The sequence below is a fragment of the Solanum dulcamara genome, chromosome 7 (assembly GCF_947179165.1).
Source record: "Solanum dulcamara chromosome 7, daSolDulc1.2, whole genome shotgun sequence".
Lineage (NCBI taxonomy): Eukaryota > Viridiplantae > Streptophyta > Magnoliopsida > Solanales > Solanaceae > Solanum > Solanum dulcamara.
The window spans coordinates 64,401,509-64,473,597 of NC_077243.1; the positions used below are offsets into that span (position 1 = coordinate 64,401,509).

The 72,089-nt window shown below is 36.7% G+C and overlaps 2 protein-coding genes, 1 long non-coding RNA gene and 1 pseudogene across 3 annotated transcripts; 2 read left to right on the forward strand and 2 right to left on the reverse strand.

The window, feature by feature from the left end:
* The first annotated feature begins 30,748 nt into the window (after nucleotides 1-30,748).
* LOC129896725 (COBRA-like protein 4) lies at nucleotides 30,749-34,490 on the forward strand. The gene is made up of 7 exons (XM_055972681.1): nucleotides 30,749-30,918; nucleotides 31,011-31,090; nucleotides 31,784-32,024; nucleotides 32,136-32,351; nucleotides 33,139-33,286; nucleotides 33,364-33,641; nucleotides 33,892-34,490. Exons 1-7 carry the CDS (start codon nucleotides 30,861-30,863, stop codon nucleotides 34,173-34,175), a joined length of 1,305 nt encoding a protein of 434 aa, XP_055828656.1. The 5' UTR covers nucleotides 30,749-30,860; the 3' UTR covers nucleotides 34,176-34,490.
* A 1,448-nt stretch (nucleotides 34,491-35,938) lies between these two features.
* LOC129895923 (protein COBRA-like) lies at nucleotides 35,939-38,120 on the reverse strand. The gene is made up of 4 exons (XM_055971711.1): nucleotides 37,650-38,120; nucleotides 37,218-37,377; nucleotides 36,834-37,111; nucleotides 35,939-36,407 (listed from the first exon to the last, which is right to left on the reverse strand). Exons 1-4 carry the CDS (start codon nucleotides 38,005-38,007, stop codon nucleotides 36,070-36,072), a joined length of 1,134 nt encoding a protein of 377 aa, XP_055827686.1. The 5' UTR covers nucleotides 38,008-38,120; the 3' UTR covers nucleotides 35,939-36,069.
* Nucleotides 38,121-45,156: 7,036 nt separating this feature from the next.
* Nucleotides 45,157-45,800, forward strand: LOC129894802 (uncharacterized; annotated as a pseudogene).
* Nucleotides 45,801-47,260: 1,460 nt separating this feature from the next.
* LOC129896817 (uncharacterized) lies at nucleotides 47,261-47,843 on the reverse strand. Its single transcript, XR_008768050.1, has 2 exons — nucleotides 47,550-47,843; nucleotides 47,261-47,433 (listed from the first exon to the last, which is right to left on the reverse strand). It is a non-coding gene; the product is annotated as an uncharacterized LOC129896817 (long non-coding RNA).
* Between the last annotated feature and the right edge of the window lie 24,246 nt (nucleotides 47,844-72,089).

The window sequence follows — 72,089 nt, forward strand, 5'->3', positions numbered from 1 at the left end:
AAGGTGTTCCAAATTCTGGGGGTTGAGGAATCAGAAGGGAAGGATCCTTTTATTGATTTATTGGGGACACTCCTTAAAGCCTCATACAAGCTTCATGTAGTAGAGAACGAGGAAGAGAGACGAAAAGAGAAGAAGTGAAGTGAGGCCAAAATTATATATATTTAAATATTATTTGCCTCACGTATAATGTTTCTCATTATCGGTTTTTAGCATGCATTTTATGAATTTTTATGTTGGGTATTTTATTTGTAGAATTAAAATAGTGTGAAAATAAAGAAATTTGGAGAATAAATAAATTAGAAACAAGTAATCATATAAGAAAATCAAGCAGATAGATTAATGAATTAATATAATATTATTACCACCAAATCAGCAAATTGACATTGGATCTGAAGTGCACTACCACATGGCATCATTTGAACGCATGAGAGACCAAAATAGTGAGGCGGTGGTTAGTTTTTGTTCTAGAGAACGTCCGCGTACAGTAAACCAATTTCATGGGATTTGGATTTTACAATTTGTTTTGGACTTAAGTATTTTATTTGGGGGTATCTACATTTATAAATAGTCCATAAAAATAATTCTTCAAAGTACTTACAACTAACACATAACCTAGAACTTAGAATTTTATAGCTTGGAAACCATTGAAAGCGTTGTTGTGGAGACCGGAGAATTTTGGTTTATTATTTTTTTCTCCTTTATTATTTATTTGTATTTTTTATTTTTGGAAGATATTTTAGCTATCATCTTAAATTGTAATGATTGACGCAAACAAATTTGTTTTTATAAATTTTGATTGTATTTTTGAGATAATGTCTAGCTAAATTTCATAACTAGTATTGTGAAAACCATGATGAATTATCGAAGTAAGTCAATGTAAAAAGTGATTCTTGAATGATTTTTATGCATGTATTATTTTTCTCTTCGCTTTAATTTCTTTTTAACAAGGGCCCGAGTTAGAACTCACCTTATTATTACTTGTTGAACCAAGGGGGTAACGAATGGAAAAAAGGAATATACAACGAAGATTTGAGGCTATCAACCCTCATCTAATACCTTGAACGAACAAAGCGATAGCTAATTTGGGATCAAGGGTAAGGGTTAGGAAAACATACGCCCATAGACGAACCAAGTTGTGCGGTGATATTCATTTATTTAGTAGACCAACCACTTAGATGAATTTAAATTATCGATCTTGCATGCTAAGAACCAAAATAGATCACTAATACAATATTGTTGCTGAGTTATAAAATTATGGAGAACATATTCCTACTTACTTCTAATAATCTAAGCACAAATAAATATTTAGTTCTAAGCTATTGTTATTCTTTTATTTTTGTTTCAATTTAAATCCCCTTTTTTTGAATAATGACTACCAAATTAAATTTTGCTATTGACGATATTCTGCCATAATTTCTGTGGGATCAACCCCGACTCATAGTTGGTAAATATATTGCAAATGATTGTTTATATTTCTTTTTGAGAAGTATATTTAGACGTTATCAATAAGAGACATCGAGAGAGGGACATTGAGAGGGCTTAGAGGGAGCAGACAACAGAGACTATGAGGAGGTTGCTACATGGAGATGAGTTGAGACTTGCAGAGCTACGTGCTCGTGCATCAGGGGCTTCCTCTAGCACATTGCGAGCAAAGATGACTAAGAGTAGTGGAGTTTACATTTCCATGGAGTCACAAATCCATACTATTTCACGACCAACTATTGAGATCCCTCCCAATGTACCATTAAGTGTGTCGGGTGCTACTAGCACCACTATTGAGGTTACTACGGTGACTGATGCCCTACCACAAGCGCCAGACTCTGAAGCTTAAATCTTCACCGCTAAACCTTACTCTCTGAGCTTGCTTGTATTTTTGTGATGCATTGGGAATAATGTATATGTTTTTGAGGGGGTGCACTTGTGAGTCTATCACATCACCTAGGGGTTTTTGTTGTCATATTTTTTTCCTTATGTACTATCAAGTAGAACCGACATGTTTAGGAGTGTCAAATAGTAAATATGAGTCTAATTCTGTATAAATAAGTTTGTACTAAAAATATTTACAGCAGTAAAGAGTGAAAGTTTGTGGTATGAAATGTTTTGTGTATTATATAGATTGTTGAGGATCTTACTGTGACATCTGATGATTATGAAAGAAACAACTGTACTTAAGCTATGTGTATAAAACGTAGCAGTCAAGGTTGATAGTGCATACTATGTCATGTGTTAATGTGAGTGTTTTTGTATTATCTTGCCTTGTATATGCATCTAGAACTTGCATGGTTTATTTTGCTTTGGCTAAAAGATAATGGGATAGGAAAGGATCATAGGCCGTTTTTGAATTTAGCCCACTAATTCTATAAGACCAACCAAATGAATGCAGTAGTCCTTTGATCCTAAATTTTGAGCCGAAATGAAAACATGTTTGTTGTTAACCTGTTTACCTTTCCTATTTATTTTGAAACTGCTTTTTTGGCATTGGTCCCTCCTTAGACATCATGTATCTTAGCTTAGGAAAAATGCCTAAGTTGAGGATGGTTACTGTGAATAAAGAATAAAGATGCAATGGGGTATGAATAACAATAGGTTGATAATGATCAGAACTTAGGGATGTGGTGTGTCATCATGAGTTGAATATAAGTATATTCAAGTAAAAAAAGAGAGAAATTGAGGAATTAGAAAATGATGAGTCACATATAAAGTATCACAAAAAATGAGGAACAAAAGGAAGAAACAAGGCTGGCTAAGAAAAAACAGAGGAAAGCAAGGTGAAAATGGTGTGAAGGAGGGCGTACTCACTACTCCCAAATTTATCCTACCTTTACCATGAACCTACATTATAAGCCGAACAAGTCATATAGTAATCCTACTCCATTTGTCTGTAAAATTGGTGCGAAAATAATAAGGGGAAGCCTATGGGTTGTGTGTGCATTGCTTGAATTTCATTCTAAGTGTTAGTTTTTTGTATTATCCCTCGTAAATAAATCTTGATATGTGAGTGATAGGGACGTTGATTGTTGATTGTTGAGAAAATAGTTAATGGTCATATAGTACTTTAAGTGTTAGTTTTTTGTATCCACTATTGATTGCTGATTGTTGAGAAAATAGTTAATGGTTTATGTCATGTTTCTTGTTGATATCCGGATGTCATTCTTATATCCTTTTGAGTTGATGTATTACTTCATAGACATATGCATGACTGATTGAAATAATGTTTTGAAATTGCACTGAATGTTGATAGAACATGAGTTTGTAAATACGGTGTTAGGTGTTGCTTGAGGACATGAAAATATTTTAAGATGAGGGTGCTGATGTACTGGCATTTGGCGAGATATTTGATGCTTTTAACTATGAATTAATATTAGTTCTTAAGCAACGATAGTGTCTTTTGATAGTTTTCTACTATATTGTACAGTAAATAAGTAAAAATGGAAAAGGAAGAAAAATGAGGCTAAGTCTTGCCAAAATAGGACCTTGACGATATGCCTGATGGGCCATCACACCTCTAATGGACGGCCAGTGCCAGCACCAAAGGCAAATAGATCAACTATAAAAATGGGGTTTCTACCTAGCGGACTGCAACAGGCTGTCAGGCTAACTATCACAAATGGTATTTTAGCAAAGACACTAGCAAGATGGCACCAGCGATGGAGTATCACACCTGTGATGGACCATCAAGAAAACCATCCGACGGATATCGGAGGTCCAACTTTCTTTTATTAAATTTTCAATTTCCTAGGACTATAAATATTATTTTTTAGGGTTTAGTTTATTATTTTGTTTTTGAGCAAAGAACAGAATCCACTTATTGAGAGAAAATGATAGTTTTACATGAGTATTTAAAATCAAAGTGTGTGATTGCCTCTACCTTTTGTAAGAAAATATTTATTCAATGAATGCAATTATTGTGTGATAGCCTCTACCTTTTGTAAGCAAATTCTTATAAAATGAATGCAATTATCATCTTTGTTTCAATCATCATGAGTGGATAAACCCACAACTAAGGGTAATAGAATCCATGGTGACTTGACCTAAAATAAGAGTTTTTACGAAATAAACTTTATATTGCAATTATATATCTTGTTAACTCTTTCGTATTAATCGATTTCCAGTTGTTGCAAACATTAGAACCTACCCTAGGTTTGACTTGTTTGAATAAAAATATTAAAACCTGGAAAAAGAGTTGATAACAAGAATTCGAGGATTAGCACTCATCTAATGGCTGATGTTGTAGTAAGATTAACCAACTTTGAGTAATTATCATTGAATTGAGATAAGCGCTTTTAGTTCAAAAGAATAAAAGTGACATGCATGTAATTTGGTTGAAAAATAATTAAATATAGCATGAGTTTGATAAGCTGGTATACTAGTAATGCTAGGTGAAATTCTGTATTGACCCGAAGTCAGTCAACCAAGATCCTGGTTAATTCTCTCTATAAGTTCTGAATTAAGCATATTGTGAACTATTTCATGTTACAAAGTGACACCGAAAAGAAATCCCAAATCTTTCCATACTTTTTATTTATTCTGGAAATAAGTTATTAATAGTAAATAACTGCATACAACTTGTTCTCGCCTTATTCCCAGTGGAATTCGACCCCAACCTAGTTGAATTTTATATTTTACAACGATCGTATTATACTTCTTTAAAGAGGTATAATTTGGGCGTATCAGTACCCGAGCCATTCGAATAATTGCATATATCACACAATCACAACCATAATTAATACAACCACACTTGTAACACCACAAGCATATAAGACAAGTTCAATACATGAGATTGATGACACAATATCCTTCCAGATTTATTTCTTAATTTCCTAAACATGTATTGTACAAGCAATACAATTGAAAAGGTTAACATACCCACATATAGGAATAAAAATAAAGCTCGATACTGAACCTAATTAGGAATGTACATTCATCCTCGGGAATTTCCTTTCCTATTACCATGAATTAGTACACTTCCCGTTCATCCCATTCCCCTTGTTTACAGCAAGTCCCAGAATTTCACTATAACCCAGGAATTTTGTTACACTTAATCATTACAAGTTCCATGAAACCACATCAAATTCGATCACCCAAAGACTAATAGCCATAGAGTATACACCCAACCTCAGTCATAGGATCAATATTACCTACACAATAATTTTCCATCCTAAGCAGTAATAACCAACATGTATTAGCCATCCAGACTCTATTTTTGAAGGCCTAGGTATGAAATCTCCCATCATTCTACAATATATTATGAATTAGAAATAGGTGTAAATACAAAGTTAAACCTAGCCAACCTGAATGCCAAGCAACAGTTGCAGAAGTTTGAACTCGAACTTCTGACTCCATGGAGGCAAATCATGAAAGAAGTAGGCTTGGAATCCATTGGTTTTACCCCTTTTGTGCAGCAAACATTCCTTTCCATTGCTCTCACAGTTGGTGCAGCCTAGGAGGATTTTTGGAGCAACTCTCATTTTTTTTACAATTGAAAAGAAGAAGTTCAAATAATAAATCTGCATCCTTGATTATTGGTCCCGTCATCCTTCTATAGAGACTTGTCGACCGCTACAAAGGTGGCACAATAGTGGGAAAATTATCTCTATAACGGGATGATGTCATCCTGAATAAAATTTAAAATTCCAATTTTTTTGTTTCATCCTTATTTCAAATACTTCTGTAACCCACAATAAGGTTCCTTTTAACAATGATTGACAGGTCATTACACTGTAAACTAATTTACCATCATTTTTCTCCGAAGAATTTCTAAGGCAGAAGGAAAAGAAGAAGCTATCCTTTGAATCCTATCGTTCTACCCTAACAGCGCAGTTATAGTCTTACGTAAATTGAAACAAATTAGAGTAACCCCCTCCTGAGTGTTCAAGTAACATGGGGCTAAAATACCAGGACAGGGAGATTAACGATTGAAATGACAAAAAAATTCCCACTCAATGGTCTGGGCCCCACAATAAAAGAAATATTCCCTCTATAGTGGTACCTCTATAACATCCACCCTCCTGATATAGTGGGTGAAAATAGAATATAGGAGTCAAAAATGGTTATTTTTGCCAATATTTCCCCATTACACCTGAAAACAACACTTTCCCCTCCCGATCACTTAGCTTCCAACGTCAGAAACTAGGTAATAATCGTAACTCTAACTTGCCTTACTTCATTACATGAGTATAGATCTATAAATGCTTGAAATAGGGTGAATAGGAAAGAACTTGGGTTGGTTTCTCAAATTTTTAATGTTTTGCCTTGATTTGGTGGAATTCCAAATCATGGGTGCTTCCCTTACTGTCACGACCCAAGCTAAGACCTAGGCATGACACGATGATTAGAATTTCGAAGGAATCCAACCATGCCTCTTAGCATACATAGCATGACATTTTCAAGCAAAAAATAGAAGATAACTTTAAATGCAGAAAAGTCTCAATATAAAGAATCTCAAAAATAGGATAAATCAAATATAAAGGCCAAATGACATAAACATACTCATATAGTCTAGATATGCCTCTACTAACTTCAGATGGGGAAAAGGACAAACGTCTGGCTCACCAAACATAATGAAAGAATATAAGTTTGAAAATAGGGAAATAGCATGACAAGTTCTCCCTCAAATAATGAAGACTCACCGAAAGCTGACTCTAAGTAGATCACCAACTAGCCATGTACAGGAGAATGAGAGTCGGATACTACATAATGAGACAATATAGGCAAAAGTATGCGTTAGTACATGGAATGTACTAAGTATGGAGAATATGCAATGCATGTCGTAAATCATAATAATGCAATGACCAAGCTAAACATAGTTAAAAACTTTAAAAACATCACGTGAAACATAATACATGGTTAATGCAAACTCGTAAGAAAATCATAAGTCGAATGTAACATAGTGAGAAAATCATAAGCGTTTGTGAGAGATTTCTATTAACCGACATAAACCATATGAGCTATAACATGGAGTCTGGTGTTTAGCTCACACACTAAAAAAAGAGGGTCCGTACTTTCCAAGATAAGAACCATGATGCCTAAGTGGATCCACTAAGATACTAAAGAATCAAGCCTAAACTATCGGGTGACCCCTTCTAAGGAATCAAGGATCTACTAACGGGTGATCCTTCTTCATATGGTGGCACATAGTTATGGGATAATGAGATTTCTACTAACAGTCTCATTCTTCTACTAACGGGTGAGCCTCTATCCTAAGGTCCACTCGGTGCTAGGTCAACTCTCAACGGAATATCATACGTAATATATCTTAAGCTTTGAAGATGGTAAGAATCTAATAATACCAAGTTAATCATAAATACTTGAAAATTATAAGAATATCTCCTTCAACAGATCATGACATCATAACATATTCATAAATATACTTGTCCAAAGCATCAAAATTATGATAAGCTTATTCGTAGAAAAATCATGTAAAACCTTCATGATATCATACTTTACTTTGAAGTAACATTTGTTTTCATTGAAAACCCATTATTCATATTTCATCAATAAACATCATTAAAAATCATAATTCATAAGCTCAGAGTGCATGAATGATCTTGAATCATAAATTGGAAATCATAAATTAGTCAAAATACACGGATCATAATAAAATACCTTAAAAACATGCAATTGAATTGAAATCATGTATGAAAAGACCATTAACATTGAATAATAAGGTAAATGAGTTGAACGATATGCAATTTGATCAAAAATTAGAATTTATGAGAAATTCATGTAATAAGAGAATTTAGAAAACCTTGAGAATCCATGGATAAATTCTCACATATGTTAATGAATTCTAGCCTTGAAATTGAAAAGGAGACTTGAGTTCTTGAAACTCTATCTTGATTTGGGAAGAAGACCTTGGGAAAACCTTTGATAGAAGACTTATCTTGATTCTTGAATATTTTGACTTGAAAGCTTTGGGGTTCTTGATGGAGAAGAGAAACTCTGGATTTGTTTTGAGAGCATTTCTTGACACAAGGATGTTTAGATTGATGATTATGAAAGGAAAACAAGCTATTGAATGATATACTCCTTTAAAAACACTCAAAATGACTTAGAATAGGCTTTAAAAGCTTTGGAAAGGATCAAAATAACCTTGAAACGCATGCAAGAAGATTCTAAAAAATTATGCAGGAAATGCTATATGGAAACCTTCATGACCCGTGAATGACATCAAGGCCCATGAAGGGGGTCGTGAACATGCGATAGCATGACAAGACTTCTTTAAAATGGGTATAACATTTTACTCTAAATTCTAAATGAGGAAAACTTGGTGGCAGCGGAAACAAAACTAAAAGACCTTTAATTTGATAGGTAATGAGACACCTAATTCTTTATATTCAAGGAGATATGATTATTTGAAGTTGACCCAAGTAAAATCTTATATCGAAACTCAATTGGTAAGGAAGCTTTCAACTCAACCTTGTGCTAGAAGATTCTTGTGACCTTAAAACATTTCCAAATCTATCCCCACACTAAAGAATTGAGCTTAACACCTATGCACAATAGAGAATCACCCCGTACGACCCTGCAGGCATATAAAGAATGGTTCGGGTTTTAGCTTAGAAATATTTGGGGTGTTTCAATATCCCCCTTTAGAAACATTCATCCTTGAATGAGTCTCAATGTAGCATGAATTGAGCATGGAAAGAGGACTATCAACCCAACATGAATGCAATGGCACATTTAATATTCATAAACCATGAGACTTTCAACTTAAGAGAAAACATAGCTTAAGATAAACTTTATGAACATACATGCATATGAAAAGACATAGAAAAGTTGAAATGTAGGGATTCGTATGAGTAGACAGGAGGAGCCAATACTTCAACTAACATGGAAACTCAACCACTCGAGTTCTAACATCAATTATGGCATAACGAACATAAATTCAATCAATACCATCATAACACCAAACCAAAAATCATAACATACCCGATAAAGTACTTTCTCGAGAAGTATGACATGAAGAAGGGTAAGGTTGAGCTCGCTGATGACTATCCTCATCATTTTTGGCAATCGAAGGGAAATCCCTAACCTTATGTCCAATCTTACCACATCCAAAAAAAACTCCGGTACCAACTAAACAACCTCCCCGATGGTTCTTTTTGCACTTGCCGCATAAGGGGTAGGACTTTTCCTTATCATCATCCTTTCTAGAACAAAAGCCAAATGCCTTCCCCTTTGACATCTTCTGATGATTAAAGTAATTCCTTCTCTTAATATTCCTTTTGCTCACCCATTTCCTTTTCTTAACAGTCGTTTTCACAGGAGTTACCATTTGTTGATTCAATAAAGCGGTCACTACCCAAGCCAATAACAAAATGGCATCACAAAACTCTACATTAGAGATATTAACACTTGAGGGTAGGTCTACAGGAGTGAAAAGGCTACCATCTTGATCATTCTTTTGGCTTCTCTCTTCTTGATGAGGAATATTCTGAAATGCGTAGGACACGAGTTAGAAGGAATTCCTATAGAGTTCAACTCTATCGCACAATAAAATTATGAAAGAAGTGATGTTTTTCCTAAGATGTCTCGTAGACTCCTATTCAGAGATATGGCATGCTTCATATCGATGAACAAGACTCCACTTAAAATGGCATGTTAGACTCTCTAGGAAACTTAAAGATTGTGCTTTGATACCAAGTTTATCACGGCCCTAGGCTGACATGAAAATTTAAATCTCGAAGGACTCCAACCAAACTACTTAGCATACATAGCATGATAATTTCAAGCATAAAATATAAGAACTTAAAATGCAGAAAAGTTTCAATATAATGAATCTTGAAAAAGGATAAATCAAATATAAAGGCCAAATGACTTAAACCTTCTCATATAGTCTAGACATGCTTCTACTAACTTCATATGGGGCATAGGACAAGCTCCTAGTTCACCAAACATAATGAAAGAACATATGTCTGAAAATAGGAAAATAGCATGACGAGTTTTCCCTCGAATAATTAAGACACACCAAAAGCTAACTCTGAGTGGATCACCAACTAGCCACGTGCAGGAGGATGAGAGTCGCATACTACATTATGAGATACGTTAGTACATGAAATATACTAAGTATGGAGAATATGTAATGCATGTCGTAAATCATAATAATGCAATGACCAATCCAAACAAATTTAAAAACCTTTAAAAACATTATCTGAAACATAATATATGGTCAATGCAACCTCGTAAAAAAATTATAAGTCGAATATAACATAGTGAGAAAATCATAAGAGTTTGTGAGAGATTTCTATTAACCAATATAAACCATATGAGCTATAATATAGAGTCCGGTGTTTACCCCACACACCGAAAAGAGAGGGACCATTATTTCCAAGGTAAGAACCATGATGCCTAAATGGATCCACTAAGTTACCAAAGAATCAAGCCTCAGCTATCGGGTGACCTTTTCTAAGGAATCAAGCCTCTAATAACGGGTGATCCTTCTTTCTACGGTGGAACGTAGTTATGGAATAATGGAATTTCTACTAACGGTCTTATGCCTCTACTAACGGGTAAGCCTCTATACCAAGGTCCACTCGTCACTAGGTCAACTCTCAATGGAATATCATACATAATATATCAAAAGCTTTGAAGATGGTAAGAATCTACTAATCCCAAGTTCATCCTAAATACTTAAAAATTATATGAATAGCTCATTCAACATATCATGTCATTATATTATATTCATAAATATACTTATCTAAAGCATCTAAATCAATATAAGTTTATTCATAGAAAAATTATGGAAAACCTTCATGATGGAATACTTTACTTTGAAGTAGCCTTTGTCTTCATTGAAAACCCATAATTCATACTTCATCAATAAACATCATTAAAAATCATATTTCATAAGCTAATGGTGCATGCATGATCGTGAATCAAAAATTGGAAATCATAAAGTAGTCATAATACACGGGTCATCATAAAATACTTTGAAAACATAGAATTGAACTGAAATCATGTATGAAGAGACCATTAACATTGAACAATAACATAATTGAGTTGAGACATATACAATTTGATCAAAAACTAAAATTTAGGAGAAATTCATGGAATAAGAGAATTTAGAAAACCTTGGGACTCCATGGATGGAAGGATTCATGGATGAATAACCAGACACCTTAATGAATTCTAGCCTTGAAATTGAAAAAAAGGCTTGATTTATTGAAACTCTAGCTTGATTTGGGAAGAAAACCTTGGGAAAACCTTTGATAGAAGACTTCTCTTGATTCTTGAATATTTTGACTTCAAAGCTTTGGGATTCTTGATGGAGAAGAGGAACCCTGGGTTTGTTTTGAGAGAATTTCTTGACACAAGGATGTTTAGATTGATAATTATGAGAGAAAAACTAGTTAGTGAATGTATACTCCTTTAAAAACACTCAAAATGACTTAGAATAGGGTTTAAAAGCATTGGAAGGATCAAAATAACCATGCGACGCGTGTAGGAAGATTCTAAAAAAATTGTGCAGGAAACGCTCCACGAAAGCCTTCTCAGTACGTGAATGTCTTCAAGGCTCGTGAAGGTGGTTGTGAACATGTGACTGCCAGATAGAACTTCTTTAAAATAGGCATAATGTTTTACTCTAAATTCCAAATGAGGAAAACTTGGTGGCATTGGAAAGAGAATTGAAAGACCTTTAATTTGATAGGTAATGAGTCACCTAATTCTTTATATTCAAGGAAATATGATCATTTGAAGTTGACTCAAATAAAATCTTATAACAAAACTCAATCGGTAAGGAAGGTTTAAACTCAACTTTGTGCTACAGAATTCATGTGACCTTAAAACATCTCCAAATCTATCCCCACACTAAAGAATTGATGATAATGCCTATGCACAGTTAAGAATTACCCCGTGCGACCCTATACATATGAAGAATGGTTTTGGTTTTATCTTAGAAATTTTTGGGGCGTTACAACATCCACCCCTGGAAACATTCGTCCTTTAATGAGACTCAAGCTAGCATGAATAGAGCATGGAAGGAGGACTATCAACGCAACATGAATGCAATGACATAATTAATATACATAAGCCATGAGACTTTCAACTTAACATAAAATATAGCTTAAAATAAACTTTATGAATATGCATGTATATGAAAAGACAGAGAAAAGTTGAAACATAGGAATTCATAAGAGTAGACAGGAGGAGACAACACTTCAACTAACAAGGAAACTCAACCACTCGGGTTCTAACGTAAATTATGGCATAAAGAACATAAATTCAAGCCATACCAACATAACACCAAACCAAAAACTCATTACATACCCGATGAAGTACCTTCTAGAGACGGATGACCTGAAGAAGGGTAAGGCTGAGCTCGCCGATAACTGTCCTCATTATTTTTGGCAATTGAAGGGCAATCCCTCATCTTGTGTCCAATATTTCCACATCCAAAACATACTCTGGTATCGACTAAACAACCTCTCTAATGGTTCTTTCTGCAGTTGCCATATAAGGGGTAGGACTTTTCCTTATTATCATCATTCCTAGAACAATAGCCAGATGCTTCTCCTTTTGACATCTTCTGATGAGTAAAGTGATTTCTTCTCCTAATATTCCTTTTTTTCACCTATTTCTTTTTCTTAACACTCGTGTTCATAAGAGTTACCATTTGTTGATTAAATTGAGTGGTCACTACCTAAGCCAATAACAAGATGGCATCACAAAACTCTATATTAGAAATATTTACATTTGAGGGAGGGTCTGCCGGAGTGGAAAGGCTACCATATTGATTAATCTTCTGGCTGTTTTCTTCTTGATGATACATATTTTGAAATGTGTAGGACACGAATTAAGAGGAATCCCTATAGAGTTCAAGTCTATCACACAATAAGATCATTAAAGAAGTGATGTTTTTCTTAAGACGTCCCATGGCCTCCTATTTAGAGATGTGGTACACTTTACACCTATGAAGAAGACTCTACTTGATGCAGCATGTAAGACTCCCTAGGACACTTGAACCTTATGCTCTGATACCAAGTTTGTCATGACCCATGCTAGACCCTAGGTGTGACACGATAATTAAAATCTCGAACGACTCCAACAAAGCCTCTTAGCTACATAGCATGAAATAGAAGATTACTTAAATTGTAGAAAAGTCTCAATATAATGAATCTCAAAAATAGGAGAAATCAAATATAAAGGCCAAATGACTTTAAAATACTCATATAGTCTAGACATGCATCTACTAACTTCAGTTGGAGCATAGGACAAGGTCCTAGATTACCAAACATAATTAAAAAACATAAGTCTGAAAATAGGGAAATAGCATGACGAGTTCTCCTTCGAAAAATAAAGACTCACCAAAATCTACCTCTGACGGAACTTTACTAAAATGGGCATAACGTTTTACTCCAAACTCCAAATAAGGCAAACTAGCTAGAGTTGGATAGAGAACTTAAAGAATTTAATTTGATAGGTCATTGGCCACTTAATCATTTATGTTCTAGGATATATGATTGTTTGAATTTGACCTAAGTAAAATCTTATATTGTAACTCAATCAGTAAGGAAACTTTCAACTTAACTTTGTGCTAGAGGATTCTTGTGACCTTAAAACATCTCCAAATATATCCCCACTCTAAATAATTGACCTTAACACTATACACAACTAAGAGTCACCCCGTACGAACCTATAGACATATAAAGAATAGTTCGAGTTTTAGCTTAGTGATTTTTGGGGTGTTATACTTATGTTTACAATGCCCCCACAGCATTCTAGGCATAAGGGTTACTGAGTTTATGGCTAACAATGAGCTCAAAATGGTAGATAAAGTGAAAGGTCCCTTTTGGTTTGAAAATGTCAATTTTGGCGAATGCTAGTAGTTATATTGCCCAAATTATAGCATGAATTAGTAGTAGGGTACTCTACGAACACTGATCTGTACTTGAATTATGAAAAAGAGATTTTGAGCTAAGAGGCTCCATTGTTGCACCTATAGAGACCCCACCATAGAGGATAAATTCCGGGTTAGAAGCCTCACCCTATCAGGATGCAGTCCGCTATAGCGGGAGGCTACAGGCAGTAGTCTCCTAGTCCGACCAAGAGTTGGATTTTTCTCCGAAGTTTGTTTTTTTTCTTGCTTCTTATGAGGTTTAATCCCACTATTTGTTAATATTGAATACTTAACACTCAATGGCTGCTAACAAAATCATATATTAGCTTACGAGAGCTTTCTCAATATTGCTAGTTAGGAAAGATTTCAAGTTTACCGGAGGATCGATTTCTATTATGAGAGTACTTTCTGTATGAGGGGTGTGGAACAAGGCAGAAACTTCCATACTCGGATAGAGGAGTTTGGATAGTGTCCATATGTAGTGGATACCCCTTCTGGGCATTTATTCTAGGTAAGAGAGTTTTATGACATACTCCCAATCATGTTTTGGGAAGACCCCAACCCCACTATTCGTATCTGCAGGATGGATGTTCCCATGGACCAGACCATCAATGAGGTACTAGGAAGGCCTCATGTTTCAAATGCTTCATACAAGGCTAAGCTCCAGAAGATGGACATAGGGTGACTAAGTGACACTCTGATTGTGAAAGAGTTGAAAGACTCCAAAAATGTGAAAGGTCCTAAACCAAGGAGCAAAGGATGAATTCTCAAAAAGTGCAGAACACTGGCACTAGGAGATGACCACGGAAGCCATCACGGGACATAGTAAGCAACATGCACTATGGTGAAAAACTGTGGTAGAGAATTAGAGACTCAGACCTACGGAGAAGGGACCACGATAAGCACCATGGACCATGGTGAGAATCACAGATCGTGAAGCCCTCCGTGGTGGCCCCTCCCCAAGACCCTTAGGAATTTTCCCAAGGCAAGGTCCATGAAATACTTCTACATATTGTGAAACACTCCATGGATTGTGGTGCATCCCCATGGTGGTCACTCTGCAGGCCTCTTGCAAGACCTACACCACGGCCACCTTTCACGACCCATCATGATCTTCATGGACCGTGAAGGTCTTCCATAATAAAACTTCAGAGACTGCCCTGAAGTCCCTTACCAAAATATTTTCCAAGTCCCTTACCACAGGCTGTGGTGAGAACCACAGACTGTGAAGCCAGTTCCAGTTAGATTTTAAAAGGGACGGTTTGTTTTTTCCTGCGTTCTTAATTCAAGTAGTATCATTTTGAGGGTAGAATCCACCCATCTAAATCCCATAAAACCTTACAAGACCTCATTCTACACACTTAGGCTCAAGACTTACATATCCGATCTTTTCAAGCTCTCCCAAGAATTCCAAGGAAAAATTAGGGTTTTATCTCAAGACCTCTCCAAGTCTCCATTCCTCCTCAAGTCTTCATTCGGGATTTGTTTTCCCCCAAGGTATGTATGTTTTATCCATGGGTTCTTCCATCCATGGAGCCTAAATATTGTCCCAACTTGATATTTTAATTTCCAAATAATGAATTCTCATAGGCTTTCACATGATGACTCAAAATGCATAGATTATGATATGTTTTAAGTTTATTTACGTATATTGATGTCTATTGATTCTCAATTGCATGAAATGAGTGATTTGTTAAAGTGCCTATATGAAGGGTTGAAAGTGGTTTTGAAGTATATATATGGTGGGTTGTTTAAGATGTGTATATTTTGATGCATTTCCAACACTCTCAAGCATGCAAGAATTCTTTAAATGTATTTGAAGGAGTATGAAATGAACCCACCTAGTTTCCTTATGTTAAATTGAAGTTGAAATGAAAGCTTTTGACTCCAAATGAAATTTATGAAGTAAATGTTTTTAATAAGGGAGTCTTGTGATGAAATGATTGAATGATGAAAGGGCTTCTTCGCCTAAGCAAGCTTTCAATGTGACAGAAAAATTCTCGTGTTGTATTAAATAAAATATTTTAATGAGCTATTCCATCGAATGATGATTTGATGATTAATTTATACAATGCTTATATTATTATGATAACTAAATGTAGGGGTCCTTAAGTAAAGTCTCATGTTGCATTAACTATGCGCCAATATAAGGTCCCTTGTAGGCTATTTAGGCTAGTGGATCCACGATTAGCCACTAAAGTTTAAGTTAAAGAAATAATTAAAATTGACAGAGTTCTACCCGGCAAGTAGACTCTTTGTGACAATGTAGGGGGTTATGTTGAATTCCATGTAATAACTCACATGTATTAAATATCGGTTATGGTCATCTTCCCACAAAATGAATGTTTTAAGGCTTCATTTGATGATTTCTCATGCATGCATTCTCTTATTCATATTGCTTATAAATGTCCCTTATATTCTTCATTGCATAGCATACTCACATACTTAGCACATTCAAAGTACTAATGCATACTTTTGCCTACATGATATCACTATGTAGGTACCGACGTTGCTCCACACTCTCCTCCCTGTGGCTAGGTTTATCGTTGAAGGCTACTACTAGTTGGTGAGTTCCCATGTTTTAGGGACAATATCCCTATCTTTCTATCTTATGCTTTGTATGTACTATTAAGTTACTTTTGGTACTTTTGAGTTATATCTTGAGTGTGTGATTGGGATATGTCTTAGCACCTTCCAAGTCTTAAATGTAGAAGGTATTGTTGGACAAAATCTTTGATGGTTAAGATGACGTTGACTCCTATTCTATGTGGAACCCTTAGTCTTATTATCCCTTATATTTCCTCTTGTTTGATTATAATTACCGATGAAAAGCTTAGTGAATGCTAAGAGGCTTAGATGAGGTACCTTCGGGTGCCCTATTCGTCGTATCGCATTTAGGCCCTAAGCTTTGGTCATGAAAAACTTGGTATCAGAGCTTGAGGTTTTGAAATAGTCCTCGAAATCTAATATACCATATCAAATAGGGTCTTGTTCATGGTTTTGAAGTACGCCACAACTATAAATAGGAGACTATAAGACGTTTAGATTTTTACTTCTTTCAAATTCAAGTCATGCCCTAGAGTATCATAAGTCTTCCTCTAACTAATAAATTATTTAATGTTCTCTAGATAATGCCTCGAGGAAGAGAACCTCCAAGTGCAAGGTTTGATGATGAGGACCAAGCTCCTCTAGTTCTTGATGCCCCATATCATGAGGAAGGGGTAACTCATATGGAGTTTCACAATATCATCATGTTTTTGGGTCAAGACGTAGTCAACCAAGGAAATTAAGGCATTCCTCCTCCTCAAATGCAAAATTTGTCTTATAGGATTCGAGATTTTCAAAGGATGAATCCGCTCGAGTTTGGTTGTTCTAAAATAGATGAAGGCCTTATAGAGTTCATCAATGAGGTATACCGGATTATGGATATCATGGATGTGCCTCTAAATGAGAAGGCCAGGTTGGTGTCCTATCAACTTAAGGGTATGGCACGAGTTTGGTATGAACAATGGGTTTTTGAGAAAGATGAAGAGATAGGGCCAATAGGATGGGATGAGTTCAAAGGTGCCTTTCTAAACTGCTTCTTTCCATTAGAGCTAAGGGAGGCCAAGATCCAAGAGTTCATCAACCTCCATTAAGGGAATATGAGTGTGAGGGAGTATGCCCTCAAATTCACTAAGTTGTCAAAGTATTATCCCTTCATGGTCTCTGATCCTCGGGCAAGGATGAACAAGTTCATTTCTGATGTCTCAAGCTTGATGTCCAAGGAGTGCAAAATGGCCATGTTGGTAATGGATATGAACATCTCCTAGTTAATGACTTACGATGAGCGAATTGAAGAAGAGAAGTTGAAGGAGAGATCAAGAGGTTTCAAGAGGGATAGAATGGATGGTAGAGGGTTTAACCCTCAAAGGTCCGATTACGGTAACAATGGCTAGGGCCAAGGTGGGGAACAGTTTATGGGACAAGGTTCCACCAATACTCCTCCTCCCAAGTTCAACAAGGAAAAGGGCACTAATCCGATGGTCCCAAGAGAAAATGTTGGTACCCAAGCTTTCTCCACTTGGAAGAATTGTGGAAGGACACACAAAGGGGAGTTCTTGGCGGGCTCCAATGCATGCTTCAAATGTGGAAAACCGAGTTATCATGCTTGGGATTGTAGAGGTGGTAGTGGATGTAGTCCTCAAGGCCAAGTTGCTCATGGCCAACAAGCTTAAGAAGGTGGTCAACGCAACAACTACTTCTATGCCTTATATGGGAGGCAAAAAATTAATGAAGCACCAAATATTATTACCGGTATATTAAAGGTCTTTACTTTTGATGTGTATGCATTGTTAGATTTGGGTGCAAACTTGTCATTTATCACTCTATTAGCTAATAGGTTCGATATATTACCTGAACTGTTAGTAGAGACTTATTTGGTGTATACCCCTATTGGTGAATCGATTATTACTAGAAAGGTTTATAAGGGCTATCTCGTGTCCATCTTGCATAAAGTTGTCCCTTGTGATCTCATAGAGCTTGACATGGTAGATTTTGATGTTATAATAGGGATGGATTGGTTGCATGCATATTATGCTTCCATAGATTGTAGGACTCATCCAGTCAAGTTTCAATTTCTAAATAAGTCCATTCTTGATTGGTAGGGTCGTGATTTGATAGTGAAGGATAAGTTTATTTCTTGTCTTAAGGCTTGGAAGTTGATTGTTAAGGGTTGCATCTGTCATATTGTGAGGGTTAGGGATGTCGACTCTAAAAGTCATCCTCTTGAGTCAGTCCCCATAGTTAATGAGTTTCCCGATGTCTTTCTTAATGACTTTCCCAGTATCTCTCCAAAAAGGAAAGTCGATTTCGATATCAATCTCCTCCATAGTACCCAACCTATCTCTATTCCTTCTTACCGAATGGTCTCGACGGATTAAAGGAGTTGAAAGGACAACTAAAGGACTTGTTAGAAAAAGGGTTCATAAGGCCAAGTATTTCTCCATGGGGTGCTCCTGTGCTATTTATAAGGAAGAAGGATGGGTCGTTTCCAATGTGCATGGACTACTGTCAATTGAACAAAGTGAATATTAATAACAAGTACCCAATCCCTAGAATAGATGACTTGTTTAATCAATTGCAATGAGAAAGTCACTTCTCTAAGATCGATCTTCAGTTCGGCTATCACCAGCTAAGGGTGAGGGAGTGTGACATTCCCAATACTGCTTTCTGGACAAGGTATGCCTACTTTGAGTTTGTAGTAATGAGTCTTGGGTTAATGAATGCACCAACGGTGTTTATGGACCTAATGAATAGGGTGTTCAAACCCTACCTTGATACTTTTGTTTTTGTCTTCATTGACGATATTTTGATTTACTCTCGGTATGAGGAAGAACATAAGAATCACCTAAGGATTATGCTCTAAACTTTGAGGGATAGGAAATTGTTTGTAAAATTTGGCAAGTGCAAATTTTGGTTGAAAGAGGTGGAATTTCTTAGTCACATAGTGTTCGGTGATGGGATCAAGGTTGATCCTAAGAAAATGGAGGCGGTCAAGAATTAGCCTAGACTATTGTCTCCTTCGGACATTAGGAGCTTTTTAGGTCTAATCGGTTATTACAGAAGTTTATATGGACGGATGAGTGTGAAACAATTTTCCAAACTTTGAACGATCGACTTACCTCTGCTTCTATTTTAACTCTACCGGAAGGATTAGAAGGGTTTGTGATTTATTGCAATGCTTCAAAGATTGGTTTGGGTTGTGTCTTGATGCAAAACGATAAATTTATACCATATTCTTCTAGGCAATTGAAAGTGCATGAGCATAACTACCCTACCCATGATATTGTATTGGCGGCCCTTGTATTTGCATTGAAAAATTGGCGGCACTACCTCTATGGGGTACATGTGGATGTGTACACCGATCATAAAAGTCTTCCAGTATGTGTTCACCCAAAAAAACCTCAATCTAAAGAAAAGTAGGTGGATAGAACTCCTCAAGGACTACGACATGAGTGTGCATTATCATTCGGTTAAAGACAATATGATTGCTGATGCACTTAGTAGAGTGTCTATGGGAAGTGTGGCTCATGTAGATAAATGCAAGAGGGAGTTGGTGAAAGATGTCCACCAGTTGGCTATGTTAGGGGTGAAGTTGAGTGGGATCGATGGTGGTGGTATGGTTGTTCATAATGGGTCTGAATCCTCTTTGGTAGTGGATGTCTAATCAAAACAAGACCTTGACCCGACAATTGTTCAATTAAAGAGGTTGGTGAAGAAAAAGAAGATAGAGGTCTTTTCACAAGGGGGAGATGGGGTGCTATACTACCAAGGTTGGTTATGTGTTACTGATGTAGATGGCCTAAGGTGTTTGATCTTGATAGAGGCTCATAATTCTTCATACTCTATACATCTCGATTCAACAAAAATATACTGAGACTTAAACGAGTTTTATTGGTGGGGTAGAATAAAAAAGGACATAGCAAGGTCCGTGTCCAAATGTCTGAATTGCCACTAAGTGAAGGCTGAACACAAAATGATAGGTGGCCTAGCACAAGATATCGAAATACCTACTTGGAAGTGGAAAGATGTGAACATGGATTTTGTAGTGGGTTTGCCTCATATATAAAAGTGTCATGATTTGATTTGGGTAATTGTTGATAGAATGACTAAGTCGGCTCACTTTCTATCGGTCAAGACCTCTTATAGTGCTGAAGAATATGCCAAGTTGTATATTCAGGAGTTTGTGAGGTTACATGGTGTATTGTTGTCCATTATCTCAGATCAAGGTACCCAATTCACTTCTCACTTTTGGAAATCATTTCAGAGAGGCCTCGGTACTAAGAGAAAGTTAAGCACCATATTCCATCCTCAAACTGATGGGCAAGATGAAAGGATGATTCAACCACTAGAGGATATGTTAAGGGCTTGTGTGTTAGAGTTCAAAGGGAGTTGGGATGATCATCTACTGCTCATCGAGTTTTCCTATAATAATAACTACCACTCAAGCATTGAGATGGTATCGTTTGAAGCTGTGTATGGAAGATGATGTAGATATCTGATTGGTTGGTTCAAAGTAGGTGAGATGACCTTCTTGGGCCTCAACTTGGTTCTTGATGCTTTAGAGAAGGTGAGAGTTATTAGGGAAAGTTTGAAGATGGCCCAAAATCGTCAAAAGACTTATTTCGATACTAGGAGAAGGGATCTTAAGTTTAATATTGATGATTGGGTGTATTTGAAGGTTTCACACATGAAAGGTGTGGTTCGATTTGGTAAGAAAGGGAAATTGAGCCCTAGGTATGTAGGGCGTTATAAGATCTTGAAGCGTGTGGGCAAAGTCACTTAAGAGTTGGAATTGCCTTTGAAAATGGCCATGGTTCATCCGGTGTTCCATGTGTCTATGTTGAGGAAAGTGTGGGAGATCCTAGTTCCATTGTGGCTTTGGAGATAGTGAATGTTGAAGAGAATTTGACCTATGAAGAGGTTGTGGTCAAAATTTTGGACCGACAAGTCAAGAAATTGAGGAACAAAGAAGTTGCATCCGTTAAAGTCCTTTGGAGGAATTAACAAGCTGAAAGTGCTACATGGGAAGCGGAAATGGATATAATAAAACGTTACCCTCATCTCTCACATTCTACTCAAGCCTAAGGTAACAAGTCATTCATGCTCAAGTGTTTAAGACTCTTATGTTTCAGTTTTCCAAGTCCTCATATGCATGCATATTAATGAAGTTGAATTTTGAAGTTATATTTTATGCTAAAGTTTAAAGATCGTATGTTTGATGCATTTCAAGTGTCATTGTATTCATGTTGGGATGCTAGTCCTCGTGCCATGTCCTTTTCTATATTAGTAATTCTTATTCGAGGATGAATCTTTCGAAGGGGAGAGATATTGTAAAACCCCAGAAATGTGAAAGGTCCTAAACCAAGGAGCAAAGGATGAATTCTCAAAAAGTATAGAAAACTGGAACCAGGAGCTGACCACGGAAGCCATCACGGGCTATGGTAAGCATCATGGACCGTGGTGAGAAACCGTGGTATTCAGAGACTCAGACCTGCATAGAAGGGACCACAATGAGGACCATGGACCATGGTGAGAATCACAGACCGTGAAGTTCTCCATGGTGACCACTCCCCAAGACCCTCAGGAATTTTCTCAAGGCAAGGTCCACGGACTGTGGTACTCACTCTGTAGGCCTCCTGCAGAACCTGCAACATGGCCACTTTTGACAGCCCATCGTGACCTTCATAGATCGTGAAGGTGTTCCGTGATAAAATTTTAGAGACTACCCTCCAGGCCTTTTCCAAAATATTTTCCAAGTCCCTTACCACAGAACCCACTGATGTGTCTCTAAAACACAACACTTACGACGCTCAAAACAAGGAGTTATTGTAAGTTCTCAAGCATATTTTGTTAGTTTGATATGTGTTTTTAGTTAGTGTTAAGGGAAATTGAAGCACGCTAGGGTTTGATGGTATTTTGCATGGTTTATATGGAAATTTGATTGATCTTGAATGATGTTGGTAGCTTGGTGTTGAGGTGAAGGCAAAAGGAAATCAAAATATGCAAGAAGTTCTAGGATGACTTGAGTTTGGAAAGGTTTCGCATTAACTTGAAAGGAGAACACAAAGATCGAACTTCACCTAGCCTTGAAGGACATTATACAGGACATGAGGAGGTGGAAGAACCATGTTTGGACCAAGTATGCACACCAAGACAGACACCACGGTCCGTGGTGTGCAATACTGGTCGTGAAAGGAAGCCCCCATCCGTGAAAAATGCAGCCAAGAGAAAGCAACCAACTTTTGGGAAAAGGCATGTGCCACGCCCATCCACCATGAGCTGTGGTGCTCACCACTGGTCATGGTGGTTCTGTAGTGAGGGGAAATCCATCAAAAATCTAAGGAAAGAAGTGGTAAGGACAAGGCAATTAGAAAGAGCCAAAGCAAGGAGCAACATGGCCAAGGCAACCACCAAAGGCCTCAACACGAGCCGTGGTCCTCACCACTGGTCGTAGTGGGTACTGTAGTGGGATGGACAATAATAAAAAGATAAGGAAACCACCAAGGAAGGCCACCATGATCCGTGGTTCTCACCACTAGCCGTGGTGTCTCCCGTCCAGAGCAATCCGAAGTCCATCAAGTTTCCTTTTCCTAGTTAGTTAAGGACTAGTTTCAGACTTCTATTAATACCATATTTTTTTCTAGGTTTAATTCACATGAGGAGGTGGAAGAACCATGTTTTGACCAAGTATGCACACCAAGAAAGCCACCATGGGCCATGGTGTGCAATACTGGCCGTGAAAGGTAGCCCCCATCCGTGAAGAATGAAGCCAAGAGAAAGCAGCAAGCTTTTGGGCTAAGGCATGTGCCACGCCCATCCACCATGAGCCATGATGCTTACCACTAGATATGATGGGTTCCTTAGTGAGGAGGAATCTATAAAAATGCCAAGGAAAGAAGTGGTAAGGACAAGGAAATCACCAAGAGCCAAATCAAGGAGCAACATGGCCAAGGCAACCACCAAAGGCCTCACCACGAGCCGTGGTGGGATGGCCAGCAATAAAAGGCTATGTCAACCACCAGGGAAGGACACCATGAGCTGTGGTTCCCACCACTGGCAGTGGTGGCTCCCGTCCAGAGAAATCCGAAGTCCATCAAGTTTCCTTTTCCTAGTTGGTTTAGGACTAGTTTTAGACTTCTATAAATACCATATTTTATTCTAGGTTTAATTCATTATTTTCTCCCACGTCCCCCCTACTGTTTAAAGGCTATTATACATACCCTAAACTATATTTTTGAGTCTTTTTTTCCTTAACAACACACGCTGGGAAGTAGCTAAAGGAACCACGCGACAACTTGTGTTTCTTGGCTAACTTTAGAGACTTGAATCAAGATTTGCTTGCTAGTTTACTTTGTTTGATTATTGTGTTGATTTTCTATCACTTTGTAAGTATTGTTTCATGAATTATACACAAATTCTTGTTTATTTACTTATAATTATGCATAGCTAGTCCTACAACTAGGGTTGTGCGAACCATGATGACTTAACTAGAATAGGCAAACGTAAGATTGATATTTGTGAATTGTTTTTGCATGTATTGTGATTTCTTTATTCAAAAGTCTTTCTTAATGAGTGCACGCATTAATAAATTGCCTGTATTCATTGCTTTCCTGGGAGGGAGGTAGTGATTAGGAAAAGACTATCACAATAGTAATTCGAAAAGTCTGACTTTGAAAGAAAGGATAAACTTCGTCTAAGTTACTTGAGATCGAGAGAAGATAGTACTCTGAGATCCAAGGCGAGGGTTAGTAAAATATACATTCTGAGACTAGAAGGAGATGAATGTGATACGTTTAAGAAGGATCGGGAGGTGAATTAGATGATACCTAACTCACTAGAATTTTCATGCAATATAATGAACGATATCATGAATACGATTAGCCTATTAACCTACAAGTCATGGGGAACACAATCCTAGTCTAGTCTTCATATAGTTTACAACTTCAATCTTGTTTATTTGTCACCACATTATTAATTGTTTTTTGAAATACAACCAAACCCCCAATCTTTACTTTATGCAAGTTTATTTTTGGGAAGTAGCAACTACGACTGAATAGTAATAGCTAATAGAACTTGTTTTAACCTATTCCCTGTGGGTTCAATCCCGACTCTTAATTGGGTAAAATATACTGCTAACGATCATCTATATCTTTTTTGAGAGGTGTAATTGAGCGTTATCACCCACCATAGGCCGTGGTGAGCACCACGGACCGTGGTGAGCACCACAGACCATGAAGGGTCCCCGTGAAGCCAGTTCCATTCAGATTTTAAAAGGGATGGTTTGGTATTTTCTTGCGTTCTTAATTCAAGTGGTGTTTCTTTGAGGCTAGAATCCACCCATCTAAAGCCCCTTAACCCTTCCAAGATCTCATTCTACACACTTAGGCTCAAGAATTACAAATCCTCTTTTCTCAGACTCACCCAAGAATTCCAAGGCAAGATTAGGGTTTCATCTCAAGACCTCACCAAGTCTCCATTCCTCCTCAAGTCTTCATTAGGAATTTTTCCCCCCAAGGTATATGGGTTTCATCTATGGGTTCTTCCATCCATGGAGCCCAAATATTTTTCCAACTTGCTAATTCAAATTCCTAATGAAAAATTCTCATGGGCGTTTACATGATGTCTCAAAATGCATAAATTATGATATATTTTAAGTTTATTTATATATATTGATGTATATTGATTCTCAATTGCATGAAATGAATGATTTGATAAAGTGCCTATATGAAGGCTTGAAAGTTATTTTGAAGTGTATATATGGTGGGTTGTTTAAGATGTGTACCTTTTGATGCATTTTCATCACTCTCATGTATGCAAAAATTCTTTAAATACATTTGAAGGTTTATGAAATGAACCCATATAGTTTCCTTATGTTAAAGTGAAGTTGAAATAAAAGCTTTTGACTGCAAATGGAAGTTATGAAGTAAATGTTTTTAATAATGGAGTCTTGAAATAAAATGATTGAATGATGAAAGGGCTTCTTAGCCAAAGCAAAGTTTCAATGTGAAAGGACAATTTTCGCGTTGAATCAAATTAAATATTTTAATGAGCTATTCCATGGAATGATGATTTGATGATTAAATTATACAATGCTTATGTTATTATGATATCTAAATGTATTCTGTGGGATTGACCTAGCACGGAATGTAGCATGTAGATGGGGACTCGACCTAAGGGGTCCTTAAGTAAAGTCTCATATTGCATTAATTATGCGCCAACATAGGGACCCTTGTAGGCTATTTAGGCTAGTGGATCCATGATTAGCCACTAAAGCTAAAGTTAAAGAAATGATTAAAGTTGGCATAGTTCTACCCGACAAGTAGACTCCCCGTGCCAACGTAGGGGGTTATGTTGGATTCCATGTAATAGCTCGCATGGTCTTAAATATCGGTTATGGTCTTCTTCCCACAAAATGAATGTTTTAAGGCTTCATATGATGATTTTTCATGCATGCATTCTCTTATGCATATTGCTTATAAATGTCTCTTATGTTCTTCATTGCATAGCATACTCACATACTTAGTACATTCAAATTACTATCACATACTTTTGCCTACATGATATCACCATGTAGAAACCGATGTTGCTTCAGAGTGTAGGGACCAGGTCTACTGGCCCAGCACTGAGGGCATCATATCACTTACTTCGCAGTCGATGCGAGGAGGTGGCTCAACTTGGTGTCTCATAGGATCCATCTGTTGGACAACCTTATCGATTTGATCTATCCTTCGACTTTGGTGCTGGCCTGTGCCATCCAGGGCATTCAGCTGAATTGGAGGCAGAAATCGTGTCGGAGTGGAAGGCCTTCTACCAAGGCAACAAAAAGGCCTCTTTTTTTCTCAGTCTAGTATCTGCACTATAGAGGAAAGTTAGGGTTCCCGAGCAAGACATCGATATGGAGCTGGAGATGGATGTCACTTTTAACCCTTTCCGGGTAAAGGTAGTTTCCTCCAAGGGGAAGAAGAAGAGGAAAGTGGGCGAAGATGAGAGCAGCTAGGCTTTTTTGGGATCTGATGATGAACCTGCCCCTCCATCCCTATCCTGGTCCCCGATCAACAACAGTCGCCTAGAGGTGGACTTGGTCAATACTAGGATTCTTATGGAGAATGCTCCTTTCGGAGCCACAGTACTACCTCCCTCTGCCTAGGACTATGCAACACTCCATAGGAAGCTTGACGAGGAGAGAAGGAAAAGACACTCCTGGGACCAACTACTCGCACGAATGTGGAAGACCATCAAGGTCATGTTTAGCTATGTTTCCCCTGATCAGGAGCTCCCCCATCTTGAGCTAGAGGACATGTTGGAATTTCCTTCTGAGTAACACCGAGGCAGAGGACCCCGCCTTTCGCAGCCTATGATGGTGATGAGTCATCCAGTTAGGACCACTCCCCTCTCCTTTTTTAAATTAAATTATATTGATTTGGATTTGTCGCCATTTGAGGCATGTAATAGACAATGCTATCCCTTTTTCCTTTTTTTATTTTCGCACATGGATGCTGGTTTTAGGTACATAATTATTCATATATATATATATATATGAAAGGTTGTTTTTAAGCTATTTTCGTTATTTCTGTAGTACCTCCCAACTAAAACTAACGATTCAAATAATCCTTGGAAAGAAAATCAAAACAAAGAAAAACAGGGCAGAGATTCTTCCCCGCCCATCCCGCTATAGCAGCTTACACCACTATAGCAAACAAAATTCCCACTATAGCAGGATCGTTGTAGTGGATCAGTTCTGCTATGGTGGCCTCAACAGCAACACTTTAGAAATTAAAAAATTCTTCAAAGTTTTCCCTATTTCCCATTCCCTATTATCAATAATAACTCTGCAATCGAATTATGGTCTTAATTATAACCTCAATACCAACTCCAACAATGTATAATTAAGAAATTAGTACCACCATATAATTAAACTAGTTATAAATCACACTAAAAAATTATTCATAACATCACATTCTCGCTACCATACAAGGATAGCCCTTTCTCCCATAGTTCCCAACCAGTCCCGACTATCCTAAAAAAGAGTTTTTCATAGTCACAATTTATTATTTTTTTTATCATCTTTACCAATGAAAAGTCTCCAATTTCAACAAAAATTTATATTAATCACGTAGCCATTTATCATTAATCCATCACACATAAACAAATTATGACCCTTTTTCTAACCACAAACTCACATAAATCCAAGCAATTACACCTCACACATTGACAGTTATTCAAGCAATGCAATGCACATAATTACAATTTCAGTTTTGTCACTAAATCAAGTCAGGTTCATTATATTTTACTCGCTTCATTAATGATCGTTAGCTGATCATCCATGCATTTCCATAGTCTCCGTGGCCAGATACCAATTGAAATCTTCTCGGTTTTAACTTTTCTTGCTTGTGTCATTTTAGCCGGAGACAACGACGTTCAATTACTTTTGCCTAGTAAATGAAATATGAACAAAAAACTACAATTTAATAAAGTAGATAATACACAATTACATCACAATTATAGCAACAACGAGACTCCTAATCCTTATATTTGAATTGTTATACACAATAAGCATGATCAACTATAACGCAACAACCAATTTGATTCGATCATGGAACTGACACACAAACTATTAATGTATCGGTGTGGTATCCGATCCCAATCATAGTTAGTATACCATTGTGGTATCCAATCCAAATGTACCATGATACCCAATCCAAATGTACCAGCATCGTACCCAATTCAAGTGTACCGGTGTGGTATCCAATCTAAATATATTAGCGTGGTACCCGATCCAAATGTATCGACGTGGTACCCGATCCAACAGAAAATCACATATCACAATCACAACCACAATGAATAGCAATCACACTTGTACAACCAAGTAACACATTCATTGCATCCAATTTGATTACAATTACCATTTCAATTCATGTTATTTAATTTTCCTAATCATATATCATGCATGCAATACAAATGAAGTAGTTAACAAACACATATAACATAAATGGGAAAAACACAATCATCACCTACCTCGAATCAAGTTTGAATGCTCTAAAGAACCTGGGTTTTTCCTTTTTGAAATGCTTTGGCTTGTTCTTGGTCCAAAACAAATACAAAATGCAACAGTCAATGAAAAATGACTTAAAAATACCCTGATTATACGCAAATTCTAAACTTCGGCCAATTTCATGATCATACCACCCACCTAGAATTTTTTCCACCACTAATTTCAGGTCAAGAATCATCCCCTAAGATAATCGTTGTAGATTCTAAGGTCTAAGAATCAAAATATAAGTTAGGAGATAATTAATTTTTTTGCGCAAGAATTAATGAAAATCTGAATAAAATAGCCCTAAGTCACCTCTTTCTCACCCAAAGACGAAGTTGTAGAAATAAAAATGAATTTGGGACTTTTCTGTATTAAATTCATTACTGGCCTGCTATGGCGGCCATCAACCCACTATAGCGGCCCCGCCATTGCGGGGTTTCCCACTACGGCGGCTTGCATGGAGATAAAAACTCGAAATTCTCTCCCTAAGCCCACATTTCGCAACACACCCTCAAAGCTTGACGTTTTAAAATCACACCCTTCCACGCCAAGTTCGATATCGGTGTTCTACTTATCCGAATTCACTTTCTAAGCTCTACGGATTCCTTAACGTCTTAGCTAACATAAAATCAAATTCAAGCTTAGATATTAACCTCAATCCTTTTTCGGATTGCCCTAGACCTCACCTCACTCAGATTCCGCCCGAGTGGTCTAGCCTATAATTTTCAAGTCACTATCCAAAAGTTTTTCTGATCCAATTCTTTCTTCATTGCTCTATTCATACCGACTGGAACAGATCGTTACACATATATAGAGCACCTAACGGGTAACAACTCTTTAGGTGTCGGACGTGGTTGATGGAAAAAAGACCGTCACACATGATCACTAAACTCTACCTGTTATATCAATAGAATAATTAAAATTTAACTATTTAAAGTTATGATATATATATTTTACTTACTAAACATATAAGTTTTGTTTAGAAAAGATTAAAAACTCAGTATATGAATTCACATCTAAAATCATATAAAATCATTGTAGTTTCAATCCCGTCATTCTTTTTGGGAGAAAGGGGATAATTACTTTGTATAGATTGTCTAGTTTGTTTAGACTTACCAATATTGGTTGGGAGAAATCTTGCATCTCAATTCTAACTCTTTTTGCCGCGTTGAACTTAGCATTGAAAAAAGTCTACAAGAACATAGTTGGAGTGTCTTTGTATTTGACAGAGACATTCCTACTGTCCCTACCAAACATATACACTTATTTACTTTCTTTAATGTAAAATCTTGTGAAACGTTCTGACTTTCTCCCTTCTTGTTTCCTATTAGACACGTGGGCATTCAAATATATGTACAACATAGTTGATAAGAGTATCAGTCATCATCACCTACTGCATGCTTCAAAGTTACTCCTATGGGACTTGTACCAAATCAAACCAAAATAATTCCACTCTGACTAAATAGAAATAATTATGAATTCAAAGACGTAATTGACCAGGGTAGGTGAAAATTATGGAAAATCATATTAAAATCTCAATAGAAATAAAAAACAAAACTTAGATAAAAAAAAAATTATTTGCTTAAACCACCTAGGTTAAAATTATCTAATACATGTACGCACTAGTGGAGGACTGGAGGTAGCAAGTTCTCAACGGAGTAATTATGGTACACGCAAATTGATTCATACACAACAATTGTTATGTCTCAATTCATCAAGCAAGAAAGAACCGGCTATATGAATCCTTGCTATTTATATATATATGTTACATTATTTTAATTTACTTCATTACAATAGTATATAAAATAAAATTTTAAATAAAATGCACCAAAAGTCCTCTTAATTATTTTTTCTGCATGCATACAAATCTTTGGTATTACTAAAGGACTCCTATAGAATATAGAACCTAAATCAAATGTACTTAAAACTAAATTCTATATAACAAATTAAAGAGCATCACCTACAAAGATTTTGCTTAGGAAACCAACATTATCATAAATAAAATAAAAAGGTATAAATGTGAGACTAACTTTAACAATTGCTTAAGATGATAACCTAATGTTTTTCTTAGAAAAATTTAATTAAGTAATATTTATTATGTCTGTTGCTATGTCATTTGTCAAAGTGTCATCTTCTTTTTACAGGAGGATGAACGTTGTAATGTTACACTCAAGTTTGAGGCACAAAAATTTGAAGACTCACCAAATCTTTGCTTCAAGATTCAGAAAGGCCAACAACAATATAAAAGACAAGTCATATATGAAGAAAAGGATATATGGAGACAACAAATTTTATATATATTTCTTTTTTTGTTTGTACCAACTAACCAGTTGGTAAATAACAATACCATATTTCTGATTTCTCATATAGAGTAATTGTAATTCCAAGTTTTATTAGGATAATCAATTGAAGATATTTGAGGCCAATTTTCTTTTTTTAAAAATGGGGACTTATTTGATCACTCTAGTTGGCCTTTTGTTTGTGCTATTTTCTTATGCAGGTAAACTTGAAGTTTTATAGATTCAATTAATAGTATTCATCTTTTTTTTTTTTTGGTATGTTCTAAAATTAGTATGTGGATCAATGTTGCAGCTGCTTATGATCCATTGGATCCAAATGGGAACATAACTATTAAATGGGATGTAATGTCTTGGACTCCTGATGGCTATGTTGTAAGTTTCCTAATTCCCATGTGTTAACAAATTCATGATCACCATATTAATATTATGACAAGTAAATTAATCTCTTGAATTCATTTTCCTTAAATATTGAGTTCTCTATAGGTAAAAGGAAAATCAAAGAAAAAAAAAACTTTTAAGAACTAACCTTATAGTTCTGGGAAGTGGTGGCCTAGTTTATCACGTTTGACTTATATACGGTGATGTATTTATTATAATCTAGGTAATTAACCCGTCGTATTTTTCAGGTTACTAATTTTACTTTCATGGACAGTTATTTGTAGTTATCTATTGATTTGAGTTATATATTCCTGCAGCTTAGACATTACTTATAATATCAACGTAGTTTAGATAACAATTACCATTTCATTAGGTTACTAATTAATGATATACCTCTAAATAACCGTATTAGTGACTTGATTGTGTAAGTATTTTGGGACATGGAACAGAAAATCGTTACCTTGTAGGCTGTAGCTGACCTAATAGTGTAAAAACATTTTTACATTTGTAGTCTAAAGAAATTAAATTCATTATCTGAAGCACTTTTGTGTGCACGGGGATAATCCTAGGTGGTGGTAACAATGTACGTTGAACTCATATTCTCCAAAGTACGTTAAATTATATGATGGTAATAATTTTATACTTGAATCAATCAAATTTACATTCTAAATCCGTCCCTGCTCCTAGGCTGTGGTAACAATGAACAACTTCCAAATGTACCGTCACATTATGATCCCCGGCTGGACATTAGGATGGACATGGGCCAAGAAAGAAGTGATATGGACTATGGTTGGCGCTCAAGCCACAGAACAAGGTGATTGTTCCAAATTCAAAGGAAACATCCCGCATTGTTGCAAGAAGACTCCAACTATTGTAGATATGCTCCCAGGAGTACCCTATAACCAACAATTTACCAATTGTTGTAAAGGTGTGTTAGTATCAAGAACATATTTATCTGAAGATTCGAATTAGATTGTTGGATTAAGAAATTTTTTGAAAGACTTACAATTCGTCCCCTGTTGTTTTTTTATTTTTTAAGGTGGAGTATTGGCTTCTTGGGGCCAAGATCCTCAAGCTTCAGTTTCTGCTTTTCAAGTTAGTGTTGGACAAGCTGGTACAACAAACAAGACTGTAAAACTCCCCAAGAACTTCACTTTGCTTGGCCCTGGACCTGGTTACACTTGTGGTCCTGCAAAGATTGTCCCGTCGACAAAATTCTTCACACCTGATCTGAGAAGGAAAACTCAGGCACTGAGTAAGTTTTACTTCATCAAATAGACTTGGTTCTTCTTTCCAGGTTCTTTCTGATGCCACGTGATCATTCCCCTGGAAAATGTTTTCCATCAGTAAGTCATCTTCTGGTGTTTGCTACAAGGAAATCATTTTCAAAGAAAAAAAAATTCCATCCCAAGTGAAAAGTAATTTCCTTTATGTGTGGATTTCATTTTCGTTAAAATTATTCTTCTTTTCAATTTGTTCGTCTTATTTTTCTTTTTAGTTCGTTTCAAAAAGAATGTCTATTTCATTTTCTAGACAATTCTTTATTCGAATTTTTCATATGACATCTTAAGATTAAAGAGTATTTTGCTACATTCTACATATCTTTAGTTTAAAACCACAAAATTCAAGTCTTCTTTACTTTCTTAAACTCTATGCCAAGTCAAAACTAGACGAACAAATTGAAACAAAGAGAATGTTTTTTAACTTCTAATTTCATATTACCGGTTCAAACTAATTCTTATACATTATTGTTTAATCTTTAGTTCTCTGAATTTTCACCAAAACTCTCGCTGAACTCCGATTTGCCAATATAGTTATTATTAATCTCTAAAATATATATATATATATATATATATATATATATATTTCACTCACAAACCAAACACCGGAAAACACTTTCCAAAAAGGTATAGTTTTTAGGAAGACCGTTCTCATGAAAATTAACTCATGTCATAATAAAAAATAACAATCATGAATTGTGGGAAATTTTGGTGATGATCATTTTCTTGTAATCAACTATAAATACTCTGTGTTTTGTGCAGTGACATGGAATGTAACATGCACATACTCTCAGTTTGTAGCCCAAAAGCACCCAAAATGTTGTGTCTCCCTCTCAACTTTCTATAATGAAACCATAACAACTTGTCCCTCTTGTGCTTGCGGTTGTGAGAACAAACACAAATGCATCAAGTAAGTCTCTCATTGATTATTTTTACTGTCAGTGAATATAAGTTAACATTACTGATTCTCTCGTGACATAAACACAGGAGCGATTCCAAACTACTCAGTGTGGTGGGGGTAAACACTCCAAGGAAAGACAATGCACCATTACTACAATGCACACAACATATGTGCCCTGTTAGAATCCATTGGCATGTGAAACTCAACTACAAGGAGTATTGGAGAGTCAAGATTACTGTTACAAACTTCAATTACAGGGTCAATTACACACAATGGACTCTTGTTGCTCAACATCCAAATCTTAACAATGTAACTCAAGTTTTTAGCTTTGATTACAAGCCTCTCGTTCCATATCAATCGATTAGTAAGTCCCTATACTCTTTGAAATATTGCATCGATATAAGAGCTAATTTCACGTGTGGTTACACACTATAACAGTAAAGTCACAAAGCAATCTTAGTCACATTAAAGTATTATACTTGGTAAAGTTCAGTTACTATAACGCGACCAATAAATAATCATGTGACTTCATTGTTATAGCAAGTGAAATTAATCTTATATGTAAAAAGTAGCATTATGTGGAAAAGACATTAATAAAACATCTCGTGCTGCAGATGACACGGGAATGTTCTACGGTATGAAGTTCTACAATGACTTACTCATGGAAGCAGGGCCAGCTGGAAATGTTCAATCAGAAGTGCTTCTACAGAAAGATAAGGATACTTTTACCCTTAAACAAGGATGGGCATTTCCTCGAAAAGTATACTTTAATGGCGATGAATGCATGCTACCACCACCAGATACTTATCCATACTTGCCCAATTTTGCCCACCAGAATCTGATTGCTTTTTCGACATTGTTTTGTTCTATGCTTTTGATTTTACTTGTTCTGGTTTGATCATTTCTCTAGTTTGTGAACAACTAAAAATTTTGAAGCCAAACAACCATTTCAGTTGTATTGGTAATACAGGAACTTGAAAATTCTTTGATAGAGCAAGATGTCATGAACTTGTATTACTGCAACCTAGAGAATTTGAGCATGCTGGTTCATGTGACAACGAGTTCTAGTATATTGAAAACTTTGTTCATGTTAGTGCAACGGTCTCAGAATGCTAGAAATTGCTTGAATTAAATGCTTCATAAAACATAGCAAAGTGTTGTCAAAATAGAGAATACATGAGAGTAACTGAAAAATGAGCAATTAGCAATTCCGTTCTCTAGCTGAAAGCATCTTATATTACTGTCTTGGTTGTAAGCCTTTTATAAATAATCTCACATGACCGTTGCAGTCTTGTGTGGCCTTAGAGGGTCAAATGATACTAAAATCCATGTCATTACCCGAGCATTTTTGACCTTCCACGAACCTAACTTTGTAGGATCAGTAGGAGAAGGATCACTTTCATCTATATGACCCCATAATTCTTTTCTGGTGGCAGATAGTTAAAACAGAAATTTCCAAGCTGAATAACTTCCGGTGAAATGAACACTGAAGGACTTAAACTGATGTGAAGTCATGTTTTTGAATAGTGAAAATAAAAAAACACAATGCTATAAAAATATCTAAAATAACGAATACCAAGAGCCCTAAGTGTGCAGGACTATTTGTTGACGAACAACCAAGAAAACAAATTCAAAAAATATTGAAAGTAACCACAGATCAAAGACTCTATGAACCAAAGCAGCCTAGAAGGTTGTGATACCATGTTTATAACAGAGAAAACACAAGAGAAACTGAAGACGGATTATCTCAATTTTTTTTTAATACATCCGATCACATTGGTATCTACACACAATAGAAACAAGAGCTAAAAGGAAGCAAATTATTCTACACTTAATGTAAATCCTACCAAATACTCTACCTAATATTCCATAGTTAACGCTACACATATTCTACAATAAATATGAAAGGCATAATAGATAAATGTATCATTTAACTTGGTTTCAGCTTGCATCTATGCCTTCCAACTTTGCGTGTGCATAAGTAAGCCCTTAAAATTGTATTAAGTTGAATAAGTAGACCTATGCGTTCTATGTGGCGTCCTTCCTGGCCAATTTGCATCCTACGTGGCATCTTATGTGTATTATGCCACGTAGGACGTGTGTGTCTACTTGTTCAATTTTATACAAGTTTAATTGTCTACTTGGAGGGCATCGATGCCAATTCAGGCTAAGTTAAAGGGCATGTAGAATATCTATATTTGCAGTTTACCATATTTAGAATATCTTGTCTATCATGCTCACACTAACAAGTGCAACACAACAAGATGATTTCATTGAACTGTCAAAATGCTAAAGGAACATATGATAGAGATACACCGAAGGGGAATCTAGCCTTAAAAAACTTGGTTCACATGAACCTAGTAAGTTTTGCTTAAACCTTGTATTTGTATGAAGAAATTTACTAAATATCTAAAAACAATATATAACAATGAATCCAAATTATTAACATGAGATTGTTGTAGACTTGTAGGAAACCCATAAACTGTAAATCCTGAATTTGCTCTAAGTTGCAACATAGAACAGAAAGAAAATGACTGAAGTAGCATTCAACTCCATTTGCGAAAAATTTGTTTCATACAAGGTAATAGTGAAGAAAAAAAGGAGTATTTAAGAAACAAGAATTTAAAGCTCTATCTAGTCTTAACTGATCTTTATATTCAAACAGCTCTAGGAACACTATGAGCTTAAGAAATATACAAAATAATATGATTTTAGAATGTAAGAAAAACATGTGATACAATAGCTAGGGGAAATCTACTGATTGGCACTGACCAATTCCAAGTGACAGACTGTTATGTGTCAGCAAAGAAGAAAGCCATAGAGAATACAAGTGTGACTACTAATTTAAGCAAAGAGACCTTCCATTGGGAAACAGCGTTCGGCAAATGTGGATCTACATCGGGAGGTGGCACGACGGAAACATCATTTGACAAATGTGGATATGCCTCAGAAAGTGGCATGATACAGTTATCACCATTGAAATAAACTCGGTGAGGGAAAGCCCATCCCTTATCTGAAATTAAATTTGAATCTTTTCGGAGTAGAAGTTCGAACTGGACATTTCCTGAAGGACCAGGTTGCACGAGCAGATCATTGGAGGATTTCATACCCCATAACATTGCAGTATCATCTGCGAAATAGGTCAGGAGTTCGGTCATATATAAAGGACAATAACTCAATAGAGTACTACTCCAACCAAAAGAATGGCCAAAAAAATACCCAGATGTCTATTGGGAACTTAAGCACAGAACACAAATAAGGCCCCAGCTTTATGGACAAAGGAATTTAAAAAATTCAAAAACCAAGTGAAATATTTATTTCTTAGTGCCATCTCTTTGGTAAAATGCATGCTACTGAAGCGAGGCTAAGTGCTCAGCCTATTTTGCAGCTAGCTTCAGGGCTTAAGCGCACCTTAAGTGATTGTTTGATAATTCTGATTCTAGATTAAAGTATGGGGCAGCTGTGGAAATCTATCTAATGTCTACGTAATAGCTGTTTTTTAGGTAACACAGACGAAACAATATACACATTTAATATAATTGGATTGAGTACTTACTTATTGCTCCATAAAGAGTTAATGACTTGTAATTGATGTCGAAAAGCTGAGTGATGTTATCAAGGTTGGGATGTTGGACAACTAAGTTCCATAGTTTGTAGTTCATATGGTAATTGAAGTTTGTTATAGTTATCTTAACCCTCCAATAATCCTTGTAGTTGAGTTTCACATGCCAATGAATTCCAACTGAGCACATATGATTCGTGCACTGGACCAAAGGCGTAAAGTTGTTCTTCCCCTGGTCTGAAACAATTGAAGCTAGGTGTGGCTTTTCTGGCCTACAAGAAAACAAAGGGGAAGTACACTGATCGTAAATTACAAAAGAATTCGAACAATTAAGGTGTGACCTAAAGAAATTGAAGAAAATATTTTTCTAGGACGTACTCCACACAACTTCCCGACTTAGTGCCATTATTCTCGCAGCCACAAGCACATGTAGGACAGGGTACAATCGTGTCATTGTACAACGATGATAGGGAAACGCAACATGTAGGATTTTTCTGAGCCATGAACTGTGAGTATGTGCATGTGACATTCCAAGTCACTGTTAATAACAATACAAAGTGTTAGAAGTTAGCCTTTATGAAACTATAATTTCACGTAGCTTAATGAGCATGATATTAAAGTTCATAAATTCTTAACAGGTTTGGGAAACTAAATAAAATGCTGCATGGAAAAAACCAGCATGATAAATTCAGTTCTCTGTATAATTTGATTTACTTGACGAACAAAGTGATAACTTGACGCATTTAGGTTCACATGACTATCATCCATAAGAGTACTGAATAATGCATGTAGTTGAACCAATTAACTTACTCATAGCCTGTGTCACTCTTCTCCCATCCGACGTAATAAATTTAGATGGTCTAACAACTTTAGCAGGTCCACAAGTATATCCAGGTCCTGGTGTGTTTAAGGTGAAGTTCTTAGGTATTCTAACTGTTTTGTTGGTTGTTCCAGCAGAACCAACACTGAGTTGGAATGAACTAATGGCAGTTGCAGGATCTTGGCCCCATGAGTTGACGACTCCTCCCTTGCAGCAATTTGCAATCTGCTGGTTGTGAGGAGTTTCAGGCAACAAGTCGATAACTGTTGGATCCTTCTTACAGCAATGGGGAACATCTCCTTTGAATTTTGAGCAATCACCTTGCTCTGTAGTCTGACTTCCTATCATGCTCCATATCACCTCATCCTTTGCCCATGTCCAATTCAAAATCCAGCCTGGTGGTTGAATATGCCTATACTGCTGGAAGTTGTATATAGTCACCACAGCCTGTACAAATAACGAAAACGATTAATGACAAGTCCATTTGACAAATGCTAGTGAGTTCACCTTCTGTACGCTGATAATGTAAAAGGACATTTTTTTTCTGTATCATGTCACATAAATGATGACACCGTCCATAGAAGTAAGATTAGTACCATAGGAAATAAGGTAGTTTACCTGTTAAGACAGTAGGCTAAAGTACACTAATAGAATAATAATGTTTATGTTGCAAGTATATACAGTATAAATTAGATCCAATGCTAATGAGGAAAAGTAAAAGGAGTTGTCAATGCACTATAGGATAGACAGAACATAACAAGAAGGTCCAAACGCTGAGTTCTTTGTCATGTAGGCTGAAGTTATTAGGCAACTTTTGTACACTCGCCGGTCTCAAATATTAGCCATTTTAGCAAATTGATTTTTTTTCAAAGTTTTGACGTTTTGAGAAAAAACAAGTATTACCTTGTTTCCCAAATGTACCATACTGTAATAGAGCGTCAATTAAATGAGACGTTTAAAGAGAGTTAAAGGATAGCTTAGTGACTAATGCTCGAAAGAGAAAAAGAAAAAAGTGAGATAGTCCTAGTATCTATGAAAGAGCTTAAGAACTTTGCTAGAAGAACGAAATATATAATTAGTCCTTACAACATATCCATCTGGTGTCCAGCTGATGACATCCCATTTTATTGTGATGTTCCCATTGGGATCAAGTGCATCAAACGCATCTGGATTAAAAATGCAACAGATGGTAAAACAAACGCACAAATCTAGTAAAAGAAAAAAGTTAATACATGTTGTGGTGGATCATAATTTTAACAAAGACAAATGGAAGAAAGTTTAATGATTTAGTAAACTTTCCTTGGGCTTGATCTCTTTTAAGAGTTAAAAAAACTGTAGTGTAAATACACTGAAATCTAGCATTTGTGACTAATGCCATATTTACAGAAATATAGTTCCTTATATCTCATTTTAGCTAGTAAAGTCACACACATTAGCTCAAATATATATAATCTTCCCCTTCATGCACTTTTTCTCTGTTTCGTAGGGGAGAAATTAAAGAGGGAAAAATCAATCAGAAAAAGATTAAAGATCTACTTTTGAGCTTCAAATTTCTCTATAAAAGGCCAAAGTTGTATTCAGTTTGATATTTCTTTCTTGATAAGAAGTATGTAATTTCTCTTTCAAGTATAAGTGCTCGTTCGGTTGGGAACAAGTTATCTAGAGATTAGTTATCCAATCCTCAATGTGGGATAAAAATAACACTATAATTCCGGGATAACTAATCCAAGGATAAGTTATCCTACGATTGTACCGCAACCAAACATGGGATAAACTCAGGGATTATTTATCCCTTAAGGGAGTCATTTAATTTGATGGATTTTCCTTTTGGAAAACATTTCATGCATGTAACCAAACACCAGAAAATTACTTATCATGACACGAACTCGCATTCTTAGAGTTTGAATACAATTAATTAATTATCAAGAACCAATGGTCAGACTGATAAAAAAAAAAGAATCAACAAAAGTTTGTGTACAAACCTGTTGTGGAAAAGCAAAAGAACAATAATAGTAGTACAATAGTGGCATTCAACGTTGAAATAAAACTGAAGAACTTCATTCCTGAGTCAAACTCAATAGGCAATTGAAGCCGGAGAGAAATTAATTAAAGTTGATAATGGTGGTGAGTGGCAAGTAGATTAATTCCATTCTCACATGCCATGTTACTATTTGACTTTAAGTTCTGTATATTAAGGGTGTATAAATTTTTTAATTGACCTGCTACAACATACTGACTTTAAGTCATCTGATTGTATTGTAGATTTTGGCAACACTGTTAATTAGTTGCATAGATCTTGAACTCTGTTTCCTGAATTTAACTTATATACATCGAATATTTTATATTTGCTATATATAATATTACCTATAAAAACAGGTCATTTACTCAGGTAACGCCTAAATTTCTATTAATCTTGTGTCTTGTAATGAAGGTAGACTTTTGGACGTGATTTTAAGGAATTATTGAAAAAAAAGTTACTGGTCAATTTACCATACGACTATTCTTGTTTTAATTAGTATTAGCATTCTTCCTGCATATGGATTTGTGTGCCCTGAGCTATGGGGCTATGGGGTTGAGAAAAGATTAGGGACTTGTAAAAAAAATGGGGAAATTTTATAATAGCACTATTTATGTACCTAATAACAAATTTAAGACAATATTATTGAGTTTTCAAAATATATCATACATGCAATGCATGCATACAGACATATACTAGTCGTTATTTATAGGGATAATGCATAGGCGGAACCCATCGGTGGCCTCCTAAAGTTGATATCAACTTTCATTTAGAAACATCAACTAAGCTTTGTTTATTTTAGATACCTCAAGTAAGGTCCCGATGTGTCATTTTGACACTTTTTTACAATCACCCAAATATCTAAAGTATGTATGATACACTTGATGATGATGTGTCAAAGTGGCCAATTAAATAAAGACACATGGCATATATATCAAAAATAATTTTGAAATAATAACTTTTGAGTAGAAAAAAAGTGGCCATTAACTTGATGATATGTGATATTTTTTACCCAAATAATAATTTAAAAAGGGAAAAAATTCATCTTCTAAAAAAAATTGATTTTCGAAAAAAAGAAAAAACTCACCCCCCACCTAGTCGTCTTCTTCACCCACCCCACCCAGTCATTTTCACCACAACTCCACCTCCACTCAACCCAACCGCAACCCCTCCTCCACCCTATCAGGTGGTTTTCCCACCTCCACCCACCCCAACCCCAACTCCTTCCCCACCCATTTGTCTTCTTAAGAAACACTATAAAAAAAACTATTTTGAAAAATTTATCTTACAAAGACATAATTTTTTCTTCTTTACTTTTAAAAAATCAGTTACTAATTAACAATGGAAGGAAAACAAAAAATTTGATCTAGGCAATGACAATGAGATTACAAAATCAAGGTCCAAAGTTATGGAGGAAAACATCTAGAAAATGGAGAAGAAGAAGAACAAGAAAAAAAGATTTAAAAAATATATATTTTTAAAAAAAACGTTCTTCACGAGCTCAAAATAGGTGCAGTACACGCAATGTGCCAAGTCAGCACAAAGTGTCAAAATGACACATCGAGACCTTACTTGAGGTGTCTAAAATGAATAAAGCTTAGTTGATGTATCTAAGTGAAAGTTGGTGCCAACTTTAGAGGGTCACTGATGGGTTCCGCCTAATGCATATGTACCCCTGAACTAAGATCGAAATTTCATCGACACACATTAACTTAACTATGGTTCTATTACCCCCCCCCCCTCCCGCGAACTCATTTTTTTGCATTTTCATGCACTTTTTGTGCGGTTCAACCAACTAAGTTAGTTGTGTTTGTACAAACCCTGCCATGTTAGAAATATATATTTTTTATTTTGGTTATTTTTTAAAAAGTTTTTAATTCTTTTTAAATCTTCTTATTTTCTTTATCTTGTATTTAAATTAAGGCAGAATGGCTAAAGACCCCCCCCCCCCCCCCCCGAACTTGAGGTTTTTATTCAACGCACACCTAAACTATAATCCGTTTTAAATACCCCCTTAACTCGTTTATTTACCCTACCCCTGCAGCTTCCACATGGCTAAATGGTGTATACACGCGCATGACGTGATGGAAAAATAGTTCATATGGATGTCCACATAGATAATTAATAGCTGATGTGGATGTCCACATAGATAATTAATACCCCACGTAAATTAATAATAGAAACTCCAAATGCCAAACCCCAAATATTAAGCTTTACACCTTCTCAGTCTAGAACTCTCTCACTTCTCACTAAACCTTTACACCTTCTCACTCTCTCACTTCAGAACTTTGAACGTTTTCATCTCACAAAATACGTCGGAGTAAAGGTTGATTTTGAACCTTTTTGCCTCACTAAGAGGTGTAATTGAAGGAGTAAAAGGATTTTGGTGAAGCTTTTGCTCGATTTGGGTCAATTACAGTTCTTAATCGTGAAGATTTTTCTCGATTTCGTGAAGCCTTTGCTCGATGTTTTCGATCTTGTCTGAAATTCTTACCAAGTAAGTGATTATACACCCTTATAATGTGTTACTGTTTGTTTTTTTTGACTAGGGTTTCGCTTTATCATATTTTCTGACTAAAGTTTCGCCATAGTTTCCGACTGAGCTTCTGATCAGGGATTTGTTTTCATCATAGTTTTCAACTAGAATTATTACTTACTGAATGTAATATTGTTTACTTGATCAACTTATGCATGCATGAGTATTAGGGTTTCTGGTAATTAGTTCAAAAAATTAGGGCATTTTAGTAAAATCAAGATTCTAGGTATAATTGAATGTTTGTGAGTATCATCAATATTTTAGGTTTCTAATTCATATATTCAATTTTGGTATTGTTAAATATTAGAATTTTATGTATATTTCCATACGTGCAATTGTATGCTTGTGAGTAAAATTCATATATGTTGACTCTGTTGTTAAATGCTTGTCATTATTATTGTGGTTATAGGTTGTCACATGGCTTGTAAGTACCTTAACTTAAGGTTCAAATTTGGGGGTATGTTGGTGAGTGAGGTAGGTCCAGTATATGTTGGGGGTAGGACTGAAGATGTGTTAAATGGGAATGAAGATCATTTGTCAATTCCTGAACTTGCAGATTATGCTAAGTCTTTTGGAATTACTAAGTTAGGAAAGACTTATGTAGTTCCATCTCTAGGGGGTGATCTGGTTGAATTGAAAAAAGACAAGGACATTTATGACATTGCAGTGTTTTTGCATGGTGGGGACACCATAAATATTTATGTGTGTGATGACTCAATGCTAGAGGATGTGGGTCCCTCTGAAGGGCAAATTAGTCAAGCTTTGAGTCTAGTTGGTGAGTCTTTTAATGCACTTAAAACTAGGGAATCTGATAGTTCTTTAACTAGGCAAGCAAAAAATCAAGATCTATGATTAGATTTTTCTTCCACTTACTCAAATAGTCGCGTTACCCTACCCTATTAGTAGCCGCATTAGCGCACTATAATTTTCTTTGTGGAGGACTTAGATTAGGATTAAAGGCTAAGTGATTCATCTTTTGCACCATAGTAGTTGTAGTTCTGCTCATTGTTTATTGCCTTTTGATTTTTGCATTGTATTGCTGTTTATAGTTGTGGCGCCGTTGTACTTTGACTGTCTTATCTATCTTATCTTATTTATTTATTTATTGTAGTTATGCCTCTTTCTTCCCGTACCACTCTATCACGACTTTCCCTTGTGCTATTCCTGTTTTCATCTTGTTTTCTATATGTTTGCCCTATCTGACCTTTTATCTTGTCCTCTCTTAAAGCCGAGGGTCTTTCGGAAACAGCCGCTCTACCTTTTAAGGTGGGGGTTAGGTCTGCGTACACTCTACCCTCCCCAGACCCCACATTATGGGATTATACTGGGTTTGTTTGTTGTTTGTTGTTGTTGTTACTCAAATAGTAGAGAATGAAAGAGTTGAAAATGAAAGGGTTGATGATGAATCTTCAATAGATTGGACTGATTCTGAAGAAGAAGAAGTTGTACCTTCTGTCCAACAAGAAACTGAACCTTTTATTCAAGAAGAAGTTGAACCGACTGTTCATGAAAATGCAGAACATGATATAGACAATGATGGTGAAGATTCTGACCAGTCTTTTGACTATGGTAGTGATGTGCATGAGGAGTTGAGGATTTGTGAAGGAAGATGTGAGAAAGTTTAATAGAGAAAATAGGAAGAACAAGAAGAAGGAAAAAACAAAAGGATTTTTAGGTGAAGTTGGACTTGATGAAGGGTATGCGGATATTGAAAAAGGCAAGAAGAATTTCAACGGTAAACTAACAGAGGATGAGCCATACTATGACAGTTCTGATTGTGATAGTTTTCAAAGTGATGATGAGTTACTACCTGTTTCTGATGATGAACTTGAAGGGAGGAGTTTAAGGGGAAGAAAAAAGAGTAATAAAGTGATATATGATTCTACTTGTGATATTGTAATATGGCAGTGTGGGTTGGTATTTGAAAGTGTAAAGGAATTTAGAGAGGCAATTACAAAATATGCTATAAAGAAGGGGGTTGAGTTAGACAAGTATGTGAATGAGAGTACAAGAGTAAGAGTGAAGTGTAAAAGTAGTTGTCCATGATTGTTGTATGCTAGCAAGGAAGGAAGGAGTGAGAATTTCACTAAGAAGACCTATAATCCAAGGTACAAACGTACGAGAATCAACACTAATTTCCTCTGTAATTCCAAGTTTTTATCAAAATATATGAAAGATAGGATTATCTCTCAACCTAGGATCAAAGGGTGGGAAATTCGGAATTGGGTGAGGAATGAGTTGAAGGTTTATGTAGGCAAGGCAGTGTGTTTAAAAAAAAGGAAATTAGTTTTGCAGGAAGTTATGGGGGATCATGTGGTAGAATTTAATAGAATCCTAGACTACAGGGATGTCTTACTCCAAACAAATCCTAGCAGCACTTGTGTTGTGAAGTTTACAGATTCAGATAATGGGATGAAAAAGTTTCACTCTTTCTATATGTTTTGATGCTATGAAAAGGGGTTCCCAACAGGGATGCAGAAGATGTATAGGGCTCGATGGGTGTTTTTTAAAAGGAATTTGTAAAGGTCAACTCTTGGTAGCTGTTGCTAAGGATGGAAACAATCAAATGTTTCCAATAGCATGGGCAGTAGTTCGTACGGAAAGCAAGGCTACTTGGAGATGGTTCATGACCATTTTGCAAGATGATCTTAATTTAGGAGATGGTTCCCAGATCACTATAATTAATGATATGCAAAAGGTAATTCAATTTCTTTATATTTGTCTTTAATTTAATTTGAACCAAATTTATTTAACTTTATTATTTTGTTTGAAACTACAGGGACTAGTAGCTGCTGCAGATGAAGTATTTCCAGAATGTGAGCACAGAATGTGTGCTAGGCACATATTATCTAATTGGTCACAAAAGTGGAGAGGCATAGAAAGAAGGAAGAGATTATGGAGTTGTGCTAGAGCCACTTTTGAGGCACAATTTAAGCACAACCTAGATGATCTAGCCAAGTTGTGAAGAGGTATTATTGAAGAGATTGGTGAAGTGAGAAAAGCTGGGAAGTAGCCAAAATTAGGGATAGCAATGACATGTTCAATCTGCAAAGGAGCAAATCATAACAAGAGAAGTTGTCCAAAAAATACTAAGCCTAAGTCCACACCAACACCCACACAAGAGGTGGTATACTCACATTAACTTAGACTTTTACAAATTACATTACTTATTAACTTAGTCTCTTGTTCTATGGTGTTTCTAGTCACAACATTCCTCCACTGGAAACAAGAGGGGTAGAGGCCAATATGAACGAGCAAGTAGCAATAGTATTTGTAAGGCAAAAAGAAGAGGTGCGTGAAGTGGTTACAAGAGGCCAAGAATTGTGGGATAAGGTGTATTTGTTTCTGATACTGGATATACTTGTATTACTGTAAGTTTCTTATAAAATTATGAATATTGTATTTTCAAATGTGAGTTCAAAAATAACTAAGTTGTTTATATTTCAGCAAGGAATGGCTAGCAGTAGGAGGGTTAATACTACTGTACAGAGTTCTGCACATGTGACAGGTGATGTTGGTTATCAACCTACCAAAGGACTGAAGTGGAAAGGAAAACAAGCAATTACTCAATGACAACTTCAGGTCTGAAGTGTTATGCATCATGTTCAAACCAGATCAAGTGTTGCTGAAATTCAGACAACGGCACAAGCCAAAGAAGACTTCTTAGTTAATGTGTGTGGTTGGTAGTTGTTAATGTACTTTTGATATATTTAGTACTTGTGGTAGTTCAACCAAACTTAAATTATTGATTGTTTTTATGTTTTGGTGATTGACGTTTTAAGTATTATGGTGGTTTGTTGAAACAATGAAGCACTATGTTGTTGTGTTTCATGATCAAGAAAAACGTATGGAATGGCCACTATTTATGTTGTTACTATGTGTTGTTATCACTACCTCTTTGTATTTTTGTATGTTTATGTAGTATTACCTATTCTATGTAATTGTAGTTTTATGAAAAATGGGAAAAAAGGTGTATTGAATATACACCAACACCAATATATATATATAGGTAGAATAGATAATGACCCCCCTAAACTTGTTGACTTTTACTTAGTGTACACCTAAATTTTGTGTTGGCTTAATTACCCCCCTCAACTTGGTAATGTGATAGTCGCGCACCCCTTGATTGCTGGCAATTCATGGATGTGTAATACACGCGCTGCCACATGGATTTCTTTATCCATGTGGCTTCTTTTAAAATAAAATATATATTTTTACATTTTTGAGTTAATTAATTATTTAATCATCTTTCCAATGCCATTTTTATATTAAAAAAATTGAAACAATGATATTTTGACTATATTTTTTTATTTGGCTAAAGATAATGATATTTTAATTCACACTAGAAAAAAAAAAGAAATACATAGTTAGAAAGAATAATTGTTGTATCAAAAGAAGAATTAAATAAAATTTCAACAAAATATTTTATTTATTTGACCCAAAAAAGGAACAATGCACAATTATAATAAATAAACTTTGCACGAAGGAAATACATAATTTTTTTTTAGAAAATATCTGTTTGAATTTCTTTATTTTGGCTAAACCTTCTCTTAATAAGGATAAAATGAATAAATTTCTAACTAAATTTTGTAAATTTGGTCTTGAAAAATAAAAGAAATATATATCAACAAATAATCATTGCATCTAAAAAAGAATTAAAATACATTCAGAATAAAATATGCAATGTATATTAAGAAAAAGCATAGAGAAATACGATTGAAACAAATAAACCATTATATTAATTATGTGGCATTTAATAGTTGAAACTACCACTTGGAAGCTGGTTTTTTTATTTTTCTTCCCTCTCACACGACTAAAAGAGGGTGCATTCATGCTCTTTGTCATATTAGCATCCAGAGAGGTCGCGACTAGCAAATTACCAAGTTGAGGGGGGTAATTAAGCCAACACAAAGTTTAGGTGTACACCAAATAAAAATCGACAAGTTTAGGGGGGTTCTGATCTATTCTGCATATATATATATATATATATATATATATATATATTGCTTTAATAAAAAGAAACATACATCACCCGTCATACGTCAATAACATTTTCACTAATCAACTACACACTATATGAAAGAACACTATCACATTACATATCAAATAATACACAAAATCAGTTTTAACATCCTTCTACACTTCAATTGCAATTATTTTTGTTGTTTGTTGGTCTTCTTCAACAGACCCAAAATCACAACATTCGCCTGGTTGGAAAATTCTGAATCATACCAATCAAAAAACTTACAAGGAGTTCGAAATAAGGACCGCATTACATAAAATCAAAGTTAAAAAAATTACATAATACGAAATGAAAAAAAAATGAATAATACATACCCCATAGTGCCTACACCGAGGAATCTATGTCCGGAATTGTCATTTGTCCATGAAATTCTCACAATTGGAGAACTTCCACATGAACAAACAAGTCTCCTATTATAATTCATGAATTTACCAATTGCAAAAGAAAGAAAGTGGGTTCTAAGAAATTTGAAAAGGGAGAGAAAAGCAAACAAGAAGCAAAGAAAAATGGGTGAATAAATAGAAATGGTGGAGAAGAGAGAGTGTTCTGAAAATGGAGAAAAAAACAAAGAAAAATGGAGATTTTAATGTTTTTTTACCGTTGGAGCCTGTGATGTGGCGATAAATTTACTCCCTCAAGCGCCTAATTGAGTTTGTACTCAATTTCTATGTCATGTGGATACTGCAAGGGTACGTGATAGGTAAATAAATGAGTTCAGGGGGGGGGGGGGATTTAAAACGGGTTATAATTTAGGTGTGCACTAAATAAAAAACCTCAAGTTTAGGGGGTCTTTAGCCATTTTGTCTTTAAATTAATTTAATCCACGTAATTTTTAAAAAAACAATTCCTTGTGTATAATTTTTTTTAAAATTCTTTTTACCTTTATTCATTGTATTTTTATTTTTTTTTATTTTTTTATTTACTCTTTTATTTTCTTTGTCTTTCCTTTTGATTTGATTTCAAATTTAACTACAAATGCCTTGTATTTTAAATAAGTTAATTTCAAATGTATATCAAAATAAGTGAAAAAATCAAATAAAACAAAAAAAATTAAAACGTGAAAATTCAAGGACACTTTTTAATTATTTTTTTAAAAATCCACATAATTTTTTAAAAATAATTAAAAGTGAAAATATAAGAAATTAATGAAAGAAAAAAAAACTTAAAGTGAGGAAGAAGTTAAAATAAATATTTTACATAGAAAGAAATTAAAAATAACTATATATATATATATATATATATATATATATATATATATATATATATATATTTTAATATCAATAATTATGTGTACTAACTAATCGTAAAGTTACCAATTTAAAAAGGACATATGTCCAATTTTTTCACTCATCACTTGCCTTCAAGAGAGTGTGCACACTCTCAGTGCCACATAAGATTTTAGGGTGTATTTATTCCATTTTGAAATAGTATAGGGGGAGGGGGGAAGTAATAGGACCCTAGTTAAGTTAAGGTGTGTCGCTGAAATTTTACTCATAGTTCAAGGGGGCACTTATGCATTATCCCTTTTATATATATAGATACAGGCATACATACATCAGTCAACATAAATGCATACACATGTATGTTAAAAATTGGCTAAACCCATCAGTGACCCCCTAAAGTAGGCACCAACTTTTACTTAGACACCTCAATCAGATTTTGTTCATTTTAGACACCACATGTAAGGATCAGCTGTGTCATTATGATACTTTTTATAATCTTATGCTGACCTCAAGCGCGTGTGTCACAATTATTTCCAAGTGGACTAGTTGACCAATTATATCATGCCGACTCATTGAACTTTCCACGTCATATTGGCTAAAAATTTAAAGGTGTGAATTGATATTTTAACTCTTATTTTTCTCTTTTTGGACTTCACCCAAACAAAACGCTAGGTAGATTACTCTTTTAACTGCGACTTAAAGGTTCAATTTTTCTTGATTTCCATTCAATTCGTGGTTAGTACTAACTATTATTCTAATTTATGCTGTCATTTTTTAAGTTTAGTAGTTGAAACCAAGTGTTGGAGATTATGATTTTGTCGGGCTTTATGACATTGGAGAAATTGAAGGTTCTATCAATTTTTTTTTGTGTTTTTATGTTTTATTGTTAAAGAAAGTGTATTTTCTATGTAATGAACTCTAAGGTCATTTTCATCTTTTGCATGTTTTTATCATTTTATCCCTTCTCGTAACTTCTTTATAGCTCATATGTGATGTTGGGATGGGTGGCACGCTTCCCAAGATGTTCGACTGAGTTTTGAGGTGATTTGTCCATTTTTGAGGCTTAAGGTTTGAAAGAGTTGACTTTAGTCAACATCTAGCGATTTGAGTGTTGTATGAGAATTCTGACGGTTCCATCAATTCTGGAAGGTCCATTTTGGACTAGAAGGAAGGTTGGTTTGGGTTATGGAGTCTTCGTTTTAAGTTTAGTTGGATTTGCCGTTTTAACTTAAAGTTTTGGCTAAGTTTGACTTCAGTCAACATTTTGAGGAAATGTGCTCGTATGAAAAGTTTGTCAACACGTTAGCTCTAGAACACCAAGTTTGGTCTAGAACGACCTTTGATTCGGTTCCCAAGGTGATTGGAATGATATTTTGGCCGTTTGTGCATTTTAAGTGTTTCCTTTGAATTTTTTTTGTCTTTGGTCAATTTTTCATCGATACGACCTTCTTTGAAAAATCTGTCGACTCCATTGAGTTCGGAATGTCATTTCCACTTGGGTAGCATAGTCCATCTACGTTCGCGAGGTACCAAATGAATTCCGAACCCCCATCGGAGAAAGACTCAATTCTCCAAAGTTCAGCATCAGCTGAACTGCTGGTGCAAGAGCTTTTGCTCTTCGCGTTCGCAACCTAGGGGTTTGCGATCGCGAAGGTCAGAGACCCTGGGCATCACAATCGCGTGACTGACCTTTGCGGTCATGATGGGTTAGCTGGAGCAGACCTCGCGAGTACGAGTCCCAACTCGCGATCACAATGAATAAATTCACTGATTTCAATGAATTAAAAGACCCATTTCCAGCAGTTAAGTCTCATTTTGGGACTTAGAAATTTGGGAATTTTGAGAGCTTTTCTTGGCCATTTTCGATCATTCTTGCTCTGGTGTGTTGGAAATTCTTGAGGGAATGTTCCGAGACCCTTTTCCGTCCTAAACACCTAGTAAGTTTCGCCTAAATTCATCATTTCTTTGGACTTTTGGACTATTCTAGGGCTTGATTATGGTGGGGTTGTTTGAGTTCTTTCGGTGCTCCGAATGTGCTCATTTTTGGGGCACAATTTTCTTGAGTTATTTGGGACCTTGTGAAGGAGTTGGTTTTTCAATTTCGTGCGCGGGTCTATGACTTACTCTTACTAGATTGGCTGGGTTTGAATTGGTATGTTTTGAGTAGTAATGCATGATTAGTTTGGTGATTTAGGTATTTATATTCCATTGAGAAATTTGGAGTCGATGATCATCGTTAGTGACTAGTTTGGTGTTTTAGTCATTGGATCCTTAATCTACGTGATGTCTTGACTTATTTACATCGATTAGAATCCTTAGAACTTTCTCCTAGGTGATTTGAACATAGGATGTTGTTTGCTTGGCTTGCTTGGTTTTGGTTGCTATGATTTCGGTGTATGCCTATATCTTGCTTGCTTTTGATATTAAAATGTTGGACCCGAGGCCGTATTTTCAGTACACCGGAGTCTCGGATTAGCGATTTGGTACATTTAACGAGATTTTTACTCAGCTCAAGTGATATATAATTTTGATATACTACTTGTATTGATTTGCCTTGCTGGTGTTAAAAACCCTTTTTCAAGAATAAAATGGTGATATCAAGATTTTTGATTGATGAATAAGTGTAAACATTTAAAGGAAATACCATTGATATTTTTAATTATGACATTTCTTATTGAGAAGCTCGAGACGTGAATTTCGGGCGGTCAGTTGATACATATTTCAAGTTATAAGTATTATTATATTTACAATTGAGAAGCTCAATGCGTGAATTTCAGATGACCCATCGATACATATTCTAGGCTACTATTATTACCATTATTATTGAGAAGCTCGAGCTGTGAATTCTGGAGGCTTCATGATACTTTTGGAGAATATTGAGCCTTAGCTACGAGTTTACATTTGTGTATTCTTCCAATATTTTATCAGTTGTGATCATTGTTGTACTTACATGATTGGTCAGGCTTTGACAATTGTATGATTATTCCCTTACCCTCTTTCCCCATATTTATAGTCGTACTCCTTTCTTATTGTTATTAGTATCGTCGTGCTTCTTATCATATATTTATTCTTTTTGAGCTCGTTCAGCCTATGATGCTTATCGGGTACCCCGTATTTTGGTACTCATACTGCACTTTTGCATCTGTTTGATGCAACTCCCAATTCAATCCACCCCCAACATGCGCCTGATTGTTATTATCCGTTGTTGTGCCAGACTTGGATTGTGGTGAGCTCTCGGCGTTCAGAGACTTGCTACTTTTCCTCTTTTGTAATGACTTACACTTGTACTTTTGGATAGTCAGATGTGTAATTTATATATACATTGTCAACTTTTGTACTTAGTAGAGGTGACACCAGGTCCGAGATCAGTCTAGTGTCAGTTCATCATTTTTTTTGTCACTATCGGACCTTTTATATATTTTGTATTATATTTACATATTTATATCCTGGCTCGACTTTTCCTTTGTTATATTCCTCTTGCTTCCACCTTCTTATTATTATTAAGTATTTATTTAAAATGAGATTTGACTTCCATAATAGTTGGGTTTGGCTTGCCTACTCGAGGATTATAGTAGGTGCCATCATGGACTATATTCGGGATGTGACAGAGTGGTATCAAATGTTAGGTTCATCGGTCTAACCATTACAGGAGCAAGTGTCTAGTAGAGTCCTGTGGATCGGTACGATGATATCTATATCCAATCTTTGAAAGGCTACAGAACATTATTAGAAATTAATTCACTATTTTTGTTTTTTATCGTTCGCTAATGATGATGAACATTTCTAAATTCTAATTGTTTCTCTCTTTCTCAGATGGCGAGGACGAGATCTACTCGGGGTGGATGAGGGCCTCCTACGCCTACAAATAGAGCCCCATCTCGAGGTAGAGGTTGAGGTCAACAGTGAGGTCGGGGCAGAGCTCAAGCCTCAACACTAGTGCCGGAGCCAGATATAAAGGTTGAGTAGTTCAAGCATCAGCAGGAAGAGAAGGATCCAGCCCAACCCCCACCCGGATTCGTGGCCACACCATTGTTATAGGATATTCTGGCTGGATCCTTAGCTTCATGGAGGGTATGTACCGAGTAGAGACCCTGACTAGCACATCAGTTAGACCTCAGGTCCGAGAGGAGGCACAATATTCAGGCCAGACCGAGGCACAGTATGATCAGACCCTAGTAATACACCTCACTGCTACTGATCCTCATTCGGTGATTCAACCTATTCCTACAGTGGTTCAGCACATGGAAGCTAGGGCGGTTATCACCGTAGAGGAGAAGAGGATATTAGGGAGGTTTATCAGATTGGCTCCTCCCAAGTTCTCAGGTGCCACAGGCGAGGATGCCCACGAGTTTCTAGTTAGTTCCTAGGAGAGGTTGTATAACCTAGAATTGGTGGAGTTCCATGAGGTCGATTACACTACTTTCTATTTAGATGGACTAGCGAAGCAATGGTGGAGATCGTATCTTAGCTGCAGATGGGACCATCGCCCATGTCATGGACTTAGTTCTCCCAGGCCTTCTTAGAGAAGTATGTACCCCGTAGCTTATGGGAGAGGCTGAGAGATGAGTTTACAATAATGGTGCAGGGATTGATAATGGTCATAGAGTATGAGTCTTGATTCCATGAGCTCTGCAGGAATGCTACCATAATCATAGTGATAGAGGAGGAGCGGGTATGCCAGTTTGTTAGAGGGTTATCTGTTCCTTTGAGGTTAGCTACCGAGAAAATGGTTTTATCGGGTTGTTCGTTCTTGCAGATAGTAGATCATGCCTGTACTATTGAGGCTATACATCGTGAGGCCTATGGAGGAAGTAACAAGAGGCCTCACTACCAGGGAAGTTTTAGTGGATTCCAGTCACACAATAGGGGTTCTTTTGGAAGAGGCCATCCACAACAGTATCCACCTAGTAGACCGATTTAGGCAGCCTTACAGCTTACTAACGGTGGATCAGCAAGTGCTGGTAGTTAGGGCATCCAAGCTTTGGGTAAGTCTTCTCGAGGTCAGACTTTTGGGTATTCAGGCTGTGGTGGCCATTTAGGTTCAGTTGGGACATCATAGGGGGTTTATTTAGAGGGCTATGCTATGAGTGCGGTGTGATAAGCCACTTTACCAGGGAGTGTCCTACTATTAGCCACCACAGATGCTAGATACAATAGGGTCAGGACCTTAGGGCCCTAGTTAAGCCGCCCAGAGAGACGTGCAGGGTGGTAGAGGTGAGCCTCAGGTTACTAGGGTGGTCCTCAGGCAGGCTGGACAGGTGGTAGAGGTAGACACAGTCACATGTACGCTTTTTGGGTAGGCCATAGGCAGAGACATCGGATGCCGACATCACAGGTATGATCTCTATCTCTCATCAGCCTGTCTATGCTTTATTTGATCTAGGGTCCACTTACTCGTATGTGTCTGCTCGTTATACTACTAGATAGGTTTTATGTGAGCCATTACCTGTGCCTACATATGTAGATATCCCCGTAGGTAATTCTTTAGTAGTGGATCGAGTGTATCAATCCTGTGTTGTGACTATAGTGGGGTATGATACTAGAGCGGACCTGATTGTGCTAGATATGGTAGACTTTGACTTGATCGTAGGCATGGATTGGTTGCCTACTCATCAAGCGGTTTTGGATTGCTTATCCAAGACCGTTACTTTGTGTGTGCCTGGCATTCCTCTGGTCGCGTGGACAGGTGAAGTTAGTTATGTACCATATGGTGTGATTTCCTTCTTCAAGGCTCAGCTGTTATTGGGAAAGGGGTGTCTAGCCTATCTTTCTTATGTCTGTGACACTTATGCTGACACTCCTTCTATTGGTTTTGTTCTGATGGTCCAAAAGTTCCTTGATGTATTTCCCACCAATTTACCTGGTCTTCCTCCTGACTGTGATATTGACTTCAGCATTGATGTTTAGCTGGGTACACAGCCAGTCTCTATTCCATCATATCGGATAGTTCTAGTTTAGTTGAGGGAGTCTAAGGTGCATCTCTAGGATCTCCTGAGTAAGAGGTTTATCAAGCCCAGTATGTCTCCCTAGGGTGCTCCTGTGCTGTTCGTGAAGAAGAAGGATGGTACCTTGTATATGTGTATTGATTACAACCAATTGAATAAAGTAGCCATCAAGAATAGGTACCCGATGTCGCGGATTGATGACTTGTTTTCTCAGCTCTAGGGTGAAGCAGTGTCCTCTAAGATAGGCTTGAGGTCAGGGTATCACCAGTTGAAGATTAGGGAGTCATATATCCCTAAGACTGCTTTTAGAACTCGCTATGGGTACTATAAGTTCTTAGTAATGTCTTTCGGGTTGACTAATGCCCCCGCAACATTCATAGATTTGATGAACCATGTGTTCAGTCCCTACTTAGACTCCTTTGTCATTATATTCATTGATAACATTCTAGTCTACTCTAGGAGAAGAGAGCAGCATGAGCAGCACCTGAGGATAGTACTTCAGACCTTGCGGGATCAACAGTTGTATGCCAAAGTCATTAAGTGTGAATTTTGGCTTGAGTCTATGGCATTCCTAGGGCACATGGTGTCCAAGAATGGGATTATGGTAGATCCGACGAAGATAGAGGCAGTTCGTAATTGGGCTACACCCACTTCTCCTATCGAGGTTCACAGTTTCATCGGGTTGGCAGGGTATTACAGATAGTTTGTAGAGGGGTTCTTTTCTATTACAGCACCTTTGACTAGACTGATTCAGAAGAATGTTCCTTTCTAGTGGTCTGACGAGTGTGAGGTGAGCTTCTTGAAGCTCAAGGCCTTGTTGACTTCAGCTCTGATTCTTACTCTTCCTGTTGAGGTCCAGGGATTTACAGTGTATTGTGATGCTTTAGGTGTTGGCTTGGGTTGCATTCTAATGCAGCAAGGTAGGGTTATTGCATATGCTTCTAAACAACTAAAGGTACATGATAGCCTTTAGTACATATTCAGCCAGAAAGACCTTAATTTGAGATAGCACAAGTGGTTGGAGTTGCTGAAGGACTATGATGTCACCATTCTCTATCACTCGGGCAAGGCAAATGTAGTAGCAGATGCATAGAGCCGGAAGGCAGTGAGTATGGGGAGCTTGACATTCTTATCAGTTGAGGAGTGGCCTTTAGCTTTGGACATTCAGTCCTTAGCTAACTAGATGGTTCATCTTGATATTTCTAAGCTGGGAAGGATATACTATATCCCCCTTATTCCCGACATGCTATAGTGCCCCGGGGCTGTCTCGCGAAACTTTATTGTGTAGAGGCTAGATCTTTCTTAATGGAGTATATTTGGGTACATCAGTTTGAGGACCTACAACTGAGGGTGATTCATGATAAGGTACTTACTGGGAGGCTAGGAAGGCGACCCTAGATCTGGAGAGGAGTTTGAGGATTGAGGGTCGTATCTGTGTTCCTAGAGTTGGAGATCTAGTCAGGTTTATCCTTGAAGAGGCCCATTGCTCCAGTTATTCCATTCATCCCGGTATGGTAAAGATGAATTGCGATCTACGGCAGCATTTCTGGTGGTGTGGGATGATGCGGGACATTACAACTTTTGTGGCTAGGTTCTTGAACTATTCGAGCATCATAGACTAGGTGGTTTGACCCAACGACTACCTATTTTAGAGTAAAAGTGGAAGCGGATAGCTAAGGAATTTGTAGTGCATTTAACACGTACCTCCCAAGGTTTTGATTTTATTTGGGTCATGGTGGATCGATTGACCAAGTCTGCTTACTTCTTGCTCGTCCAGACTACCTACTCTTCACAGAAGTTGGCTTAGATTTACATTCGAGAGGTGGTCCAATTAAATCGGTGCAATATCTATCATTTTAAACCGTGATACTTAGTTCACTTCGCATTTCTAGGGGTCTTCAAAGATTTCTATGCGATATTTTTTTATACTGAATATGCCCGGTCTTGAGGAATTTCCATACAGAAAGAGTTGGTTACCCGAGTCAAGCTCAACACTGATAGCTAATCATATGGGACTATTCAGGTCTTAGAGGAAATGCTACGGGCCTGTGTTATTGATTTTGGATGTCAATGGGATCAGTCCTTGGCTTTGGTAAAATTTGCATATAATAATAACTAACATTCGAGCATCGAGATGGCACCTTTTGAGACATTGTGTGGTAGAAGATGTTGTTCCCCAGTGGGATGGTTTGATACCTTTGAGGTTAGGCCTTAGGGCACCAATTTACTGTGTGAGTCGATGGACAGAGTTCATATAATTCAGGAGAGGCTCCGTATTGCCAGAGTAGGCAGAAGAGTTATTTTGATCAGAGGGTATGACCTTTGGAGTTTATGGTTGGAATCGGATATTCCTGCGAGTGTCGCCCATGAAGGGCGTGATGAGATTCGGGAGTAAGGGTAAGCTTAGCCCCAGATTTATTAGCCTTTTTGAGATCTTGAGACAGATAGGGGAGGTAGCTTATGAGTTGGCCTTGCCCCCAACACTTTCAAGTGTTCACCATGCATTCCATATTTCGATGCTACGATGGTACATTCCAAATGAGTCTCATGTACTTCAGTGGGATTCAGTTCAGTTTGATGTGTCCTTGGCCTTTGAAGAGGAGCCTATGGCTATTTTGGACAAACAGGTTAGGAAGTTAAGGTCTAAGGAGATTCCATCAGTAAAAGTCCAGTGGAGGCATCGTTTGATCGAGGAAGCTACTTGGAAGACTGAGCAGGACATGCAAACCCGATATCCTCATCTTTTTGAGCCACCAAGTACCTTTCTTCCTTGACTTTTGAGGATAAAATTCCTTTTAGTAGTGGATGTTGTAATGACCTCCAAGGTCATTTTCGTGGTTTTGCATATTTTTACCATTTTACCCCTTCTCGCAGTTTCTTTATAGCTCATATGTGATATTAGGATAGGTGGCACACTTCCCAAGATGTTCGGCTGAGTTTGAGGTGGTGTTTTTTAAGGCTTCAGGTTTGAAAGAGTAGACTTTAGTCAACATCTGAAGAATTGGGCATCGTGTGAGAATTCCGACGGTTTCATCAGCTCTGGAAGGTCCATTTTGGTCTTCAAGGAAGGTTGGTTTGGGTTTTGGAGTCTTCGTTTGGAGTTAAGGTGGTTTGCCATTTTAACTTAAAGTTTTAGCCAAGTTTGACTTTGGTCAATATTTTGAATAAACACCCTCAAATGAAAATTTTGTCAGCGCAGTTAGCTCTGGAAGGCCATATTTGGTCTGGGACGACCTTTGGTTCGATTCCCAAGGTAATCGAAATAAGATTTTGGCCATTTGTGCATTGTAAGTGTTTCCTTTGAAAAATCGTTCACTTTGGTCAACTTTTTGTCAAAATGACCTCCGTTGAAAAATCCATCGATTCCATTGACTCCGGAATGCCATTTTTCAGTTAGGTAGCATAGTCCATTTGCATTCGCGAGGTACCGAATGAATTTCGAACCCCCATCGGAGAAAGACTTAATTCTCCAAAGTTCAGCACCAGCTGAACTGCTGGTGCAAAAGGTTTTGCTTTTCGCGTTCGTTACCCAGGGGTACGCAATCACAATGATCTGATACCCTAGATATCCCGATCGCATGACTGACCATCGAGACCTCGATGGGTTAGCTGGAGCAGACGTCGCGCTCGCGAGGCCTAGCTCGTGATCGTGATGAATAAATTCACTGATTTTAGTGAATTAAAAGACCCATTTCGCGCAGCTAAGTCCCATTTCGAGACTTAGAAATTTTGGGATTTTGAGAGCTTCTTTTGTCTATTTTCAATTATTCTTGCTTTGGTGTGTTAGGAATTCTTACGGGGACGTTCTGAGACCCTTTTCAGCCCTAAAAACCTAGTATGTTTTGCCTAAATTTGTCGTTTCTTTACACTTTTGGACTATTCTACGGCTTGAATGTGGTAGGATTGTTTGAGCTCTTTCGGTGCTTGGAATGTGCCCATTTTTAGGGCAAAAGTTCCTTGAGTTATTTGGGACCTTGTGAAGGAGTTGGTTTTTCAATTTTATGCATGGGTCCCAATGTTGAATTTTGACTCGATTTTAGTTTTATTTTTAATTATAGCAATATGGGTATTGTTGGCCTTATTTTTTGTGTTCTTCGATAATTTGATAGAGTAGCATTGTTTGGAGGTGGTCCAGAAAGGAAAGACTAAAGTTTAGCGGTTTGGGTGCGGTTACGACTTCGAGGTAGGTTATGGCTTACTCTTGTTAGACTTGGCTTGGCTAGAATTGGTGTATTTTGAGTAGTAATGCTTGATTAGGTTGGTGATTTAGGTGTTTATATTCCTTTGAGAAATTTGGAGTCGTTGATCATCGTTAGTGACTAGTTTGGTGTTTTAATTGTTGGATCCTTAGTTAGGTGATATCTTGACTTGTTTACATCGATTAGAATCCTTAGAGCTTTCTCCTAGGTGATTTGAACATAGGATGTTGTTTGCTTGAATTTCTTGGTTTTGGTTGCCATTTGATGTGATTTTGGTGTATGCCTATATCATGCTTGCTTTTGATATTGAAATGTTGGGCCCGAGGCCGTGTTTTTGGTACACCGGAGTCTCAGATTAGTGATTTGGTACCTTTGACGGGATTTTTACTCAACTAGAGTGATATATGATTTTGACATACTACTTGTATTGATTTGCCTCACTTGTTAAAAACTCTTTTTAATGAATGAAATGGTGATATCAATATTTTTGATTGATGAATAAGTATAATGATTTAAAGGAAATACCGATGATATATTTAATTATGCATTTCTTATTGAGAAGCTCGAGGCATAAATTTTGAGTGGCCCGTTGATACATATTTTGGGTTATTATTATTATTATCATATTTACCATTGAGAAGCTTGACGCATGAATTTTGAGTGACCCATTAATACATATTCTAGGCTATTATTATTACCATTACTATTGAGAAGCTCGAGGTTTGAATTTCGAGCACTTCATGACACTTTTGGAGGATATTGAGCCTTAGCTATAAGTTTACATTTATGTATTCTTCTGGTATTTTATCACTTCAGATCATTGTTATAATTACATGATTGGTCGGGCTTACTTGACTACTATATGATTATTTTCGTACCCTCTTTCCTCTTAATTGTAGTCATACTCCTTTCTTATTGTTATTAGTATCATGGTGTTGCTTATCTGTTATATCCCATACTTTTGTACATTGAAACGTGTTCCTAACCTTCTTGAAAATGTCCATGTGACCCCCTACTGTCCACACACATCAAACAACTCTAAAGAAAGAAGAATGCGATACCCCGTGAGAGGGAAGGTTAGAAATAGGGCTAGAAGAGTCCGGAAGGAGTTGGAGGCCAAGTAATGAGTCGTAGGACTCAACTTTACGTAAGCTACTAACTTAGAAGTCTTGCATACATAAGCCACTTGAGTACATACCAAGCTTACATAGCAAGTATTACATAGGTTCTTAAAATAAGATGAGATTACGAACCCACACGGAAGAGGAGAGAATGGCAGCAAGAGGAGGCGCCATGTGGCAGCTTGAAAAAGTGACATGTGAAAGTAGGTGACCCACCTACTTAGGGTCAAGTAGGTGATTCATCTGCTTGGGGGGTGGTCCCCACAAGGACATGTGGCAGCCTAGGAGGCATGGCATGGATACGTGGCCCAATAGGGGTTGGACATGTGTCACCCTTAGGGGATGACATGTGTCACCTCCCAAGGCAGCATATATATGTATGTTAATGACTCTTAAGTCATTTTTCTGCCAAGATATTGAACAAAGAAAGAAAAGAAAGCTTAGAGCCTAAGAGAGAGTACCTACGACAACAAGGAAAAAAAAGGTAAGTCTCTAATTTTTCTCCGTGAATTAATTATCTAAGATGTTCCTAAATAACGTGGGAGTGTATATATGTACCTTAGGATGATTAATTCTTTACTTCATCAACTTATACTTAGCCAAAATTGAGAAAAAAAACCTAGGGAGCCAACAAAGGGGGCCTATGAGTTTGGTCTTCAAAAGGTAAGCCTCCGACTTTCGTTCTGTGAATTAATTATTTAAGATATCCCACGGTTACATAATGGTGTTTAATAGAATAAAATCACTATTTGGGGAAGCGAAGAAGTGACATAAATAGTCCGCTCTATTTCAGCATATCAAAAGGTTTCCGAAGTGGGTTTTGGCGAGTTTTGGCCAATTTTAGGTAAGGTAAGGTCTTTCCTTTCAACTTGGATTTTATGGTATTGTTATGAAGTGTATTACACGTCGTTTAGGTGGATGAAAATATGAAAATTCCATAAATATGCTTGACGTTAGAAGCAATTTAAATTGGAGTGGTTATAGTTAAATTGTAGTTGAAGTAAGATGTTGTGCTTGTGGTGCGCGGCTGAAAGTGTGTGGTAGGGTGTTCCAGGGATGGAACATGGCCTAAATAGGGTGCGGGTGCTTCTGGTTGCATCCACACGACCCCCCGTTTTGTATAGTGAAAGGTTTTATGAAATAAAGATTAAAGACCCTATTTTGGTATCGTAATTTTAAGCAAGTTGTTTGGAGCTTGTGTTGTGTAATGTTGCCATGTTTTAGGTGTATATGAGCTGCAAGTTGTTGTTTTTGGTTGTCTTTAGTGATTAGGGATGTAATTGGGAATTTGGATAGGGCATGTTATACATGAGGTGCTGCCCGATTTTTGGTAATGCCTTAACTAACTAAAGAACTTGTCGAGAAGACGAGCGAGAAAATGGGTTCTATGAATACTTGGGTGAAACTTAAGATGATGAAAAGTCAAGGGTTGTTGATATTCGTATTGATTCCATGTTGAATAGGTTCAAAGGACGATGAGGCGAAAGTGACAAAGAGTAACCCGAAAGAGGTATGTGAAGCTTTCTCTTGGCATGTTTTTGGCATAATTATGTAGAGGTATTCTTCTTTTCTTTTGGCATGTCTTAGACTTAAGTGGGTTGTATATAAAATGTGGGGATAATTCCATTTCCAGGACTCCAAGTATGCCTCATAATCCCCATCCATTGCTTAATGTTGGAACCCCTGTAAGAGTCGAGTATTGCCTTTCAAGGCTTCCACGTGTTAAGAAGTAGTGTATGTAAGCCTATCCTTCCTTTCTCCTGAGAGGTAGTTGGCATAAAAATGAGGTTATGATGCCATGGTTGTTCACCGAGCCCCATAATGGGCCGAGTACAAAATATGTACATAATAACCCCATGAAGGAAAGTATAGATTGTGTAAAGTTTATCCTCTTCCTTCTTTTGGCATGTCTTAGACGTAAGTGGAATATGATACAATCTCTGAGGTAATTCCACTCTTAAGAATCTCCCATTTACTTCTAGATATCGAACTCGTGTAATAGTTGAACTATTTTCCTTGAAACTTCTATATGTTAACGAGGTAACAAATGTACAGGCTCCAAGTATTAAAGACTATATGATAACAAGTATTTCAGATTCCTTAAGTAGTTAGCATTACTTTAGTGCGTGTCTAGGGTCCCCGAGATGCTAATTAATATAGCCTCTAATGGAATTTAGAGGTCACTCGAGATAACTACACTACTACTCAGGTCCTCAAACGAAAGCTTAATCTTCTTATAGGGTCAAGTCTCTGTTAATGTTTTAAAGTGCATATGGTTACTCATTACTCTACTCGTACATACTGTAACTCTTCTATCACCGAGTCCCGGGCCAGGTATGTAGACGTGTGCAGTTCACTGCATTATCCACCGAGTCCCTCACTAAAGGGACGGGTACGCTATACGAGGACATGATAATGCAATGACATGAAAAACTTACCGAGTCCCTCACTAGAGGGCTGGGTACGTATGTATATATATATGATGATGTGATGTAATAAGGTAGTGATGGCGCTGGGCCTATGATGGTCCTACAGATATGATTCACCGGATCCCTGAAAAAGCTATATTGTGTAATTTGAGCATGCATACTTTTATGATTCACAGAGTACATGTACAAGTTTCTGATATGATATTTTACCCCTTCTTCTTTATTTCAGATATGCTTCCAGTTGTGCTATGTTATGTTTTATATACTTAGTACATATGTCGTACTGACCTCTTTTCTTCAGAGAGAGGGCTGCGTTTCATATCCGTAGGTACAGATATAGGTTTTGGAAGTCCGTCAGCTTTGGATTCCACTCAGCTCAGCTGAAAGAGGCTCCCTTGTATTAGAGCCTAGCTTTAGTACTGACCACGGATGTATATGACTGCTTTTATTTATTCAGGGGTACGACAGGGGCCCTATCCTGTCGTATGTTGTCGTTAATATTTTTAGAGGTCTGCAGACTATGTATATATGGGTTGTGTATATCAATTTAGTTCAGCTGGGTCTACATGATATATGATATGTGTTATTATGTTATGGAAGCCTTATTGGCTTGCGTGCCCTTTCATGATGGGATACAAATAAAAGAGGCTATAGGTTTATGAAAATATTATCACCAATAGGGTTCTGATGCATGGTATTATATTATTTATAGTTTGACTTGACCATAACTGATAGATATATATATGGGGGTCCAGATCAGACCCCAGTCGCGGCCTTCAGGGTTGGGTCATGACATTATCATATATTTATTCTTTCTGAGCTCAGTCGGCCTATGATGCCTAGTGGGTACCTTATATTTTGGTATCATACTGCTCTTCTGCATCTTTTTGATGCAGCTCCCAATTTGAGCCACCCTCATTGCGCACCTAATCATTCGTAGTGGTGCCATACTCGGATTGTGGTGAGCTTCCGACATTTAGAGACTTGCTACTTTTCCTCTTTTGTACTACTTACATTTGTACTTTTGGATAGTTAGATCTATATTGTATATATACATTGTCAGCTTTAATATTTAGTAGCTTCTATATAGGTGACACCAGGTCTGTGATTGGTCTAATGTCAGGTCATCATTTTTAGTCACTATCGGGCCTTTTATATATTTTGTATCGTATTTACATATCTATACCCTGACCCAACTTTTCCTTTGTTATATATCTCTTGCTTCCGCCTTCTTATTATTATTAAGTATTTATTTAAAATGAGATTTGACTTCCCCACTAGTTGGATTTATCTTGCCTACTCGGGAGTTATAATAGGAACCATCGTGGCCCGAATTTGGATTGTGACATTCTAATTTTTTCCACTTTTTTTATTAGCATTCTCTAATTAGTTTGTTTTTGGAAATTTCACTGATAAAGTAAGGTGCTTTTTGGGTATTTCCTTGTATTAGGGTCTTCTTTTTGGGATATGGACAACTATATTTTGACATGTTTTCATCAGAGGATCGGAGATTCTAACCCTACTTACAAAGGAGAAGTAGATATATTTATCGTTACCATTGATAAAGATCATTTTAGTCTTGTTGAGTTTCTTTCATACACTAAAGACCTTGGGTACACAAATGTGAGGGGATTTTATTGTCAAAATGAAAATAACAATGAATTTGTTCAAGTTACTTTTGATATTCAATTGTTAGACTTTGTAAAAGACTTAATAAATGGTGATGAGCTTTAGGTGTATGTGGTCCATAAAATTGATGAGTTGGAGGAATTGCCAACTCCAGCTGGTCTCTTATTATGGTCAGACCTTGTTGATGAATCTATGCGTATAAATACCAATAGAAATGTGGAGACTGAGGTTGTTTCAAATGTGAATAAGGCTGAGGCTATTTCAAATAAGAATGAGGCTCAAATTGAGTCAGATCTAAATAAAGCTGATACAAATCTGCCTAGTAGTGACTTAGATGTAAATGTCTTTCCTGATGATGATGATTTAGATTTTGAAGAAGAATTGAGATCCTTTAGAGCTGAAAGAAGGAGTAAAAGAAATCCTAATCTTGGGAGGAAAAAAGGTACCTGAAGAAATACTAGTAGGTGAAACTGGTATTGGCAGAGGATTTGAAGATATTTTAATAAATATGAAGGATAGATATGTTGGCAGATTAGTAGAAAATGAGCACTATATTGATAGCTCAGACTATGATAGTGATGATAGCACAAATGTTCTAGATGTAGAAGCTGTTAGGGGTGGTGATCAACCAGGAAGAAGGAAGAGTAAAAAGGTCAGGAATGATGATGTGAACTTGATATTTTTGAACTTTGAATAATTTTTGAGATTGCTAAAGAATTTAGAAAGGCTTTGGCAAAATATACAGTAGAATATAACTATCTGATTAAGCTAAGGCCTAATAAAACTCATAGAGTGAGGGTTAAATATAAATTTAAAAAAAATGCAAATAATTGTGTTATGGTGAAAGTAATCGAGATTCTGGTAACTTTCTGATTAAGAACTATCATCCTGTACATAAGTGTAATGTGTACAACTAAATTCCTAGCAAATAAATTGAAGGATGAAATAACTAAACAATCATCTTTAAAGATTTGGAAAATACAAGAATTGTACATGGAGAAGCTAGGATTGTATATGGGTAGGACCATCTGTTAAAAGGGAAACCTGATGATTCTTAGAGAGTCCATGGGTGACTGGAATATGGAATTTTTAAGATTATGTGATTATCTGAGGTTATAAAACAAACCAAACCTGATAGTTCTGTTTGGGTAAGAATGGATTGAGAAATTGCACTAGGAAAACTTTTGTTTGTGTACTTCAATGTGTGCTTGAATGCATGGGTGGGGTGGAAGGAAGGATGTAGAAGAAAAATAGGATTTGATGAATGTTTCTTAAAGGGTGCTTGCGAGGGTGAAGTTCTAGTAGCAGTTAGCAAGAATTGAAATAATCAGGTATTTCCTATAGCATGGGCAGTTGTGGAGAAGAAGACTAAGCATAGTTGGAGTTTCTTTATCAACTACTTGAAAGAGGACCTACAATTGGGTACTGAATAGGGTCTTACTGTGATGGCAAATATGTAGAAGGTAATTACCTGTTACATTTGCTAAAGTTATTATATTTTATGTTAAGTATTCAATTGCATTTTATTTTTTAGGGTTTTCTTGCAGCCGTTGATGAACTACTACCAAATGTTGAAGATAGAAGGTGTGATAGACACATCTAGTCTAATTGGGATCAAACCTGAATGGGAAAGGAAAGGAGAAAATAATTTTGGAGGAGCTTGATAAAATGAGAAAACTTGGTAAGGATACTTGTGCTCATTTATTGCACTATCCAAAAGAGTGGATAAGGCATTCTTCAAGAACATTTCAAGTGTGATGTAATGGAAAATAATATGTGTGAGACCTTTAACTCATGGATCTTATATGTAGACACAAATCTATAATAACCATGTTGGAGGAAATTATGAGAAAAATAATGACTAGAACTGTGGACATGATTAAATTTGCCAACACCTAAATATCTGTTATTGCACCTGTGACTAGACTTATCTTGGAGGAGAATAAGGACAAGTCTATGACATAGAAGGTGCTTTGGAATGCTGATGTTGGGTTTGGAATTGGAGAAGCGGAGTATAGGCATATAGTTAACTTGACTAATAGAGTTTGTAATTTTAGAACTTGGCTAGTGAGAGGCATTCCATGCCAATATGTTATTTCTGTTTTGTGCCACATAGAACAGAAACTTAAACCTCTTGTGGAGCATTGGTATAGGAAGGATACCTTCTTAAAGCCTTATAGTCATTTCATCCAACCAATTTTAAATATGAAGATGTGGCATGAAACTAACAATCCAAGGATTGATCCTCATAAACCTAAATCAATGCCTAGTAGACTTCGAAGAAATAAAAGAAAGGGAAAAGATGAATCAACAAAGAAGTATGGAAAGATACCCAAACAAGGGGTGAAATAGACTTGTTCCAAGTATAAATAACAAGGTCATAACAAGAGATATTGGAAGGTAAAATAATTTATACTTGCTTGTGCATTTTTTAATTTCTTGTTGAATTTTTAATGAATAGACTTTTGTGTTTAAATATTCAGGCTAGTGGCCAAACTTCACAAGCAGCTTGCTATAGTTCACAATTTACTGGTTGAAGTTCACAAGAATGTAGCCAACCTGAACCAAGAAGCTCCAAGTAACCTGAACCAAGAAGCTTCGGCCAACCTGCACCAACAACATCAAACAAACATGCTTCTTTAACAACAGTTTGAGGTGATATAAATAGAGTTAGGAGGGTGAATAAAACTGCAAACTCAAGCCAACCACCATCATTTGTGGATATAAGTATTTCTATTACAAGAAGAATAAAAAGTCAACTACCTTCCAGGAGAAGAGAAACCGTTGGACAAAGGAGAAGAACAGTTGGAACTGAAGAAGATTCTTCAAGAGGAGGACCAAAGATGCCAACTAATGTTGGATTTGTCATCTTCACTAGTGCAAGTGAAACCCAAATACTAAATGTATGCTCATTCAAACTTTATCTCTTAAATAAATGCATTTTACATACTAATTTTGGTTCCTTTTTTCCCCAAAAAACAATGAGGGACTTCAAGTCAAAGGATTCTACCAACAAGTTCAAATTTTAGAGATGCAAGTTCATCATTCATAGACTTTGGTTTTAAGCCTAGAGGCTTAAGATGGAAAAACAAAGATGATGTCACCACCTCCCAAGTGCAGCAAATGGCAAACACAATGAAGAAGTAGCAACACAACCTTAGAATATATTTGATATGTAACATGGATTATCAAACAATTATTATTTTTGGATTATACTAGTTCTATTCAACTAAGGTACAGAACCTAGCTAAATTGAAGAAAATCAAGTATACCCAATTTCCTTTGCATGGGTCGAGATCGGTCATATCTTCTATGATGCTCGACTACCATTTCCGAGAATCCATTCGGGCTTTACATTCTTGGGTCCATATAATAGATAGCATACAAGTTGTTGAAAGTTGTTAAAATTTGGATTTTGCCAAAGAAGAAGAAACAAAGGGGTTCTATGACAATTGGCTATCTTTTTCAAGGTCGCTCGACTAACGTCTCCGATTCTCCGTTCGGGCTGAAATTTCTTGGGCTCTACAATTGTTGTAGTTGCTATATTCCTGCAAAATTTGGAGCATTTTTGATGATGTATACTGTTCCTCCTCTTGAGAGTTACTGTTTTGCGTGCAACATCGGCTGTCTTTTTCAATGTCGCTCGACTAACGTCTCCGGTTATCCATTCGAGCTGAAATTTCTTGGGCTCAACCATCTTTGGGGATGCTAATATCCTACAAAATTTGGAGAATTTTGGACGTTGCATGATGCATGTTGTTGAGGGCTGATGGCTGCTGCTGAGGTTTGTTTTTGGCATATGCTTCTCCTTAGTTTTGACAAACTTGTTGCAAAGAACAGCTCCTCTTGTTTTTGATCCTGGGATCTTTCTGAATTTGTAGAGCTTCATGTATGCAAGTTGTTCAAATTATCACAGCTGGAGTGTGTTGTGAATCTGTACTGATAAACAGACAAACACAGATGGCTCAAGAAGTGCAATTTCAGGTTGGTAGGAATTGTTGAGAGGTGTTCTTGATGAATGCTTTTGTATTGTTGTAACTGTTGTAATCTTGGAAGAGGCTGGAATGTTGTTCCTGCTGTAGTTTGTAACCTGCACAGAAATAGAAACAAAAGGAAAAATCTGGAAACAATTCTGTCACCCCAAAAAAAAACACTTCCCTTATGGCTCCTCTTGTTGTTACTGATGTAGAAAAATTCCAGGATGTATAATGTGATGTATCTGCACAGACCAGCAAACAAAAACAAAAACAAAAACTTGAATGTGTCCCATGTGTGTTGCAAGGAAACCAGCCTGGGCTTCCAATCAAGATTCCTATACCTGTTAAGCCAAAAAGGAAGACAAGACAAAATATAAACTACTCTACTCCTTACCTCTAAAGTTAGACTGGTTATTCTAAGAAAATAATAAAGATAGTAATAAGGAAAAGAGATTTTCCTTTTGCCAGGAGTTCTAACTGTGAGATCTTCAAGGTATTTATAGCTATGCATAGACAAAACCATGTTGAAGTTTGAGTTAGAACCAAAATGGAATGAGTTAGGGAGGTTTCTTGATTCTCCTGAGTTTCTTTCTTCTGAAAGAAGGCATTTCCAGTTTATCCATCTCAAGGTATACCTTAGCTTGTTTGGGGAGATCATGCACAGTGAAATAGAGTTCAGGAGATTTGCATTTGTGGCTGTGTTTGGATAAGACATCAGCTGTGTAGTTTGCTTCTCTAAGGATGTGTTTACAGCTGAAAGTTTGGAATTGGTTGATGATGTTATTTAAATTGTCCAGCAGCTCCTTTATTGACCAAGGGGGTTTTGCTTCTTGTTATAACCACCTGATTAGGAGTTGAGAATCTACCTCTTACTCTACCTGTAAATAACCAAGATGAATACACCAAGATAGACCAAAGATAGCAGCCCTAATTTCTTCTTAGTTATTAGTTCCTTCCCCCAATGGAACTGCATAGGCAAAGATAAGGTCACTATGAGTATTTCTAAGTATTCCTCCTCCACCAATGTTGCCTGGGTTGTTAAGGGCACTACCATCTGTATTTAGGTTTACCATGTGATCACCTGGTTTGATCCAGTATACAGGGGTAATTTTGGTGTCATGGTAGCATTGTTCCACTGAAATAACTAGGTCCTTCCAGTTATTTGGCCATTCAATATAAGGAAAAGCTGTGATGAGCAGGTTAGAGATGTCTTTGTAGACAGAAAATTTGACTCTTGAAAGATTAGATTTCTTCCCACCATATTTGGAAGCACATCTATTCTTCCATAAGTTCCAACAAATGAAGACAGGGATTGCTTGTAACAAGAGTTTATGTGCTTCATTCTTGTATTTAGATGTCCACCATCTCATAAGCATATTTCTAAGAAGTGTGTAATCCTTTTTTATGCCCAAAGAATCAGCAAACACCCTCCAAGTATTCTTGGCAAAGGTTCCTGCAATAAAGGTGTGATCAATGGTGTCTTGGCCAGGTCTATCACAACAATGGCACTGACAGGGGGCTTTGCCAAAGCTGGTTATTTTCTCATCGGTAGGTAATTTCCTTCTAAGAGCTCTCCAAAAAAGAAAGGAGCATTTGAAAGGTATTAGTTGGTGCCAAGTACATACATTCAGCATAGTATTTGTCCTTTTATCTCTAATGAGCTCTCAGGTAGAAGAACAACTAAACTCCCCATTGGTATTAGGAATCCAGCATGGATGGTCCTGTTTGAGAGGATGGTAGCTGAATTGAGTTGCTAAAATGTTAGGAACAAACTGAGGAGGGGATTTTTGGATAATGAGATCAACATTCCATTGGCCATTAGTTAGAAAAGCTGAAACTTGGGTGTGGTTAAACCTACAGCTGTTAGCAGAAAAGTGAGCTAAAGGGCCAACACCTAGCCAGTTGTCCCACCAAAAAAGGCAAGAGCCAGACTTAATTTGCCACTGAATGTGAGGCTCAATGTTGTGTTTGTTGTTCATGAGGTGCTTCCAAATTAAGGACTGACCAGTGTCCCACTTTTTTGTAATAATATTGGCCCTCTGACAGTATTTGGATTTAAGGAATTCTCCCCATAAGGTATTCTTGGTTCTAAGGGTCCACCACTGCTTGTATTGAAAAGATTTAACCACATCAGTGATTTGTCTAAACCCTATGCCCCCTTCATCATAAGGATAGCTAAGGTTCTTCCATGAGGACCAGTGGTACTTCCTCTTGTTATTTTTCCATCCCTAGAAGAAGTTAGCAGTGATGCTCTGAATCTGCTTGATGATGGTTGAGGGAGGGATGCTGGCTGAAAGCAAATGTATTGGCATGGCTTGAATAACATGTTTCACAAGAATATCTCTACCCCCATAGCTCAGGATTTTAGCATGCCAACCAGTGATCCTGCTTACAACTTTTGCAATAAGATCAGAGTAGTAAATAACTCTTTGCCTACCAATATAAATAGGACATCCCAAGTATGTTATAGGACTACTCTTTTGGTTGAAACCAGTGATACTCTTGATTCTCAGTATAGTAGACTTGAAAGCATTGGAGGGAACCATGAAATGACTTTTTTTCTTGTTAATCAATTGTCCAGAAACTCTTTCATAGGTAGTTAATATTTCCATAATGAGAGCTAAGGTGTGCCTTCTTCCAGAAGTAAAGATGATGATATCATCTGCAAAACTCAGATGATTGATCTGAGGTCCCTTTTTTACCATAAAGAAACCATGGAATTGGGGATGCTGATGAAGATTATTCAGTAGTCTGGACAGCACTTCAGCACCTAGGACAAATAAAGCAGGGGAGAGAGGATCACTTTGTTTGAGACCCTTTGTGGAGTGAAAGAAACCATGTCTTGAACCATTGACTATAACAGAGTACCAGTTGTCAGCCATGATTCTCCAAACCATGTCAATGAAAGTTTCTTTAAACCCCATTCTTCTCATCACAAGACAAGTATAATTCTAAGAGACCCTATCATAAGCCTTGGTCATGTCAAGTTTTATCACAACATTGCCTCCAACATTTGGTTTTTTTATTTGGTGGATTATTTCCTGGGCAAGCATTATATTTTTAGAGATGTTTCTATTCTTGACAAAGCCAGATTGGTTCAAGGAAATGAGGTTGGGGAGAATAGGAGCAAGTCTTAGGTAGAGGAGTTTGGAAATGATTTTGTTAGTCAAGTTGCTAAGGCTTATGGGTCTGAACTCAGAGATTTTTGTAGGATGGTTTACTTTTGGGAGTAGAACCAAACAAGTATGGGTGAAATATTTAGGCATAGTTTGTCCACAAAAGAAGGATGTGATCACTTTAAGGAGGTCTTCTTTGATGATGTCCTAGCACACCTGAAAGAAAGTTCCATTCATCCCATCAGGTCCAACAGCAGAGTGAGGATTCATAGTAAAAACAGCAGTTTTCACTTCTTCCATAGTAGGCATGGCTTGTAAATCTTCATTGTCTTTGTCAGTCACCATTGTAGGGATGCAATGGAGTGTCTTCTGTTGGATGTGCTCCTCCTTTCTAGTAAAAATTTATTGGAAATATTCACAAGCAGCATCAGCTATCTCTTTATCACCTTGCAACACAACCTTAGAATATATTTTATATGTAACATGGATTATCAAACAATTATTATTTTTGGATTATACTAGTTCTATTCAACTAAGGTACAGAACCTAGCTAAATTGAAGAAAATCAAGTATACCCAATTTCTTTTGCATGGGTCGAGATCGGTCATATCTTCTATGATGCTCGACTACCATTTCCGAGAATCCATTCGGGCTTTACATTCTTGGGTCCATATAATAGATAGCATACAAGTTGTTGAAAGTTGTTAAAATTTGGATTTTGCCAAAGAAGAAGAAACAAAGGGGTTCCATGACAATTGGCTATCTTTTTCAAGGTCGCTCGACTAACGTCTCCGATTCTCCGTTCGGGCTGAAATTTCTTGGGCTCTACAATTGTTGTAGTTGCTGTATTCCTGCAAAATTTGGAGCATTTTTGATGATGTATACTGTTCCTCCTCTTGAGAGTTACTGTTTTGCGTGCAACATCGGCTGTCTTTTTCAATGTCGCTCGACTAACGTCTCCGGTTATCCATTCGAGCTGAAATTTCTTGGGCTCAACCATCTTTGGGGATGCTAATATCCTACAAAAGTTGGAGAATTTTGGACGTTGCATGATGCATGTTGTTGAGGGCTGATGGCTGCTGCTGAGGTTTGTTTTTGGCATATGCTTCTCCTTAGTTTTGACAAACTTGTTGCAAAGAACAGCTCCTCTTGTTTTTGATCCTGGGATCTTTCTGAATTTGTAGAGCTTCATGTATGCAAGTTGTTCAAATTATC

Coding starts and splice junctions, on each gene's coding strand:
- LOC129896725 (XM_055972681.1), top strand. CDS start 30,861: ATGGGGACTTATTTGATCACTCTAGTTGGCCTTTTGTTTGTGCTATTT. Junction 31,091..31,783: donor GGACTCCTGATGGCTATGTT/GTAAGTTTCCTA, acceptor CCCTGCTCCTAG/GCTGTGGTAACAATGAACAA. Junction 32,025..32,135: donor ATTTACCAATTGTTGTAAAG/GTGTGTTAGTAT, acceptor TTATTTTTTAAG/GTGGAGTATTGGCTTCTTGG.
- LOC129895923 (XM_055971711.1), bottom strand. CDS start 38,007: ATGATAGGAAGTCAGACTACAGAGCAAGGTGATTGCTCAAAATTCAAA. Junction 37,378..37,649: donor AAGAGTGACACAGGCTATGA/GTAAGTTAATTG, acceptor TGTTATTAACAG/TGACTTGGAATGTCACATGC. Junction 37,112..37,217: donor AAGTCGGGAAGTTGTGTGGA/GTACGTCCTAGA, acceptor GTTTTCTTGTAG/GCCAGAAAAGCCACACCTAG.